The 66,731-nt window shown below is 54.1% G+C and overlaps 6 protein-coding genes, 1 long non-coding RNA gene and 1 other non-coding gene across 15 annotated transcripts; 5 read left to right on the top strand and 3 right to left on the bottom strand.

Annotated features, from left to right (window-relative positions):
- Positions 1-7,571: 7,571 nt before the first annotated feature.
- Positions 7,572-9,112, top strand: LOC138811506 (G-protein coupled receptor 4-like). The gene has a single exon (XM_069999211.1). The coding sequence runs from the start codon at positions 7,572-7,574 to the stop codon at positions 8,685-8,687; it is 1,116 nt and encodes a 371-aa protein (XP_069855312.1). The 3' UTR covers positions 8,688-9,112.
- A 2,945-nt stretch (positions 9,113-12,057) lies between these two features.
- On the bottom strand, positions 12,058-14,738 carry LOC138814043 (uncharacterized). Its single transcript, XR_011367890.1, has 3 exons — positions 14,110-14,738; positions 12,422-12,613; positions 12,058-12,297 (listed from the first exon to the last, which is right to left on the bottom strand). It is a non-coding gene; the product is annotated as an uncharacterized lncRNA (long non-coding RNA).
- A 9-nt stretch (positions 14,739-14,747) lies between these two features.
- Positions 14,748-26,303, top strand: LOC138814038 (optic atrophy 3 protein-like). The gene is made up of 2 exons (XM_070002795.1): positions 14,748-15,111; positions 21,256-26,303. Exons 1-2 carry the CDS (start codon positions 14,970-14,972, stop codon positions 21,708-21,710), a joined length of 597 nt encoding a protein of 198 aa, XP_069858896.1. The 5' UTR covers positions 14,748-14,969; the 3' UTR covers positions 21,711-26,303.
- A 3,387-nt stretch (positions 26,304-29,690) lies between these two features.
- Positions 29,691-30,116, top strand: LOC138811494 (optic atrophy 3 protein-like). Its single transcript, XM_069999202.1, has one exon. It carries the CDS (start codon positions 29,691-29,693, stop codon positions 30,114-30,116), a length of 426 nt encoding a protein of 141 aa, XP_069855303.1.
- An 864-nt stretch (positions 30,117-30,980) lies between these two features.
- On the bottom strand, positions 30,981-43,412 carry LOC138814018 (vasodilator-stimulated phosphoprotein). 6 transcript variants are annotated; one of them, XM_070002779.1, is made up of 13 exons: positions 43,073-43,412; positions 36,998-37,169; positions 36,745-36,910; positions 35,553-35,637; positions 34,932-34,993; positions 34,548-34,789; positions 34,340-34,437; positions 33,430-33,481; positions 33,230-33,263; positions 33,001-33,046; positions 32,769-32,859; positions 31,968-32,025; positions 30,981-31,842 (listed from the first exon to the last, which is right to left on the bottom strand). In XM_070002779.1, exons 1-13 carry the CDS (start codon positions 43,075-43,077, stop codon positions 31,805-31,807), a joined length of 1,149 nt encoding a protein of 382 aa, XP_069858880.1. In that variant the 5' UTR covers positions 43,078-43,412; the 3' UTR covers positions 30,981-31,804. The 6 variants fall into 6 exon arrangements, with proteins under 6 accessions (XP_069858880.1, XP_069858871.1, XP_069858861.1 ...); XM_070002770.1 differs by having other exon boundaries at positions 34,340-34,440; positions 43,073-43,411; XM_070002760.1 differs by having other exon boundaries at positions 33,230-33,266; positions 43,073-43,410.
- A 2,945-nt stretch (positions 43,413-46,357) lies between these two features.
- Positions 46,358-51,189, bottom strand: LOC138811870 (probable protein phosphatase 1N). Its single transcript, XM_069999809.1, has 5 exons — positions 50,248-51,189; positions 49,064-49,181; positions 48,869-48,974; positions 48,723-48,783; positions 46,358-46,794 (listed from the first exon to the last, which is right to left on the bottom strand). The coding sequence occupies exons 1-5, from the start codon at positions 51,187-51,189 to the stop codon at positions 46,732-46,734; spliced, it is 1,290 nt and encodes a 429-aa protein (XP_069855910.1). The 3' UTR covers positions 46,358-46,731.
- A 2,465-nt stretch (positions 51,190-53,654) lies between these two features.
- Positions 53,655-62,353, top strand: LOC138811858 (reticulon-2-like). Of its 3 annotated transcripts, none has more exons than XM_069999785.1 (10): positions 53,655-53,843; positions 55,487-55,528; positions 55,637-56,095; positions 56,229-56,483; positions 60,044-60,251; positions 60,473-60,611; positions 60,750-60,819; positions 60,946-60,992; positions 61,438-61,496; positions 61,854-62,353. In XM_069999785.1, the coding sequence occupies exons 1-10, from the start codon at positions 53,810-53,812 to the stop codon at positions 61,933-61,935; spliced, it is 1,395 nt and encodes a 464-aa protein (XP_069855886.1). In that variant the 5' UTR covers positions 53,655-53,809; the 3' UTR covers positions 61,936-62,353. The 3 variants fall into 3 exon arrangements, with proteins under 3 accessions (XP_069855886.1, XP_069855877.1, XP_069855896.1); XM_069999776.1 differs by having other exon boundaries at positions 55,484-55,528; XM_069999795.1 differs by lacking the exons at positions 53,655-53,843; positions 55,487-55,528; positions 55,637-56,095; positions 56,229-56,483 and adding an exon at positions 57,587-57,655.
- A 3,373-nt stretch (positions 62,354-65,726) lies between these two features.
- Positions 65,727-65,813, top strand: Trnastop-uca (transfer RNA opal suppressor (anticodon UCA)). The gene has a single exon. It is a non-coding gene; the product is annotated as a tRNA-Sec (tRNA).
- Positions 65,814-66,731: the final 918 nt, after the last annotated feature.

The following is a 66,731-nucleotide window of genomic DNA, read 5'->3' as shown; positions in this document are numbered from 1 at the left end:
CATGTGAAGATGTCGAACAGGCACACGTAATCCTGTGTGCAGAAAGGGAGAGGAGAATTACCTCTGTGGGGGCAAACGGGGTGTGAGCCTTGAAAAGCAGCAGGAGCCAGGGCTCTGGTGTATGCTGGAAATGTCCGTATGGATTGGGGTGTTTGGTTTCCCGGGTGTGTCCACTTGTCTGGGCTCTTTGTAATATTTTGATAAAGTCTGGGTGTTCTTATTTTAATTAAAAAAATTAGGGTTGGGTGTGGTGGTCCATGCCTATAATGCCAGCACTTCCTGGAAACAGGAAGATCTTAAGTTATAAGGCCAGCATGAGTTATAAAGCCCAGTTGGTAAGAGCACTTGCCCAGAATGTATGAGGTCCTAAAGTTGCTTCCCAGAACCACCAAGAAAAAAACAAACCAAATTATGGCTGGGGGTATGGCACAGCGGTAGAGCACCCATCTAACAGGTGCAAGGCTTTGAGTTCAAATACCAGTACTGTTGAACAAAAAATAATGGTTGGACTGGGAATGTGGCTTAGTTGTAGAGTGCTTCTCTAGCATGCATGAAGCCCTGGGTTCGATTCCTCAGTACCACATAAGCAGAAAAAGCCAGAAGTGGCACTGTGGCTCAAGTGGTAGAGTACTAGCCTTGAGCAAAAGTAGCTCAAGTACAGTGCCCAACAGGGCCCACGTGGCTGATGCAATCCTAGCTACTCAGGAGGCTGAGATCTGAAGATCTCGGTTCAAAGCCAGCCTGGGCAGAAAAGGCTGTGACACTCTTCTCTCCAAGAAATCACTAGAAAACCGGAAGTGGCACTGTAGCTCAGGTAGTAGAGTGCTTGCCTTGAAGTGAAGAGCGCAAGGACAGAGCCGAAGCCCCATGACAGACAAAAAAAAAAAAGAAAAAGAAAAAGAGCCCAGGCCCTGAATTCAAGCCCCAGGACTGGCTAAATAAATAAATGGAATTTGCAAACCCAAGTAACTGTCATTTTTTTTTAGTTCTACATGCCTTCTATCCAAGTCCTTTGACCACTAATGATTTCTCATGACCAATTTGTGCAGGATTTAATGATAGTAATTGGCATAGGCAAATGTGGTTTCTGTAGCAATTACCAGCATTTATCCACTCTGAAAACAATGGGTATTTCACACCTAGCCTGTACCCAGCCTTCTTCTAGGCAACAGACCCAAAACAGTAAACAAGCCAGGCAATCGAATGATACTCCTCCCTGGGGAAGGCAGATAATTAAAAGGGGGGCAAAGGCCCAACACATGCAATGTTATGCCATGACAAGTTCTATGCGTGCTAGTCACCCCTGGAATCCTAGCTCCTCTGGAGGCTGAGATCTGAGGACAGAAGTTCAAAGTCAGCTTGGGTGAGAAAGTCTGTGAGATTCTTACCTCCAGTTAACTACCAAGAAAGCCAGAAGTGGAGTTATGGCTCAAGGGACATGGCTCAGGCCCTAATTTAAGCCATAGTACTCAGACGCACATGGGCGCACGCGCATGTGGGCATGCACGCTCGCGCGCGCGCGTGCATACACACACACACGCACGCACACACACCTAACAAAACAGCTGGGTCCTAATGGCTCACACCTGTAATCCTAGCTCCTCAGGAGGATGAGATCTGAGGATAGTGGTTCTAAGCCAGGCTGGGCAGGAAAGTCCATGAGACTCCTATCTCCAATGAACCACCAGAAAACTGGAAGTGGTGCTGTGGCTCAAGTGGTAGAGCGTTCACCTTGAGCAAGAAAGCTCAGTGCTCCATGACTCACAAAACAAAAAACAAAACCAACAACAACAACAAAACCTGATAGTACGGACTGTTAGGCATCAGAATGTGATTTTCTTTTTTAGTACTGAGACTTGAACTCAGGGCCTGGGTGCTGTCCCTGAGCTGCTTTTGCTCAAACTAGTGCTCTACCACTTGAGCCACAGCACCATTTCTGGCTTTTTCTGTGTATATGGTACTAAGGAATCGAACCCAGGGCTTCATGCATGCTAGGCAAGCACTCTACCACTGAGCCACATTCCCAGCCAGACTGACATCTTTTAACATCTGAAAACACTGATTCAGTAAAAAAATGACAATCCCTCCCCATGGGAAAAATGACCATATATGATGAGTCTGACTGTGGAGGCCACTGAGGCAGAGAGAGAGGCCCCCAGTGTGAGGGTGTATGTGGTTAGAGAGCTTGCAGGGCTATTAGATTTGTGTTCTCTCCTGAGGCTGTGGGGGGGGGGGAAGGGAAATTACAGGGGAGGTTACAGTGGGGGGCCTGCCCCCCCCACAGCCAAGGGCCTGATAAAGTTAGAGGCAGTACAGATCTGGAGAGAAAGGGTTAATGGGTTGTGATGGTGGGGGATCCAGCAGCAGGTGCCCGGGTGAAAGGGTGCGGCAGGGCAGGGGTTAAGGGAGGCTGGGCCTGGCCAGGGCGGGGCCTCGGTCCCAGAGTCCCGCCCTCCCGCCCCTGGTCCATCAAGCCTAGACCCGGTCACAGCCCAGCAAGTGGCTGCCGATTGCCCTGTCCAGCCTCTGCGCAGGTAAGGTGCCTGGGCCTCCCAGCCTCCTGCCTCAGTTTCCCCTCACAGTCCTGGCCCTGCCCCTCGGCTGCTGCCTGGTTCTGGGGTCTCTGCTCAGGATGTCTCTGTTGTGTCCCTTTGGGTCTGTCCCCTCTATCTGTCCCTCTCTGCCTCCCATCCCCTTCTCCCTTTGCTCTCTGTCTCTCTGTGTCTGGTACCTGTCTGATCTGTTCTGATCATCTCTCCCTCTCTGAACTCTTTCTCTCTCCTCTTTTTTTGTCTCATCTGTCTGTCTGTCTGTCTGCAGAGATAGCTGTCTCTGGCTCTGAGTGTGTGTTTCTGTGTGTCTGTCTGTCTCTCCTGTTTCTTAGGTTCTATGTCTGCTTCCCTCCCTCTTCAGCTCTGGTTCCATCTGTCTCCAGCATCCTGTCTCTGTCTCTACTTGCCTGTTATTTTTTCTTTGTGCTGGTCCTGGGACTTGAACTCAGGGCCTTGGTGCTGCCTCTGAGCTTTTCCCCCTCAAGGCTGGCACTCTACCACTTGAGTCACACCTCCACTTCTGGCTTTTTGGTGGTTTCTTGGTGATAGTAGTCTCCTGGACTTTCCTGCCCAGGCTGGCTTTGAACTTCAATCCTCAGATCTCAGCCTCCTGAGTTGCTGGGATTACAGGCGTGAGTCACTGGCACCCTGCTCTCTCCGGATTTCGGTGCTGTCTCTGTCTCCAGTGCCCTGTCTCCGCTGGTCCCATCTCCCTGTCTCTCCTCTGCTCCCTCTCCAGTGCTGTCTCCCCATGTCTGGTCTCTGTGCCTGTCATCTCACACCCTGTTCTGACACCACCAGACACATCTTCATCTCTTTTTTTCCAACTCCCAAGACAATCCAGAATTTTCCTCCATTGAGGTTACTGTGTGGGCCCAGGAGGGGGGGGGTTAGGGATTGGGGCAGATGTATTGTGTAGCCCTGTGTCACTTAAGTGTCCCAGTGACCCCAGGTCTCCCTTTTGCAGTCACCCCCCTGCTCCTGAGGTCCCACCCTCCAATTTCAGGAATTCCTGGCTGGGGGGGGTGGACTTCCTCCCCCCCCACTTCCTCTCTTCCAGGATTTGGCTGAGGCACCGTTAACTCCTTCCTGCCTTTGCCTAGCTCTCTCTCCCCTTGGACATGACACTCCCAAAAAAGAAATGAGAAGGAGCAGCTCTAGAATTTCTCTTGACATACTGGCCTTTGGGGCTCACTGAGATGATATGTTGGGGGATTTCGTAAGAGGTCATCCCCAGCACCCCCCAACACACACTTTCTCCAGCCCCTCTGTCAGTCCCCACTCCTCCCAAACCCACCCAGATGCTGCACCTCACCTGCCGGGTCTGGGCTGGTGAACTTGACTTCAGGTTTGGGGTGAAGCGATTGGGAGGAAAATATGCAAGAGATGATTGGGTGGGCAGGGTGGGGGGAGCTCTGGGAATTCAGGAAATCCTATAACCCAGGGCCCTTGAACTTGAGCCTCTTTGAATCAAAGCACGAGGGACGCCGGAAAGGGAGACTGGGAATTTGGAGATTTCTCCGATCCTGGCTCTCAGGATATTTCAATCCTTTGATCTAAGCAGATTAGCATAAAAATCTTGGCAGTCTGGAAGGTTCCTAGCTGGAGGCCCTGAAGGATCTGAGGGGGCGCCATCTAGGTCAAGCCCCTCTCCCTATTGTTACAGCTGGGGAAACTGAGGCCCAAGAGTAGAAATCCCCACAGTTGAGTCAGGGCCAGGCTTGGGGGTTTAGGGGTCCTCTTACCCAATGGAAGCCCCAATCTGGGAGACTTGGATTATTTCCGACTGTTAAACTGGATAAATCTGGGAAGAGGAGGACAATGGGGTAGCTAAAAATGGCTACAGGCCAGAAAGGGAGAGTTTTGGGGGTGCAGAAGAAAGATATACTTCTAAGAGCAAGCTGGTAGGGAGGGAGGGAGAGAGAGACTGGGTAGAGATCTAGAAAAAGAGGACACAGAAGAGGGGGTGGGGGGCTGGCACACCCCCTCAGCTCCATGAAGCCCACTGCTCCCTCAGGACAGGACCTATAATTTGGTTTGTGTCTAGACAAATAATAAGTCAGCTGGTGTGAACTGAATCGGGCGGGAGCTCTGCCAGGAAATGAAGCAGCCCCAGTCAGTGCACCCCCCGGTGTGAGAATCTAGGGTCCAGGTAGATCATCTGTGATCACCTGCCACCCCCACCCCCACCCTGCCCTCTTGCTTCCCAGTGTCAGTAGCTTAGCTTGCTGGGTAATCTTCAAATTCAGCTTGCTAGAAGGCTAAAAAAGAAAAAAAAAAAGCCAATCATGGAGGTGGGGTGTGGTGTGGAAGTGGGGCTCACCTCTAGATGTGTTCTCATTTCTGCAGGGGAAAACAAAAAAGGAAATACGTATTGGTGTTTGCTGGGCAAAGATAAAAATCACTGAAGGTTTAATAATAGAGTATGAAAGTCATAGAATGCCTTTTTTAAAAAAAATCAGAGTGTTCTAACAATAGAACTTTAGAATCTTGGGATGGGAGAGTTCTGGAATATTCTGCAAAGGCAGAAGAAGAAGAAGAGTTAAAAAGCCTCATACTGCTCTGGCGGGAAGCTGAGGATTTGAGATCATGGGATGGAGAATTATGATCTCAGGATCATAACTCCCTGCTGGGTGGTGGGTGGGGGCTGAGTGTTGGGGAGGGAGAGGGAGAAAAGAACTTCTTTGGTAGAAATGGGGAAACTGAGGCCCCCGCCTGGCGTCAGGGTGGCCTGACTGTCCCCCTGGTTTCCGGCTGGCAGCTACAACACCAGGTGGGGAGCGAGGCTGGCTGATCACATTTCATCCCTAATGAAGGGACTGGAGCTGGCCAGTCCCCTGGGACTGCCGATGGGGAGAGGGGGAGGAAGGGGAAGAAGCAGGAGCCCACAGAAGGAAAGGGGGACAGGCTGGGGGCTGGTGAGTGAAATGAGGGGTGAGTGGGATACAGAGGGTGGGGAGGACTTATATCTTTTGTAGTCTTCTTAACCCTCCACATCTGAAGTTCTGCTGGCTTTGGAGTTCAGGGGTGTCTGTGCTCTGAACAGCCAAGGCCTGCAGGGGAAGGTAGGGGTGGGGATGGGGGAGAAAACCAGTCTTTGCTGTCTGCCCCCCCCAAAAAAAATCACCACACATGGGTTTTCCTCCTCTGTTCCTGTGGAAATGGGATGCATGTATAGGGAGCTTCTTGTGGGCTGTAAGATTTGGGGTTCATCTTCCTAAAACAGGCTGGAGAGGTAATAGATGCCATTGGGGGGAGGGGCAGTTGTGGGGCTTGAACTCAGGGCCTAGGCAGTGAGCTCTTTTGCTCAAGGTTAGAGCTCTTCCACTGGAGCCACAGTGCTACTTCTGGTTTTTGAGTAGTTCATTGGAGACAAGAGTCTTGCAGGGACTTTTCTCCCCAGGCTGGCTTCCAAGTGCCATCCTCAGATCTCAACCTCGTAAGTAGCCACAGGTGTGAGTCAGGCACCTGGTGATGCTTTTTTTTTTTTTTTTTTAACATATGTGTAGAAGGCCCAAATACTCCAGCATATTCTCAAAGGGGTCTGAGATACACCCCACCCCTGCAGAAAGATGTGAAAAAGTGGCTAGAGGGTAATGGCAGGGGAGATCTCCATTGGCCAGCAAGGAGATTCCCCTCCTGTGACTTAGGTCACAGCTCACTGCTCCCGGCCTCAGTTTCCCCATCTGTCCCAGAAAAAGGTCAGGAACAACCCCACACCCAGTTGTCACATAGGGGCTGGTGGCGTTGTGCAAGTCTCAGGTTCCCTGTTGATTCCAGGGACACTGAATGGTGGGCAGATGTCAGGTGAAGAGCAGGTTGTCTGTCTGTCTGTCTGTCAGAGAGCACCTGCCAGGTCCCTGCCCCACACCAGCATCTCCAGATAAGACACAGGTGGTCTGGGGGCCAGGCCTGGTCCGTGGAGGAAATTGGCCCCAGGGGAGTTTCCTTCCTCTGGCTGCTAGAGACTGGTCTGTGCACACACTCTAGGTTGGAAGGATCGTGGGGTGTGGTGGAGGGGTGGGGTGGGGGTTCCATGGATGACAGGCAGATCTCAGCCAGGAACAAGCCCTACCCACCCCATCTCCACAGGGCCGAGGCCTCGGGAAATCTGGGGTACCAGCAGCAGCTATTTGAGAACCCTGGGGGGGGGAGTGGGATAGGGCTTTGATGGATCCCATCCCCCTTCCCCTGGGAGGGACCCCACTGGAATTACCTAAACACAGGGGTGCAGCCCCCTGGGAGGTGTTGTCATTTGGGAAAGTGGGAGGGGAGAGGGAATAAATGTTATTGCGATTAACATCTATTTTGGAGGGGAAAAAAAATCTGTCTTAGTGGGCATTGTCTGGGCATTGTTCTGGATTCATGGGGGAGGGGCACCTGACTCACACCTGTCTTCTCTCCCCACAGGCCCTTCGAGATCAGGGCGGGTTGTGAGTTGGGGGCCACTTCATCCCAACCCCTTGTGCTCCACCAGGACAAAACTTGAGTTCCCCCCCCATCTCTTTCCCCTTCCCTTCCTGTCTTCTCATAGCCCTTCCTGCAGTCCCCAGAGGGAGCCCCCTCTCCCCCACGGGAGGGGGTACCCCTTCTTTTCCTACGGTCCCCTTCCTGCTGGGGTGGAGTTAATATGCTAGCAGCTGAGTAGAGGCCTTGCCTCTCTCTGTCTTTTTTATCCTAAGATCCAGTAGATTTCCTGCGTCTTCCAGAACATTCCATCTTGAGTCAGGCCACACTCACCTCCAGCCATGATCGTCTTTCTCCCATAAACACCGCTTCTCCCAACTTTCCTGGGGCTCCCATTTGCTCCCCACCCTTCCGCCCCGTATCCCCCTTGGGGGAAAGGAGAGGCCCCCTTCAACCCTGCCTGCCCCCCCCTCCCCACCTCTCCATCACTTCCCTCCCCCCCCAGCCATGTCACCTTGAGGCGGGTGGGTGGGTGGGTGAGTGTGGGGTGGGGTGTGTGGGCGTGGGGGGGGCCCGGGGTCCCCCCCCTCCCATGGCCCCGGCGGCCCCGCGATGGGCGGCAACCGCACCGGGGAGGGCTGCCGCGTGGACGCGCGCGTGGACCACCTGCTGCCGCCGTCGCTGTACGCGCTGGTGATCGGCGTGGGGCTCCCCACCAACTGCCTGGCGCTGTGGGCGGCGGCGCAGCAGGTGCGGCAGCGCAACGAGCTGGGCGTGTACCTGCTCAACCTGAGCGTGGCCGACCTGCTGTACATCGGCTCGCTGCCGCTGTGGGCCGACTACTTCCTGCACCACGACAACTGGATCCACGGGCCCGGCTCGTGCAAGCTCTTCGGCTTCGTCTTCTACACCAACATCTACATCAGCATGGCGTTCCTGTGCTGCATCTCCGTGGACCGCTACCTGGCCGTGGCGCACCCGCTGCGCTTCGCGCGCCTGCGCCGCGTCAAGACCGCCGTGGCCGTCAGCTCCGTGGTCTGGGCCACCGAGCTGGGCGCCAACTCCGCGCCGCTCTTCCACGACGAGCTCTTCCGCGACCGCTACAACCACACCTTCTGCTTCGAGAAGTTCCCCATGGAGGCCTGGGTGGCCTGGATGAACCTCTACCGCGTGTTCGTGGGCTTCCTGGCGCCCTGGGCGCTCATGCTGCTGTGCTACCGCGGCATCCTGCGCGCCGTGCGGGCCAGCGTGTCCACCGAGCGCCGCGAGAAGGCGCGCATCCGCCGCCTGGCGCTCGGCCTGCTGGCCATCGCGCTGCTCTGCTTCGCGCCCTACCACGCGCTGCTGCTGTCCCGCAGCGCCGCGCGCCTCGGCCGCCCCGGCGACTGCCGCCTGGAGGAGCGCGTCTTCGCCGCCTACCACGGCTCGCTCGCCGTCACCAGCCTCAACTGCGTGGCCGACCCCATCCTCTACTGCCTGGTGCACGACGGCGCCCGCGGGGACGTCGCCCGGGCCCTGCACCACCTGCTGCGCCTCCTGGCCGGCCACCCGCCCCGGGAGGTGACCGCCGCCGCCGCCACCGCCCTGGAGGCGCTGCCGCTGCCGCCGCCGCCGCCGCCGCCGCTGCCGGCCGTCTGCAAAGGCGCCAAGGCCGCGGGGGGCCTGGAAACCCCCGACGCCGCGGGGGAGCAGGTACAGGCCTGGGCGCTGCTGCCGCCCACCCAGTGACCCTCCCTGGCCCGGTGGGTGTATGCAAATGAGCGTGCAAATGCGCGCGGAAGCCACCGCTGTACATATTCATGAGCAGGGGCCGGGCTCGTGAATATTCATGAGGCACCTATGGCTCCTGGGCCTGTCAGCCTAGCTACTACCGGAGACTGAGCGCTGAGGATGGAGTTTCAAAGGCAGAGCCCAGCAGGAGAGTCCCTGAGACTTCTTTTTGTATCTCCAGTTAATCAGCACAAAGCCGGAAAAGGGAAAAGTGGCTCAAGTGGTAGAGTGCCAGCCTTGAGTGAAAAAAATACTTAAGGGGGAGCACCCAGGTAGGCCCTGAGTTCAAGCCCTACCACCAGCATGCAAGAAAAAGAACAGAAGGGAAAAAAAGCAAACGGAGGGACAGCGCCCAGGGCTCGAGTCCAGGCCTCAGGCCCAGCACCAAGAAAATAAAATATAAAATACGAGAAAAGACAGGACCAAGCCTGTTGTGTTGCTGCTCAACCATCCATAATCCCCTGAAAAACTCACTTTTTCTTTTTCTTTTCTTTTTTCAACAGTACTGGGGTTTGAGGTCAGGTGCCTGCACAGGTCTCGCTGCAAGTTCTCTAATGCAGAAGCTCCTCCCACCCTCTAGTTCTTTTTAGATTCATAGGGTGTTTTGTGCCTGGCTGGTCTGGATCATGATCCTCCTGTTAACCATTCCATTCTTGTAGCTGGGGTGGGAAGTTTTACTCACTGTGCTCAGCCTTTTATTTGTTGAGATGGGGTCTTTTAAAATTTTTTGCCCAGACCTGCCTTCAACTATGATTCTTCCGGGGCTGGGAAGGTGGCTCAGTGGTCGAGTGCTTGCCTTGCATGCATGAGGCCCTGGGTTCAATTCCTCAGCAAAAAGAAAAAAGCCGAAGTGGCACTGTGGCTCAAGTGGTAGAGCGCTAGCCTTGAGCTGAAGAGCTGAGGGAAAGCGCCCAGGCCCAGAGTTCAGGCCCCACGACCGGACCCCAAAAAAAAAAAACTATGATCCTTCCAATGGACACTTTCTGAATAGCCAGGATTACAGGTGTGAGTAGCCCAGCCCACCCAATTTGCTTTTTTTTTTTTTTTTTGTCGTGGGGCTGGAACTATATAGGCCTAGGCACTCTCCCTGAGCTTCTCTGGCTCAAAACTAGCACTCTACCACTTAAGCCACAGCACCACTTCCAGCTTTTTCTGAGTAGAGTCTGATGGACTTTCCTGCCTGGGCTGGCTTTGAACTGTGATCCTCAGGTCTCAGCCTCCTGGGTAGCTAGGATGGCAGGCGTGAGCCATAGGCGCCCAGCTTTTTGTTTTCTTTTGAGGTTCCAGGATGGCTTGGAACTCCTGATCCTCCAGCCTCTGCCTCTTGAGTGTAGGGATGACAAGAGTGCACCACTGCATCTGGCTCTCACAACTGACTTAAACTATTGTCCTCCTGGTCTGGCAGTGTTAGCGGACACAGTGAGCCCTCATGAGCCCCTAGATCCTGCTGCCGTTTGGGGACCATAGCTCCTGCACTAGGGGCTGAGGAAATGAGCCAAATGTTCTTCTAAAAGGTAAAAATCAAGGGCTGGGGCTGGGAAGATGGCTCAGTGGTAGAGCGCTTGCCTTGCATGCCTGAGGCCCTGGGTTCGATTCCTCAGCACCACATAAGCAAAAAGAAAAAAGCCGGAACTGGTGCTGTGGCTCAAGTGGTAGAGCGCTAGCCTTGAGCTGAAGAGCTGAGGGACAGTGCCCAGGCCCAGAGTTCAGGCCCCATGACCGGACCCAAAAAAAAAAATCAAGGGCTGGAGGCATGACTCAAGTGTTTGCCTAGCAAGCTCAGGGCCCATTTAAACCCCAGTACTGTCCCCTGCCCACCCCCCCCCAAAAGCACTAGAAAGGAAGGAAACTGAGGCAGTTAAGGGGGACAGAGGGCAACCTGAAGCCTGATGGAGACAAAGGGGACAGGGGAGGGACCACCGAGGTGGTTTAGGAGCCAAGACCCAAAGGTGGCAGGAGGCCGGGCAGTCAGCTCTGTGGCTAAGCATTCGGGCAGAGCAGAGGACACAAGTGCAAAGGCCCTGGGGTCAGAGAGTGTGTGTGTGAATTGTGTGGGAGTGGATTACAGGGAGAATCGGAAGGGCGAAGATGGGAGATGGGACTGGAAGGAGGGGGCCCCAGGCGGGCCGTACGGAGTCACGCAAATCTGCCTGATGACCTGGCCTGGGGGGGTGGGTTTAGTGGAAGACAGATGGACAGATGGATGGATGGGAGGTACTGGTGGATGCCAGGGGCTGGTGGGCTGGCTGCAGGTGTTGGGGCTGGATGGGTGTAAGGGGTTGTGGACAGAGCAGGGAGCAGGCCAGGGCCCAGGCCAGTGGCACTGTGCGATGGCGTTCTGGGAAAAGGAGACGGGGGGGGGGGGGGGGTAAAGAAGGCCTCTGGGAATGAACCAAGAGCTCAGGCATCAGTAGATGACGCAGTGCCAAGGTCACCCCGGCTCCCCATCCCCCCCATCTGTCTATTCCCACGCACCCCAAGGGGGCTGGGGAAGCCTGCCCTGCTGGAGGGACCCCTCCCTCCCTGGCCTCAGGTCAGCAGAAACTGCCCCTGTCCAGTCACCCGGAAGGACAGCAGAAGGGAGCGCTAAGGGTTGTGTTCTGTTTGTTTTTTTTTCCCCACCCAATACTGGGGCTGGAAACCAAGGTCTCCCATGTGCCCGGCAGGCGATCGACCACCTGAGCCATGCTCCCGGCTCTTGTGTTTGTATTTTTTTTTGTTGGTCATGGGACTTGAAGTCAGGGCCTGGGCGCTGTCCCTCAGCTCTTCAGCTCTACCACTTGAACCACAGCACCACTTTCAGCTTTCTCTACTTAGGTGGTGCTGAGGAATCAAACCCAGGGCCTCGTGCATGCGTGGCAAGTGCTCTACCACCTTCGCAGCCTGGGCATCCTCCTGGTTCTGCCTCCCCAGTGCCGGGATTACAGGAGGGCACTGCCATGCCCTTACCAAACACCTGGATTCGTATGCATTGTCCCTTTCCCAAGAGCTCACAGGTGTATAAACAAGCCGCTGAGACAGGAAGATGGATCACACACACACACACACACACACACACACACACATATTCTCAGAAGAGATTCCTGGAACACTTGTAAGACAAAGGAAGCAGTGGGAAGAGGGGCATGGAAAAGTGCACTTAATGACTAACATTTATGGCATGGGGGGAGGAGGGAGGAGAGGGTTCTGGGAAGTCCTACCACTTGTCCACCCCAGAAAACTGCTTCTGAACAGACACTGCCCCCTCCCGCCCCCAACCCCCCTGCTATCACAGGGCAGCCTGGCCACTGCACATTTCCATCAGATGCTCATTCCCCAACCAGTCAAGAAACATTTATTGGTGGCTGGGTGCAGTAACCCATGCCTGAAACCCCAGCTACTCAAGAGGCTGAGACGGGAGGATGGAAGTTCCAGCCCAAGGGGGAAAACAAACAAGTCAAATTAAAGACCTCATCTCAATCCATAAACTGGGCATGGTGGTGCTCCGCGTGGATCATCCCAGATTCTCAAGAGTCTGAGGTGGGAGGATCTTGAGGTTCATGATCAACCCAGAGAAAGTAGGGAGCTCCTGAAAAACAAACAGGTGAATGAAAGGGCTGAGGATAGGGCTCAAGTGTTAGAGTGTTTGCTGACCATGCACAAGGCCCTGGGTTCAAACCCCAATAATGAAAGGAAAAAAGAAACCCAAAAACCTGAGCAGCTACTGTGCTGTGAGGCTGCCCGCGGCAGTCCTGGGGTTCCGCCTCAGCTCTGTCTTGCTTTTTTCTGGAACTTTGGGCAAATTCTTTCTTCCCTCCAGCCTCAGTTGGCAAATGAAGACAGGACTGGTCCCAAGACCCAGGCTCTCTCATGTCTCATTCAGAAGGGATTCTGGGAAGAGATTCCTATGGCCATAATTCAGATAAGTGTGGGCACACACACACACACACACCCCATATGTGTAGATCTCCCTGTGTAGCCCAAGCTGGCCAGGAACTTCCAATCTTCCTGCCTCTGCATCCCCAATTCTGGGACTACAGATGTGCAGCACCATGCCCAGCTACCATCATTACAGGGAGGACTTCTGACATCTCACAGGTCTCTTAGTGCTTACTGAAGGGCACTAGATACCTGGGGACAGTGGAGGAGAGCCCTGGAGTCCTTCTCCCACCTCCTCTGCCCAGCTGTCCATCTGCCTCTCCTTCTAACTACCCACCGCACACCCCACCAAGCAGGAATTTCAGCCCAGGCCTGCCCTTGTTTATAAGATTTTGCTCCCCACTGGGTAAGGGACAACAGCCCAGGACTTGTCCTTCCAGAGCCAGCTCCCTGGGGACCCTCACCCTCTAGAGGAGGAAGTGGGGTTGCCTGAGGACGCCGATCAGCCCAGGGGCAGGGCCATCAATCTCTGCAGGCCCAGAGGACATGTGCCACACCCCGCAGGCACACACAAGTGTGTGTGTGTGTGTGTGTAGCTCTTGGCTTCCATCCCAGAGCAACACACACATACACACACACACACATACACGTGTGCGCGCATGCATGCACGCACGCACGCACGCACACACACACATTTAAGGAAAAAACAAAAAACAGCCTGGCCTCGGTGGCTCACGCCTGTCATCCTAGCTACTCAGGAGGCTTGAGATCTGAGGATCACGGTTCAAAGCCAGCCTGGGCAGGAAAGTCCGTGAGACTCTTTTTTTTTTTTTTTGGGGTCCGGTTGTGGGGCCTGAACTCTGGGCCTGGGCACTGTCCCGCAGCTCTTCAGCTCAAGGCTAGTGCTCTACCACTTGAGCCACAGCACCACTTCCGGCTTTTTCTTACATGGTGCTGAGGAATCGAACCCAGGGCCTCATGCCTGCAAGGCAAGCACGCTACCACTGAGCCACCTTCCCAGCCCCCGTGAGACTCTTTATCTCCAATAAATCATCAAGCCGGGCGCTGGTGGCTCACGCCTGTAATCCTAGCTACTCAGGAGGCTGAGATCTGAGGATCGCGGTTCAAAGCCAGCCCGGGCAGGAGAGACTGTGAGACTCCTATCTCCAATAAACCACCAGAAAACCGGAAGTGGCGCTGTAGCTCAAGTGGTAGAGCGCTCTCCTTGAGCTGGAGAGCTGAGGGACAGCGCCCAGGCCCAGAGTTCAAGCCCCACGACCGACAAAAAAAAAAAATAAATAAAAATAAAAAATAAATAAATCATCAAAAAACCAGAAGTGGTGTTGTGGCTCAAGCGGTCGAGTGTGAGCTGAAGAGCTGAGGGGCAGCACCCAGGTCCAAAGTTCAAGCCCCATGACCGACAAAAAAAAAGTCAGGCTGGCTTTGAACCACGATCCTCAGATCTCAGTTTCCTGAACAGCTAGGATGACAGGTGTGAGCCACTGGGCCCAGCTATACATACCTTTTTGGGCAATGTCACCCTTCCCAGTTTTTTCCTCCCATTCCTGTAAGGTTGGTTGTATATGGCTGGGTCAGCAGGAACTTTTGTTTTCCGAGTTTGAGCAGTTTCAGGCTAGTGCCCCCAAAGGACGACTGGGAAGGTGGTGTATAAGGAAGTGGCTTTTCTCAGCTGCCTCTGTCCTCCAGCGGCCTGTCAATTCCCACCCACAAGTTGTATAGTTCATTTTTTTAAAAAAGGTTTTAAAAGTCATATTTTCACATAAAGCCAACAACCCTGTAAGGCTAGAAACGGGAATACTAGAAACAGGAATACTGATGCTCTGAGAGGTTGAGTCACTGGCCCTGGGTCACACAGCGCGTAAACGGGGAGAGGGAGAATTGGGATTCCAAGATCCGGGTGACACACGGCCCATTTCCTCTCTCATCCTCGTGAGAGCTCTAAATTTTGGAAGATGGATTATTGGGGACTCATTAAACCTAATTAGGACTATCAAGAAACCTCCTTTGGGCGGGGAAACCGACTCAGCGCTTGACGTCACAGAGCAGCGCGGTGACGTCAGCCGAGGCGGGAATGAGAATCCATTACCCGCTCCCGTGAGCGAGCAGCCGTTTAACCGCACCGCCCACTGATCCCCTCACTTCCGCCGTATATTTGCATATTTAGCGCACGGACGCAGGGACGTCGGCGTCGACGCGGTGACGTCAGGGGCGCCCCTGCAGTTACCCCTTCCCTCCTGGAGCGTACGTACGCACGCATGTACGTGGGCACGCACGGCCCTCCCGCGGGCGGGGGAAGAGTGGAGAGGTCGGAGCCGCCCCGCCCCGTCAGCTAGGTTGCGCGTGCTCCGTGCGACCGCCAAGATGGTGGTGGGCGCGTTCCCGATGGCGAAGCTGCTCTACTTGGGCATCCGGCAGGTCAGTAAGCCGCTTGCCAACCGAATTAAGGCGGCCGCTCGCCGCAGCGAGTTCTTCAAGACCTACATCTGCCTTCCGCCGGCTCAGCGTGAGTGACCCCACGTCCCTCCAACCTTCCCATTCTCCAGCCCGTTTCAGGTGGTTACTTAGGGGATGGACTTCTACCTGTGACCAATCACAGCCTGAACCGGCAAAGTCCTGCGGCCAATAAGGGAGGGTCTCTGGGAGAAAGGCGTCTGTGTAACCCAATAGCGAAGGCGGGCTTGGGACAAGGGGCGGGACAAGGCATTAGCACGCGCGTTGTAAACGCCAGCCAATAGAAGAAGAGAGTTTGTGGAGACTGACGTCTAGACGAGCCAATAGTTGGGGAAACCGGCTCAATTTGGGCGGGCCTTTCCGGAACAGAAAGGAGCCATAGGTGGGACTGGGGGGAAACCCAACTGGGGTGCTTTGCCGAGCCATCCTTGGGCGGTTTTGCTCCCCCAAAGCCACCCGTTCCTCAATTTCCCTCTTGTCATGGGATGTGCTTGTATGTCATACACTTAGAATACACGAGTGCCCTAGTTTTACGCCAGGCGTGAGTTGAGGGTGAAGTTTGGGGTCTGGGGGCGTGTCTTCAAAAATCTGGCAAGTTTATCCGTATATTTGTTAATAAGTTCAGACGCAGTGCATTCATTCAGTAGACTGCCTAGACAGGCCTTTCGGTGGACACCTGGCAGATACATATTCTAGATCAATCAGTCACATCCCAGCGTGCACTGGAGCTCAGAGGAGCCCGCGGGCCCCAGGCATGGGACACCCCCCCCTCCCCAGAAGGGTCTGTCTGAGCCGAGATCTGATGGGTATAGCCAACGCCCAAACGATGACCTACTGTCAAAAGATGATCAGCGTGCTCTGGGAATAAGAGATAAGTGAATATAACTTTTGGGGGTAGCAAGCCTCCACATCCACCCACCCATTACTTCTGTCAGCTGTTCACTGGGGACAGAGTCAGCTCTCATTAGTGACAGTCCCGGTGGACAGTGCTGTCAGGAAGGACTTTCAGGCAGAGGAGATGTAGGAGTGGACCTGAAGGGTATCAACCCCCCCCCCCACCCCAGACAACAGGGACAGTGTTGAGGCAGAGGAAGGCGCATGTGCAAATGCCAAGACATCTTTGTCCTTTGGTTTTTGTCTTTCTGCCTGGGCCTGAAATCCAGAATAGGAAAGTGTTGGGGTTTGTGAGTCACAGAATGTGTTTCATACCAGTTGTCATCACCTTCTGGTGTTGGCCAGGTTAGAGAGGTGACTTGCTGATGTTTATAAAAGGAATGACTGAGGTCTTGGGGGTGAGAAGGATTGCTGCCCTCACAGGGGTGGACTGTGCCAGAGGTGGGGCTTGAACTCTAGATTCCAGACTTGATTGCTTCCTGCTTCTACCTTTCCCCCAAATATTGTGACTTGTCTTCCTGTTATGGTTTGTGAAAGCTGGGCACCAGTGGTCATGACTGTAATCCTAACAACTCAGGAGGCTGAGATCTGAGGATCATGGATCAAAGCCAGTCAGGGAGGAAAGTCCGTGAGACTCTCATCTCCAGTTAATCACCAAAAAAGCCAGAAGTGAAGCTGTGGTTGAGTGCCAGCCTTGAGTAAGAAAGCTAAGGGATAGTGTCCAGGCCTTGATTTGAAGTTCTAGTACCAGCACCCTCCTCCCCCCAAAAAGATAGCTTGTGCTGGGTGACACTGGCTCATGCCTGTAATCCTAGCTACTCAGGAGGCTGAGATCTGAGGATCAGTTCAAAGCCAGACCCAGTAGGAAAGTCTGTGAAACTCATCTCCAATTAGCCACCAGAAAACGAGAAGTGGAGCTGTGTAGCACACTTACCTTGGGCTGAAGAGCTCAGGGACAGTGCCCAGGCCCAGAGTTCAAGCCCCACGACCTGGAGGGCTGTGGGGAAGATGGCGTGTGGAGTCATTCTGACATGGTTTCTCAGGCTAGTGACTTTGAGCAGAGCCTTTAGTCCTTCTCAGCCTCAGTGTCCTCTTCTGTGTAGTGGGTATGACATCATTAGGCACTGTGCACTGGACATTTCATAACAGGGGTTTTATTTCCCAGTCCTTATGACACTGAGCCTTTATAAATACCTGTTTTATGTATATATTCTGTACTTTTTTGGGGAGTAGGTGCTGGGGATGGAATGAAGCCATTGATTTGCCCATAGTAGGGCCATGCTTTACCCTTGAGCCACACCCCGTCTGGAGTCCTCAGGAGGCTCACCTGCATGTTGGGACCCTGGGTTGGTTCCTTCCTTCCTCTTCAGTCAGTCTCTCTAGCAGGGATGCTGATGTCCTCCTCCTGCTCCCCCCCCCCCAAGTCTGGTGCTGACAATCTGAGCAGCTTCTGACACAGACCCTGACCCTGGCCACTGAAGACTGCCTAGCAGAACAGACTCTTGGGTTTAGACCTGGGCACCTCCACTTCCTACTTGTGTGATCATGTCCAGTAGTTTACTGTCCCTCAAGCTCCTTTGCTACATTGACCAGATGTGGGTGGGCACAGAATGAGGCTGTGGGTATGAAGGACGTGGCTCAGAGCACAGATTCTTTGTTCTGGTTCTTAGTCCTGGCTAGGAAGATACCACAGAGCCTCTTCTCCCATGCCATTGCTGCTGGAGGCCAAGACTGCTTCCTCCTCTAGTTCCCACCCTCCAGTTCCCGCTGTGCTGTTGCTGGCTGTGTCCCTGCACAAAACAGAGAAAGAGAGGCCAAACATCTAGTTAAGCTCAGCCTCACGATGATGGGGCATGTAGCCCATGGGGGGCGGGACAGAGGGGTAAGTGGCTTTGGGGTCCAGAGTGGACCAGTGTTTGAAAATCACTTCCTGGGAATCTATTTATAATGTCCAGAGTGGCACGTCGGTTGTGGGGTGTGACAGCCAGGCTGTTGCTGGTGATTTCAGACATCTGTATTCTCAAGATGTTCAGGGCGGTCTCTTCCCATGCCTGTGCGCATTCATAGTCATTTCCATCATCTACCATAGGGCTGTATTGTAACCACAGACTCAGGAATGAAAGGGAATGGGGCTGGGAGGGTGCCTTAGCGGTAGAGTGCTTGCCTAGCATGCATGAGTCCTTGGGTTCGATTCCTCAGTACCACATACACAGAAAAAGCCGGATATGGTGCTGTAGCTCAAGTGGTAGAGTACTAGCCTTGAGCACCGAGAGGCTCAAGGGCAGTGCCTAGGCCCTGATTTCAAGCTCCAAGACTGGCAAAAAAAAAAGAAAGAAAGAAAAGAAAAGAAAGAAATGAAAAGGAATGTTAACAATAATTTTAAAACTACAGATGGGTGTTTTTCGTGCTTCTTTGCTCATAGGACAAATATTTTCCTGTATTTGCATTAATGGTCTTCCCACCCACTGGGCATTCTGCATAGGCCTTAGTTGGGGTTTGGCCTTGAGTTTTTTTTTTTTGTCTGGTCGTGGGGCCTGAACTCTGGGCCTGGGCGCTGTCCCTCAGCTCTTCAGCTCAAGGCTAGTGCTCTACCACTTGAGCCACAGTGCCACTTCCAGCTTTTTTTTTTTTTTCTGCTTATATGGTGCTGAGGAATCGAACCCAGGGCCTCATGCATGCAAGGCAAGCGCTCTACCACTGAGCCACCTTCCTAGCCCTTGGCCTTGAGTTTCTAAGTTTTTTCTGTGGTCCGGTGACCCAAATCCCAGTTATTCATGCAGCTGAGGCAAGAGGATCTCCAGTGGAAGGCCTGGCTCTGCTAGAAGTGCTGTGACAAAAAAGCACTGGGGCATGGCTCTCTCTAGCCTCTTCGCTAGCATGTACAAGACCTGGGGTTCCATCCTTGGCATGGAGGAGAACAGAAGCCCTCCTCCTTCATGTGAAGGTAACTTAGCTTGCAACCTGGGAATGTCTGTGAAGATGTGCCCTGGCTGCCATACCCAGAGTGGCCAGGAGAGGGCGCCTGGCACCCTGCTAGTTGGAGCCCACAGAGGCTCTGTGTTCCTTCCCAGCCCTATTCAGTGAAAACCAGCCAGCAAATCCTAATCAGACACCGAGGCAGACCCATGGCTGGGGGTCCCACCAAGGGCTGGTGGGGTTGGTTTGGTGGCTGGCTCACAGGTGGCATTCAAACAGGTATCATGATCTAAAAAGGGTGTTGGAGCGCTGAGCATGCTTTGATACTTGAGGGGGCAAGAAGGTGGTGCTTGGTGGGGGACACAGGAGAGAGATTCTTCTCAAGGAGAAAATTCTTTCAAGAAGCCCCCCCCCCATCTGCCCCTCACTGCCCATGACCAGATCTTGAGCCCCAGGGTGCCCTGCAGTGGCAGGGGAGTCAGCCTGGTGAGATGGTGTTGATAAGCTGACAGGAAGCAGGGCAGTGTGGTACAGGCCCAGGCCCGACATTCGTTGGTTGGTTTGTGGGTACCTGGGTTTGAATTTGGGGCCTTGCCCTTACTCAGTTTGCTTGCACATGTGTCTTTCTACCACTTGAGCCACGCCTTCAGCCCAGCTTTTTGCTAGGAAGGGTAGTATAACAGCCAGTGAAACTCAAATTTCACAGCTTTCTGTTGCTCTCTTTGAGGGTCTAGCAAAGCAACCCCAGACATGCCTCCTCCCAGCCATTCCCACAATTCTAGAGCTGATTCTTAGAGGCTCAGCCTGGTTCACGCCCCCAACCCTCAATCACTGTGGCCCAGAGAATGCACTGCTCTAATTGGCCAGGCCAAGGGGCGGGGCTAACCCCTCCTGGACCCTTTGGACCAGGCACAGGGACACAATATTCGCAGATGCTGGCAGGCAGCATCCCACTAGAGACTGGCAGCTGCCACTCTGCTGGCTGTGGGGTCACACAATCCAGTTATCACTCTTAGGGTGACGTGGGTTTTCTTTGTTGTGTTTTTGGTTGTTGTTGTTTTGAGACAGAGCCTAAGTATGTAGCCAGGCTGGCCTTGAGCTCATAATCCTCCTGTTTCAGCTTTAAAAATAATTTTTTTTTTCTGTCAGTTATGGGGCTTGAACTCATGGCCTGGGCGCTGTCCCTGAGCTTTTCTGCTCAAGACCACTTTGAGCCACAGCTCCACTTCTGGTTTTCTGGTGGTTCATTGGAAATAAGTCTCATGGACTTTCCTGCCCAGGCTGGCTTTGAATCACGATCCTCAGATCTCAGCCTCCTGAGTAGCTCGGATGACATGCATAAGCCACCAGGGCCTGTCCTGTTTCAGCCTCTTGAGTGCCGGGACTACAGGTATGTTCTACTGTGTCCAACTTTAGGGTGAGCTTTTTTTTTTTTTTTTTTTTTTTGCCAGTCATGGTATCTGAACTCTGGGCCTGGGCACTGTCCCTCAGCTCTTCAGCTCAAGGCTAGTGCTCTACCACTTGAGCCACAGCACCACTTCCAGCTTTTTCTGCTTATGTGGTGCTGAGGAATCGAACCCAGGGCCTCATGCATGCAAGGGCAAGCACTCTACCACTGAGCTACCTTCCCAGCCCCCTTAGGGTGAGCTTTAAACTGAATGGAATATAATATATCCAGGGAAGGCAGCCAGGGCAGGGACTGGCTGGAAGCTGTGTTTTCTAGGGTGATAACTTATTAACTGATAATTATACTTTTCATCTGATATGTTGTCATTATCTCTACAAATGATCTTTTGTTAAGGAGTTTACTACTTTCAGTCTGGCTACCTGAGGGAGGAAGCCTATTAGAGAGAGAAGCAGTTGCCCCAAACAGTGCTGGGTGAGAAGTCTACCTGGTGACTCAAGCCTGTAATTGCAACTACTTGGAAAGCAGAGACGGGGTATTGCAGTTCAAGGCCGGGCTGAGCAGAAACATTCTTGACGGCACCTCGGCCAGTTGGTTGGGTGTAGTGACAGGAATCTATCTTCCCGGCTGCTGGGAGGCTCAATGGCTGGGCAGAGTGGTGGACTCCTGTCGTCTCCGGCGATACCAGGGAGGACAAGTAGGTGGATGGTAGTCCAGACCCGTGAGCTGTCTCTGAGTCTTTTATAGTCCAGGCTGTCGCCCTCCCACTGGAGCCACAGCTTCACTTCCTGCTTTTGGCTGGATAACTGGAGAGAAGAGTCTCATGAGTTTTCCTGCCCGGGGCTGGCTTTGAACCGCGATCCCCAGATTTCAGCCTGCTGAGCGGCTGGGACGGCAGGCGTGAGCCGCGGTGCCCTGCCCTGCCCTGCCGCAGCCCCCCCCCCAGCGCGCTGACCCCTGTCTCCCCCCCCCCCCCCGCAGTGTACCACTGGGTGGAGATGCGGACCAAGATGCGCATCATGGGCTTCCGCGGCACGGTCATCAAACCGTTGAACGAGGAGGCGGCGGCCGAGCTGGGCGCCGAGCTGCTGGGCGAGGCCACCATCTTCGTGGTGGGCGGCGGCTGCCTGGTGCTGGAGTACTGGCGCCAGCAGACGCAGCAGCACCGCAAGGAGGAGGAGCGGCTGGCGGCCTGGGAGGCGCTGCGGGTGGAGGTGGGCCGCCTGGGGCTGGCGCTGGAGACGCTGCAGGCGCAGGCGCGGGAGGCGGCGCCGCGGGCCGCGCTGGACGAGCTGAGGGCCGAGCTACAGGAGGTGCAAGCCCACCTCGGCCACGCCCGCCCAGCCCTAGCCGGAGAGGGCCAGGCCTGCAAAGACCACGCCCACCGAGACCGCGCCCTCCCCGCCGCCCAACCCCACACCCGGACGGAGAAGTAGGAGCCAGACTTGGGTGTGGCCGGTGCGCCCCAGCGCCACCCTCTCCCCCCACATCCCTGGCTGCGGATCCCATCAGAATCCACTGGATAAGGATGCCCCTGAGCCTTCGAACATCCCACCATCCCTACGGACCGGGACTGCCTCCCCTGAGACCATCGCAGCCGGTGGAGTCATCCTGCACTCATGCCCTTGAGCCGAGGCCCACAGTGTTCATCCCCCCCACCCAGGCCAGCCCCCCCTCCAACCCCCAGGCGGTCCTGGGAAAGCAGAAGGGAGCCAGGGCTTGAGTCAGTCACCTACCTGGCTGCCACTCCCAGGACCCTTACTTCTGGGGATGGCCTGGACTTCCCAGATCTTCTGAGACAGAGGAAAAAGGATGGATTCAAGTAATCCTATCTCCCCCTTGACTGGGTCGCAGTTCCTTCTCCTGGGACCTGAGTGGAATGGCCCCCCAGCGCCCGCTCCTCCTTTAGTCTGTGGCAGAGCTGTGTAGTAGCAGCCTCTCTCCACGGTGGAGAATTTGATTCTGTAGCTGGGGCCAGTGCAGATGTACTTCAGCCTCAGCTGTTTGTTCCGGGCCTTGTGATCCGTGGCACATCCTTTCCTGGCCTCCCCAAGTGGTCTTCAGTGGTACTTCTTAGGGGCCTGCTTGTCGGTGTGTTCCACCGCCACACCCCTGTCTCCTGTGGACGCCCCTCTGTCTGCATCTGTGCGGCCTGGCCCGGGCCCCAGGTGTGCTCACCTCCCATGTTCCTTCTTACCCCAAAGAAAGTGACAGCCCAGCACTGGCCTGGGTTTTCGGCTCCGGTTTAGGTGTGGTCAGGGGCCGTACTCCCTTCTCCAGCTTTGCTGGTGCCGGTCCTTCTGGCTCTACCTCGGAATCCATGTGGCCTTCTCTTCTGTCTCTTGTGAGAACACTGACTCCGAAGGTAGGGTCCACCAGAGAGGCTCATACCTGTGATCTTACCTTATTCAGGAGGCTGAGATCTGAGAATTGGCATTTGAAGCCAGCCTGAGCAGAAAGGTCTGTGAGACTCTCCCAACTAACCTCCAAAAAGCTGGACATGAGCTGTGTGTGGCTCCTTGTAGAGCACCAGCCTTGAGAAAAAAAGCCAAGAGATCATACCCTGAGTTCAAGCCCCAGCCCCAGTGTGCACGCATGTACATGCACGCGTGTGTGCACACACACACACACACACAGATCCTTAATTATAAGTGCAGACTTTTTTTTTAGTGTAGTGTTTTGTTTTTTATTGTGAAAATACTGTACAGAGGGGTTACAATTACATGGGCAAGGTAATGAGTACATTAACAAGCATTGTTGCCTCCTACTTTGTTTCCTTTTCCCATCCCTTCCCCTCCCCCCCCCCAACTTTCTCTAAATAGACACATGAGCAGGTTCCAGGGGTTTAGGATGAGGACATATCTTTAGGGGTCCACCATTCCGTCCATTACATTTCCCCCACCCAGAAGACTCCTGCCAACCTCACAGTCATTCAGCCTCACCCCTGGGTCCAGCACCCTATTTCCCTGGCTTCACCACTGAAGGTGGGCGACCCAGCAGTGTGCAGTCTGTGTGGCTGGTTCGCTGGGTTGGGCATAGCTCACATGGTAGAGTGCCTGCCTAGCGAGTGTAAAGCCTTGAGTTCAAATACCAGCATACCAAAAAAGCAAAGCAGCCCAAGAGTGAGGAAGGCATGTGAAGGACACATCTGGGGACCTGAACACGGGTCCAGAGCACGTGGAAACCCAGAGCAGAGCCAGGAAAGCTGGTGGGAAGGACATAGAGCTATCCTGGGAGTTCTTTCCCACGTTGGGAAACAGTCCCAGGGGGATCACCTCAGTCCAAGAGGGACCCAAGGCCCAGGGAGGGAGGTAGATGGGACAGGAAAATAGGGTGTGTCTCTGCTAGAGACCCAGATGCATGGGAAATGGGGAGCAGCAGAAAGATCCCCACATTCAATCAACAAGGTCCAAATTTCAGGGAGCCACAGATGCAGGCAGAGGGGCGGTGCTCCTCTGGGAGCAGGGACGCTGCTGTGGAGGGAGGAGCTTCGTAACTTGGCATGGCCTAGCAGGATAAAAGGAGGAGCTTAGGGGGAGACTCCATGCCCATCCCCATTGTAACCCACATTGGGGGCCCCCCGTGGTGCTGGGCTCAGCCCATCAGTGCAAGGTCACAAAACGAAAGCAGGTCAGATGCCTGTTCCACACTGTTCTAAGAGCTCTGTAAACCGCCCTCCCACATACCATCATCGCCTCCGGGAATCTGAGGCACAGAGAGGCAAAGTCACTTGCTTACCCAGGCAGGGAAGAGCAGAGGTGACATGTGGGCCTGAGACCCAGCTCCTGGCCCTGGGAATGGTGGGGGACAACAGCCTTCAGAAGCAGCCACGTGGTGCACAGGTGGCCAGTCCTCACGGGTGTGGAGGCAGAAGCCTGTCCCCAAAACGCAAGAGGCCAGAGCATGTGCCTGGTTGCTCTGGTCTCCTACCAGCTACCGTGTTGTGTGAGAGGCGTGAAATAAATCTGTGAACAAAGTTTCTTGTCCAGGTTGCTGCCTTCTTTATTCCTGTCTTTAAAAAGTCCACCTTGGGCAGGGCGCTGGTGGCTCACGCCTGTAATCCTAGCTACTCAGGAGGCTGAGGTCTGAGGATCGAGGTTCAAAGCCAGCCCGGGCAGGAAAGTCTGTGAGACTTTTATCTCCAATAAACTACTCAGAAAACCACAAGTGGTGCAGTGGCTCAAGTGGTAGAGCGCTCGCCTTGAGCTGCAGAGCTGAGGGACAGCGCCCAGGCCCAGAGTTCAAGCCCCACAACCAAAAAAAAAAAAAAAAAAAGTCTACCTTAGATGCCTATCTATTGTCTCCATGGAGGAAGTCACACTGCATGGTCCAGTGTGTGCCCTACCCCCATTCAGTGTCTGGCTGGAAACCCAGCCAAGTGGGGGACAATTACACACACAAACACTTGTTCTCAGTGTCACCTGCCACACCTTATTCAGGTAGAAGGGGTAGGGCTTCCCCTCCTCCTCCTGAATGATTCAGGAATGTTTATGCCAGCTCATATAAGTACAGCCAGTGTCCCAGCCTCCCCTTCTCCTCTCCCTTCTCTCCCTCTCCCCCAGGCCCTGTTGAGCTGTCACTGTCTGACATTCCAGGTCACGAACTAATCCCACATCCGGGTGCTGAGGGCATGGGATGGTTACTGGCAACCAGAAAGGAGCGGAAGTTCCACATGGGCCCTGAAGGCAGCTGCAGAGAAAAAGAAAGGTTATATTCCCAGAACAAGAAGAGGTTCCAGACCAGGCATGGTGATGAACGCCTATAATCCTAGCTCTTCAGGAGGCAGAGGCTAGACTAAAAGTTTGTCTCAAAAAATGTTCATTAAAGCTGAGAGTGCCTAGAACCAGGCATCAGTAGTTTATGCTTGTAATCCTAACTACTTAGGAAGCTGCGATCTGAGGGTCATGGTTTGAAGCCAGACCAGGCAGGAAAGGCCATTAGACTCTTCAATTAACCACAAAAGAGTCAGAAGTGGAGCTGTGGCTCAAGTGGTAGAGCTCTAGCCTTGAGCAAAAAAGCTTAGGGAGGGACAGCACCTAGGCCCTAAAGGCAAGCTATAGGACTGGCACAAAAGAAGAAGAGGAGGAGGGAGAGGAGAAAGAGGAGGGAGGAGGAGGAGGAAGAAGAAAGAAAGGAGGAGGAGGAGGAGGAAGTTCACCCCTGTAATCTTAGCTACTCAGGAGATGGAAATCTGAGGATGATGATTCCATACCAGCCCAGGCAGGAAAGTCCAAGGAGACTCCAATCTCCAATAAACAATTCAGAAAAAGCCTGGAGTAGCAATGTGGCTCAAGTGGTAGAGAGCATTAACCTTGATCAAAAGAACTCAGGGACAGTGCCCAGGCCCTGAGTTTAAGTCTCTGGATTGGAAAAACAAACAAAACATAATACTCGACTAGTATGTGCAAGGCCCTGAGTTCAATCCCCAGTACCACCAAAAAGTCTGGCTATTAGCATAGGGCAGGGATTCACAATTTATGGCCCGGAGCCAGTTGTTCACTGTCAATAAAGATTTATTGAAACAGTCATGTTCACTCATTTTTCCATATCTATGGAGGCCTTGTAGACCTGGAGTCAGAAACAGGGCAGAGAGGTGGTGAGGGGCTGACAAAGGCCAGCCCACCTGCTTCAGCTGTCACAATTCTGCAGGATTATAGCATGTCTCCAGCCCCCCATGGGACGGACCCCTGAGGCCTGTGTCACAACCATACTGTGTTAGCCACGCCCCCGCCAATGTCCCCCTCCCTTGGGTTCTGTAGAGCTGCCAGCAGCCATGGCACACAACTCTGTCTCCATCCCAATAAAGAAGTCTAATTAACCCATTGTAAACCTTTTTATAAAAGCTCACTGGCACTCCCTTTAGAGTATTACAGGCATTACATAATTCATGCACCATGAGTCATAGTATAGGATCAGATGGTTATGTGTCAAGTAATGTGTAACATTAAGTTGTGCCTGGTGATGTGTGTGCATATCTCACTGGAATAAAGTTTCACTAGATAATTACTGAGGCGTACTATTTTCTGTTTTGCTGTGTTCCAATTCATGAAGAAAAACTATAACCCTGCACTGGTGGCTCACACCTGTAATCCCAGCTACTAAGGAGGCTGAGATCTGAGGATCACAGTTGAAAGCCAGCCCAGGAAGAAAAGTTCATGAGAGTCTTCAGTTAATGAGTAAAAAGGTAGATGGGAGTTGTGGATCAAGTGGTAGGCCAGCCATATGTGGGCAAGAACATATATATACACACATACAATATGTTATCCAAACCTACACACTGGACTCGTTTACCTTGAGTGAAGCATGAGCTATGGAGGACTCTAACAGAGAAGAGACAAGATCCCATTCAGTCTCATTCCTGTGTTACATTTATTTTTTTGAGATAGGGTCTGGATATGTAGTCCAGACTGACCTGAAACTCCAGATCCTTCTTCCTCCAATTATGAGTGCTGGGATTACAGAAGTGCACTACCACACCTGGCTGTTTTTTTTGAAGATGCTGATGTCTCCGTGTGTGGAATGTCTCCTCGTGTGTGTGTGTGTGTGTGTGTGTGTGTGTGTGTGTGTGTGTGTGTGTGTGTGTGTGTGTGTGTGTGTGTGTGTGTGTGTGTGTGTGTGTGTGTGTGTGTGTGTGTGTGTGTGTGCAGCAGCTTCTCTTCCCCAGGAGGGCAGCTTGCTTCATCCATCCTGCTCTGCCATCCATGAGTCACACAAAAGAAAACTTGCAGAGATTAAGAGAGAAAACAGCATATGTCTGCCAGTGACTCAGTCCTGAGACCTGCCAGTCCCAGCAGCCTGGGGCAAGAGTAGGGTCAGTGTCCAGCCAGTGCATCCTGGAAGGGACTCTGTACAAAGGCCCCTGAAATGTGAGGATACAAAGGGACAGACAGCCTGCTGCAGGTGACTCACGCCTGTAATCCTAGCTACTCAGGCTGAGATCCAAGGATCATGGTTCAAAGCCAGACAGGGCAGGAAAATCTGTGAGACTTACATCCAATAAACCACGCATCAAGCAGGAAGTGGTGCTGCAGCTCAAGTGGTAGAGTGCTAGCTTTGAACTGAAGAGCTGAGGGACAGCGCCCAGGCCCAGAGTTCAAACCCCAGAACTGACAAAAATAAAAAAAAAAGGGGGGGGGGACAGACAGACACTGTCTTCCAGTCATTTATTTCCCCCTAAACATTACTTTCTTTTTAACCAGTCCTGGGGCTTGAACTTAGGGCCTGAGCTGGGCTATTGTCCCTGAGCTTCTTTTTTTTGTTTGTTTGTTTGTTTGTTTTTGGGTCCGGTTGTAGGGCCTGAACTCTGGGCCTGGGCACTGTCCCTCAGCTCTTCAGCTCAAGGCTAGTGCTCTACCACTTGAGCCACAGCACCACTTCTGGCTTTTTTCTTTTTGCTTATGTGGTGCTGAGGAATCGAACCCAGGGCCTCAGGCATGCAAGGCAAGCGCTCTACCACTGAGCCACTTTCCCAGCCCCATCCCTGAGCTTCTTTTGCCCAAAGATGACACTACCACTTGAGCCACAGCTCCACTTCCAGCTTTTTTTTTTTTTTGAGTAGTTTATTAGAGATAAGAGTTTCCTGGACTTTCTCGTCTAGGCTGGCTTAGAAATGTAATCCTCAATGTGAGTCTCCTGAGTAGCTGAGATTACAGGTGTGAGCCACTCTCCCCCAAATATTATTTTCTAAGCATACCCAGGGCTGCAGCTTCCTCCAGCAACCTGGGCAAATGGAATGAGAAGAGTCATGTCACCCCTATACCCCAAGATGACATTGCTCACTTTAGCTTGTGCTTCTGAGTCTGTGTGACCATGAGATTGTGTTATGCAGTGCAATGCCAAAAGACAAAGCTACAACACATTTTTTTTTGGGGGGGGGGAGTCCTGGGGCTTGAACACTAGGTCTAAGTGCTGTCCCTGAGCTCCTTTTGCTCAAGGCTAGCACTCTACCACTTTGAGCCATAGCACCACCTCTGGCTTTTTTTTTTTTTTCTTTTCTGGCCAGTCCTGGGACTTGAACTTAGGGCCTGAGCCTGGGCACTATCTCTGAGCTTCTTTTGCTCAAGGCTATCATTCTGCCACTTGAACCACAATAGCACTTCTGACTTTTTTCCATGTATGTGGTATTGAGGAATTGAAGCATGGGCTTCGCGCATGCAAGGCAAGCACTCTACCAGTAAGCCACATTCCCAGCCCCTCACTTTTGCCTTTTTATGTGATGTACTGGAGATAAAAGTCTCACTGCCTGGGCTGGCTTCCAACCACAATCCATCAGATTTCAGCCTCCTGAGTAGCTATGACTACAGGCGTGAGCCATTGGCACCCAGGTTTACAACAGATTTGTAGACTGAATTCACCTTACCCAGGCCTGGGGAACAGGGAAGCCTCTGCCCAACAAAAACAAAGTACAGTGTCCACTGAGGAGTGGCAGAAGCCAGCTTCAGAAAGCAGAAAAGGGAAGCAATAGGAAGGAGCAGGCTGGCCATGGATTGTCACACCTGTAATCTCAGCAGGCTGAGATCTGAGGATCGTGGTTGGAAGCCAGCCCACAAGAGTTGGGCATGCTCAGCACACACTCGGCCCTTGAGTCAGAGCCTCAGACCTTCTTTGGGGATCAAGTCTGCACTGCATCGATCCAGTTCCTCCTAGACAGGGGGAACAGGGACCAGCAGGGCCTGTCGGTTCAGATTCTTTAGGGTCTTTTTGTGCATTCCTCCCCATCTCCTCCCGCCCCCCCCTTCCCGCGTTCGAGTCAAGACCCTTTACAGTGAGCTGGGTTTTATGTCGTGGGCTTGAACTCAGGGCCTGGCCGCTGTCCTTGAGCTCTCCTTGCCCAAGGTTAGCCCTCTACACTTTGAGTCACAGGGCCACTTCCTGTTTTCTGGTGTCTCATTGGAGATAAAGAGTCTCATGGATTTTCCTGCCAGGGCTGGCTTCGAACTGCGATCCTCAGAGCTCAGTCTCCAGCGTAGCTAGGATGCCAGGCGTGAGCCACTGGCGCCGGCTGCAGTGTATGTCCAGCTGGAGGGGTTGGGGGGGGGGGGGGACAAGCGTCCCCATGACCGCCGCCCCAGGAAAGAGGCATCGCGGTTCTGCCTTGGGGAGGGGATTCCAAGCCAGTGACTGGCGTGGACACCTGCCCTGTCGTGTGTCCTGTCAGTCAGGTTCCGCGACAGCAAGTCGCCGGGAGCCGTGGCAGCCTCTAGGGCACTGAGGCGGGAGGAGAGTTTGTTCTAGAACAAGGCACAATATGTGCCCTGTGGTCATCGATCATGGGTGTCACCCCAGGCCGGATGACGTGGTGCTGGGGGGGGGTGGAGAGCGGCGGGGGGGCGGGGCTGGGGGCTCCCCGCCCTTCCGCCCCACTGACCCCCCTTTCCCCCCATCCCCCCCCCCCCGCAGTGTACCATTGGGTGGAGATGCGGACCAAGATGCGCATCATGGGCTTCAACGCGGAAGCCGTGAAGCCGCTGAACGAGGAGGCGGCGGCCGAGCTGGGCGCCGAGCTGCTGGGCGAGGCCACCATCTTCGCCACGGCGGGCGGCTGCCTGGTGCTGGAGTACTGGCGCCAGCAGACGCAGCGGCGCCGCCAGGACTCGGAGCGGCTGGCGGCCTGGGAGACGCTGCGGGTGGAGGTGGGCCGCCTGGGGCTGGCGCTGGAGACGCTGCAGGCGCAGGCGCGGGAGGCGGCGCCGCGGGCCGCGCTGGACGAGCTGCGGGCCGCGCTGGGGCCACTGCAGGCCGAGCTCCGCGACCTGCGCTCCCGGGGCGGCGGCGGCGGTGGCGGCGGGGCCTGCAGAGGGCCACCGCCGCCGCCGCCGCAGCCCGGGGAGCGCGACGACTGAGGTCCCGCAGCCGGGTCCCTGCCGGCGCAGGCCCCGCCCCCTCTGCCCCACGCCCCTCCCACCCCAGCAAGCCTGGCAGCGGCCACGCCCCCTCCCGTGCACGCTCCGCCCACACCAGTGCACCGGGCATCGGCCACGCCCCCTCCTGTGCTCGCTCCGCCCACACCAGTGCACCGGCCCCGCCCTCTCCCCTCTACCCCAGCGTGCAGGGCAGCGCAAACGCCCCTCCCACCCTCCCAGTCACCGCAGGGAAAGCTGCTTTGGCTTCTGGCTCTTCATTCACCAAGGTGCCCAAATGCAGGGGGCTCCCCAAGCCAGCCCCTCTTCCTGGGCCCAGGGTGCACCCCAACTGGCAGGCTAGACAGGATAGGGGGACCCCCGGGCTCATCTTCCCTTCCCCTGGGGGCTCCCCGTGTCCTTCCTCGCTGCCCCCTGCTCTCCTAACTCAGGGATCCCCATAAACTTCCACCCAGATCGGCTCCCCAAGCACCTTCAGGGCCCCCCCCTCCCCACCCACCAGCCCTGTCACCTGCCTGACTTGCCCACCCCACCCCACCGCTTCTCCAAAGTGGATGCCACCGAGTTCTGTGTCTTCCCAATTCTATTTTTTAAGACTGTACATGTTTTGTAATTAAAGGAGCTTTGGGTAAGGAACTGTCTTTGGACCTTGTGTATAAACGGCGCACAGGTACCCAAGTTAGGAAAGCAGCGGGAGGGTTTTAGTATAAAAGTAGGGGTAGCCATCCTGGGAGCATGTCGGGAAACTGAGGCTAGGGAATGCTAATTCCACCAAGGAACTTGAGAGTTTCTGGCCTCCCCCGGGGTGGCGTAGGTTTGGAGCATGTGCACTGGAAGAGATAGATCTCAGCTTATAAAAACGGCAGGTTTATTGAGCAAGGGCTTGTATTCAAGAAGCCAAGGAGCCTCCTCTCCTTCTCCTTGCCCCCCAAATCTCCCCAGGGGACCAAAAAAAAAAAAAGGCCTAGTGTCCCTAGGGGACAAAAAAATGGCCTGGACCCTGAGCCCTATCCAAAACAAAAACAAAAAACCACGGAGGTTTCAAAAAGTTTCAGCATCTGAATTCCTCATAGAAAAGGGAAAGGAGCAGAGGAGATGGAAGGGTCCCCAACCTGGAACACCTCCCCTTAAATAGCTGCCCCATACGAGGCAATCTTGGGCCAATAGCATTAAAAAATTCCCACACCCCATTTTATCAAAACCAAGGAAAAAAAATTTCCCTTTCCCCCCAATCCCAAATATATATATATATATATTTCTTTTTCTTAAAAAAAAAAAAGACAAAAACAAATCGAAGGCATTAAGCGTTAAAGTGAATCTAGAACAAGGGAACATCAAATTCCCTTCTTCCTTCCCCCTTACTGCGGGGTTACTTGGTACATCCCCAGCAGAGGAACCAGCCCCAAGGGGATGGCAGAGGGGGAGGGACTAAAGGATGAAGGCTCCCCAGCCAATCAGCAGCCAATATAGGTATGGGCGTGGTGCTGGAGAAGCCACACCCCCTTGAAAATTTCCAAGTGGGATTGGGGGAGGGAGGGGGAGGAGAAAGGGTGAGAAGATGCATTCCCGTGTAGTCTTCAGCAATTCCAGGTCAAGTTGAGGCAGGGAAAGCAGGGTGACCGGCGGGGTGTGCAGAGGGGAGAAAAACAGGGTTTTCTGGGTTCCTGTGCTTAGGGGGAACCCCGCTTCTTCAGTTCCTGGATAAAGGCTGGAAGGCAAAGGAAAGGCAAGAGGTCAGGACCTGTCTCTTCCCCCTTTCCTTCCAAACCAGATTCTTCAAGACAGCCAGGATGCCTCAAAGATAAATATATAAGCGAACCAAAACCACCTCACCTTCAATTATTTCCTCTTTCATTTTCTGCAACTCCTTCCTCACCTCTTCCAGAAGCTCCTGAAAATAAAAAAAACCAATCAAGAGGCTGGGAAGGTGGCTCAGTGGTAGGACGCTTGCCTTGTATACCTGAGGTCCTGGGTTCGATTCCTCAGCACCACACAAGCAGGAAAAGCCAGAAGTGGTGCTGTGGCTCAAGTGGTAGAGCACTAGCCTTGAGCTGAAGAGCTGAGGGACAATGCCTGGGTCGAGTTCAGGCCCCACAATTGGCAAAAATCAATCAATCAAGGGGGGGGGCACCATGGAGCAACATCTCAAGGCCCCCTCCCTTTCTTGGTGGCTGAAAGACCAGAGGAAGGCTGAAGACTCATTCCTTCCCACACCTAGTTTGTGACACAGCTGGTTACCACCAAGGTCACACAATGAACATTAGATTCTATAGGTGATTTCAAGATCCTGGGGGGCGGGGACGTACTGGAGAATTTCCAGTACCAAGTCAGGCAAAAGCATCTTAGGCTCCTGTCAATTCCGATAGATAATGGGTGGCTGGAGCCACTGGGCTAAGGAGGATTCTGGGCACTCAGCAAGATAAGATTCCTAATGTCTGTCACAGGCACTGGAGATGGGAGATGTGGTATGTAAGTTCTCCCCAACCCCAATCCAATCTCTTTTACATCTCAGACTGGAAAATCAAGGCTTCTAAGCCTTCTCTGAGACCACTGAGGGCATTGGGTCAGGCTTTGGACCTGGATCTGCCTTCTTCCTCGGCCCCTTTTGTGATGGAAGTCCCTCCCCCAAGCTACCTGTTTCACTCTCTCCAGGTCTGACTCATCACCAGAGCTGTGCGTTGAGGGTTGGGTCTCAGAGTTGGTGAAGGAAGCCGCTGACTTCATCCTGGAAGAGTGAGTGCCATCAGTGAGCTCTTCCTGCCGCGCTTCCCATCCCAGGGTCCCGTTATGTTCTTACTTAACACATCACACAAATCTAACTTTTTTTTGAAGGGGAGGACATGGCACCCAAAAATCAATGGCTCACCTTGGCAGAGTTGTGCTGTTCTTCTCCCAGGGTCTCCGCACAGGCTCTAAGGGATGGGAGACAAACCAAAAAGATGAGCTGGCCCCACCTGATTCCACACAACACTCCCCCCACCCCCCCTCAGGAGACTACATTCCTCCAGCAGTAGTTTCAGACTCTCTGGGAGTGTTTTGAGAACAGGGCATTCTGGGATTTGTAGTTCCTATAACTGCACTGATCTCTCACTCACCACTCTGGGCGGGGACTCTGGGTTCGGGCTCCTCCTGCTGGTGGGAAATAAAAACTATCATGAGCCAGCCCTGCTGCTCATTTCCTCTTCGAGGTTCAAAGTCAGCCCAACCCTGTCTGTCACACACCCTTTCCTCCTCAAGACCCCTACCCTGATGCAACACCCTAATTCACACAGGAGAAGCAGGGCCCCTAACTTACACTGGCAGATTCGTCTTTGGAGGTCTTCTCCCCAACTTGTGTGGCTTTCCTTCTGCAGGAGAAAAAAAAAGCAAGGTCAAACTTGAACTGTTCAACAGCCCTTCCCCACCAAGAAACTTGGCATGATAGGACACACCTGTAATCCCAAGCACTAAGGCTGAGGCCAAAGGATATTAAGTTCAGGCCAACTTTAGCCATATGGTAAGAAGCTATCTCAAAAAGATCACAGGCTGGAGGCTAAGTTCCATGTCTAAGACCCTGGGTTTCTCTCCCCAGCACTGGGGGTGGGGTGAGGGAAGATGGGATGAACAGCTTAAAAATATTAAGAAGCCAGGCACTGGTGGCTCATGCCTGTAATACTAGCTACTTAGGAAGCTGAAGTCTGTGGTTCAAAGCCAACCTGGGCAGGAAAGTCTGGGAGACTCTATCTCCAAAGAACCACCAAAAAGCCAGAAGTGGAGCTGGGGCTCAGGTGGCAGAGCATCAACTGTGAGTAAGAAAGCTAAGGGAGCCGGGCGCCGGTGGCTCATGCCTGTGATCCTAGCTACTCAGGAGGCTGAGATCTGAGGATCACAGTTAAAAGCCAGCCAGGACAGGAAAGTCCGAGAGACTCCTATCTCCAATAAACCACTAGAAAACCGGACGTGGTGAGCGCTCTACCACTTGAGCCACAGCACCACTTCCGGTTTTCTAGTGGTTTATTGGAAATAAAGAGTCTCACGGACTTTCCTGCTGGAGCTGGCTTTGAACCGCAATCCTCAGATCTCAGCCTCCTGAGTAGCTAGGATTACAGGTGTAAGCCACGGGTGCCCAGCTCCATAAGGTAACTCTTAACCAAAGAAACAATGAATCTGATTAGCTTCCCCCACCCATGTGAAGCCCAGGAGAACGGGGGCGGGCTCAGGCTCACCTCCGGGCAAACATGGCATTCATCTCTTCCATGAGCCCCCCGCCTGTGCTTCGACCACTCTCAGCTTTGGGGGCCAGGGACCCCCCTGATGTCTCCTCCTGCTGGAGAAGTTAAAGAGAGGAAGGGCTTAAGGGCTGGCCTCCTCCCTTGGTCCCCTCAGGCCCTCCTCCCTTGTCCCCCCCACACCCCACAATTTCCACCTTCTTACCCTGCTCACTTTCCTGAGTTTGGCTCCGGCAATGGCTGCGGCCAGGCCGGGGGCCCCAGACCCACCACCACTAGGGCCCTGTGCTGTAGGGAGAGGGGGTGCAGGGGGTGGGCCTCCCCCTGTTCCATGTCCTGCAGCAGAAACTCCAGAGGGGGGCAAGCCTGGGGGTGGGGGAGGACCAGGAGGAGGAGGTGGCCCCGGAGGGGGAGGTGGTCCCCCCGCTGGGGGAGCAGGTGGGCCTCCTGAAATAAGACAGAGGGGTTGCTCAAAGAGACAGCCTCCCTCTCCCCCATCCCTGTCCAGCTCAGCCCCCAGCCCCCTTTCCTCCAGGGAGCACTGCCCCCCGCCCCCCAGCACCAGCTCCAGGCTCAGTTTGTGCCTCACCTGCATTGGACACCCGGCGTTCCATGTGCCGCTCGGTGTGCTCCTGCTGACCCAGCTGGGGCCTGGGGAGGGTGGCGGAGAGGCAGCCCTTAGTCCAGGTCATACTGTGGCCCAGGGTCACTGCCCATCCCCACCCAAGCCTGCCTTTCCGGGGTGAGGGGTGTCCTGAGAGACCAGGATGTGAGCACGCTGGCTAACTCTCAAGAAAACCTGATTGCTTGGGGTTCCTGTAACACCAGGAGTTTCGTGAACCCCTTGGAAGGAAGAGTTGAGGGGGAAGATGACCTGAACTCTTTTTTTTTTTTTTTTGCCAGTCCTAGGGCCTGAACTCAGGGCCTGGGCGCTGTCCCTGAGCTCCTTTGGCTCAAGGCTAGCACTCTACCACTTCCAGCTTTTTCTGTGTATGTGGTAACTGAGGAATCGAACCCAGGGCTTCATGCACGCTAGGCAAGCACTCTACCACTAAACCATACTCCCAGCCTAACCTGAAATCTTGTGTGCTTCTCACCTCCCTTTGCAAGATGGAAATCTAGAAACTGAAAGCTGGGGGGGGGAGGGGGGGGCTGGACTCCAGTGGCTCTAGAACATTCTAGAACTCGGGCAAAAAGTTTAGGTTCCCACCTTTTCTGCTGCTCCATCTCCTCTGGGGAAGGGCCATTCTGGGCTGACCAGGGGGGCGGTGCTTGGATGGCAGGAGGCCCACCTGCTGGGGTGAGGACAAGAGGGCACTGAGCTTTCTGGGGATGACCCTGACACCCTCACTCAGAAGCAATTCTGTCACCCGAGCTGCTGTCAAAGTGGACACTGTTGTGACACCTGAGGACAGGGACATCCATCACTGCGCCTACCCGCAGCAGCCCCTTCCCCTCAGCTATGTAGGTTGGAACCTGTAGGAACAAGCTTGCGTCCCCCGCTGACTAGGCTCCCTTGCCCTGTGGCCCTAACCTGAGGGGCAAAGGGCCTCTTCCCCAGGCCCCAGCCACGCCCACCACCTTAAGCCCACAGAGCAAGCCCCTCCCTCAGGGCTGACAGTGACCCAGGAAGCAAACTCCTCCCTCTGCTGGGTGATTTTTTTCAGGCCTTCAGACTCAAGGTCATCCTCAGGGTCCTTCCTCTTGGCATCTCCAGGGGGCTAATGGGAAATGCAGAACTTGGGCCAGCTGCCCTGGTCCTATGCCAGAGCCTGCATTTGACCTGACCCCCAGATGTCTTTCAGTGCATGCATTAAATAAAGTATAAGAGATGCCAATTGGAGACTTCTCAGTGTGTGTGCCACTTTCTATGTCCTGGGGCTTGAACTCAGGGCCTGGGTGCTGTCCCAAGGCTGGTGCTCTACTGCTCAAGACACAGCTCCATTTCCAGCTCTCTCCAACTTCAGGTGCACTCTTGATGAATAGCACCCCAAATCCCCACTGGAGAGACTTTAATATCAATGCCTAAGAAAAGCCTCGGGAGACTCGATCTCACAGACTGTGAATGTGCAGGTCACCAGGTGTCCTGTCCCCTTAAGCATCATGAGTTTTGTACACAGGCACCTGCATGCATGTACATAGAAGCCCATGAAATCCTCATCAGAATTTTCCACCCAAGCAACAAGTTAGCTGTCTTAGAAATGGGTACAACTGAGGCCCAAAGTGGCAGAGCCACTGTTCAGGCCCCACACCACCATCTAGGAGCACCCTGTGCCTGCCCATATCTCTGTTTTGGCAGGGCTGCCTTTTGAACTGAGGTCTAGACTGGCTGTTCTACCATGGAAGCCACGCCCACCGCCCTGGCCACGCCCACCGCCCTGGCCACGCCCACCAAGACTAACCTTCCAAGGCCTCTAGGGCACTGGCCATGCCCGTGGCAAACTGGGCTGCATCTTCCTTACTACCGAAGTTGAGACCCCAGACCTGGCGGGCATCACGCCACTGGTGGAAGCTGGGTGTGGCCTGGTTGTATTTGACACCTCGGACGATGGCACAGTTGATGACCACCTGGGAGGGGCAGAAGAGGGAGTAAGGGGGTGACCCGTGTAGGGGTGGGGGCTGCAGCAGACGGGGAAGGCAGGGGGGCGCCTGTACCTGCTGATCCTGCTGCATCTTGCGGCCCACCACACGGAAGGAGTTGGCCGTGGGGTTGTGGTAGATCTGGACCCGGCTGTAGGTCTGGGGACCCGTGCCCGCGGGCAGCCACTGCTTACTGCTGTCATCGTACAGCATGACCATGGCCCGGCTCGAACACACAACTGTCTCGCTGAAGGGAGAAAAGAGAAAGGGGGGACGGGGCAGTCAGCATCTCTATCTGGGTCTGTCCGGGACACACAAGGACAGTGCCAGCGTCCATGGAGGGGTGAGGAAGGGAGCTGGGACTGGCCAGACAATGTAGCACATGACTGTAATCACGGCCACTTGGGACGATTGTGGCCTTACTGCTTACAAAACACGGTGGACAGAAACTGGACCAGAGAGAGACACCCAAACAGACAAGGAAGGAGAGAGCCAGCTAAGCTGCTGCCCTCATGGACCTCGCTGCCCTCAGTTTCCCTGACTTTCCAGACTGAACAGTCACATGGCTCCCAATTCAGGAAAGATGAGGAAACAAGAGGCCCAGGGACTGACCCCTAGTGACCCCCAGCCACCCTATTCCCTGGGGGCACAGTTACATCCCATAGGATCTTCTAGAAGGTTCCATGGCTTTCCACTACCACTCTCCCAGGAGGAACTAGGCTCCCAGACAGGGAAGTAACCTGGCCAAGGTCACTCAGACAGGGGAAGTAGAGGAAAGCCACCCCACCCCCACCCAGCTTGTTTCTGAAAAGAAGAAGCTGGTGGTCAGGAGGTTTCCGGGGGACAGACATGACACCCCACAAGGATTGTCTCCAGAGAGCCCTGGGGACTGGGGCATGACACCATCAGTGAGAATTGGGGGACAGGGAAAGAACCGAAGCAGGCCCAGCTGTGGGTCCCTGGCTAAGGGACTGAGCCTGGTACCCCAACTTTGCATACTTCAGGTATCTTATCCAAGTCACCCCTTTCCCAGGGCACCAATCTGTTGCCACTGGAGTCCTTTAGGAGAGCCCCTGTTGTGTTGGGCCCAGGTGAGGGCGGCTTCCAAGGCCCAGAGACATAGAGTACAGAGCCTCAGGTCACACAGCTATCTGGCTGGGTAAAGTAAAGCCCTGAGGCCAGGCTACCTGGCTTAGACCCAGAACTGCGTGGGCCCTCTCCAAACCTCAGGTGCTATTTCCAACCAAGCACAGCCTCGAGGGGCTGTTTCAGGCTCCAGTGCCCCCTGCCAGAGCAGGGTGAAGGCCCCACCCACACCTCTCACCCACACCCAGGGCAGACTGTGGCCAGGTGCCCAATCGCTGAGCCACCCTGCCTGCACTTTGTCCCTTCGGGTGGCCCTGCCCTAGCCAGGCAGAGGGTGGGATGGAGAACTCACTGGATGGTGGCTGGGGACCCTGGGCTTGTCCTGCCCTCTTCCAGGGCTTTAGGAGCCCAATCCAGCAGCCAGAAGGAGGCTCTCCTGTTCCCCAAAACTCCAGCTCCCAAGAAAGACAGGGGCCCGAGTTCTGACGCCAGGGACCTGTGTCTCACACCTGTAATCCTAAGCAACTCAGAAGGCTGAGATCTGAAAAATCACTGTTTCAAAAGCCAGCCCAGGGCAGAAAGGTGAGACTCTTGCCTCCAATCAACAAGCAAAAAGCCAGAAACAAAACTGTGGCTCAAGTGGGAAAGCAAAAAATCCTTAAACAAGAACACTAACAACAAAAGCCAAGTAAATATGTAACTTGGCACTGGTGCCCCATGTCTGTAATCCTAGCTTCTCTAGAGGCTGAGATCTGAGGATCGAGGTTCAAAGCCAGCTTAGGCAGGAAAATACATGAGACTCTTATCCCCTTCGAACCACTAAAAAACCAGAAGTGGGGCTGTGGCTCAAAGTGGTAGAGCACTCGCCTTGAGCTGAAGAGCTCAGGGACAGCGCCTAGGCCCCAAGTTCAAGCCTCAGGACACACACACACATACCCCACACACACAATTTAAAGACAAAAAAAAGTAGTTTTAAAAAACAACAAGGTGAGAAGGATATATTTGGACAGAATGGTAATCTATGCTACACAGAGCTTTCTGAGTATGGCTGACTGAGAGGAAATGGGGGCTGGGAGAAACACATTTCATATCCTTTTACCCTTTTCAACAACTTCACTGTTTCTTACCTTTTTCTTTTTAGGGGGAAGAGGGAAGAGGGAAGTTAAGACAGAGTGGTGAAATCTTCTCTGTGGTGGTAAGGGCTGAACCGTGGGGCCTTGAGCAGGCTAGGTAAGCAACTCCACCCCTCCAGCCGAGTCGACAACCCGAGTTCTGGCCAGGTCCACAGCCCAGGCTGGTGTCAAAATTTGTGATCTGGGCCTGGTGCTGGTGGCTCACGCCTGTAATTCTAGCTACTCAGGAGACTGAGATCTGAGGATCGAGGTTCAAAGGAAGCCCAGGCAGGAAAGTCTGTGAGACTCTTTATCTCCACTAGAAAACCGGAAGTGGTGCTGTGGCTCAAGTGGTAGAGCACTCGCCTTGAGCTGAAGAGCTGAGGAACAGCGCCCAGGACCAGAGTTCAAGCCCCATGACCAACAAAAAACAAACAAACTTGTGATCTGGGCTGGGAAGGTGGCTCAGTGGTAGAGTGCTTGCCTTACATGCATGAGGCCATGGGTTCGATTCCTCAGTACCACAAAAGCAGAAAAAGCCAGAAATGGCACTGTGGCTCAAGTGGTAGAGCGTTAGCCATGAGCTAAAGAGCTGAGGGCCAGTGCCCAGGCCCGGAGTTCAGGTCCCACCACCAAAAAAAAAAGCTTGTGATCCTCAGGCCTCACACTTCCCATAGCTAGATTACAGGTGTACATCACACCTGGCTGTTCCTTTTTTTAAGAAAAAAGAAAAAAGAAAAATCCTGGGCTAAAATTACCTGTAAAAAACTAATTTGTTACTTAAGTAAACAGAAGTATATTCTAAGATGGAGTGGAAAATCCCACAGGCAGAAAGTAAGGGGGCTGAGGTGAAATCTAGTAATCTCCTACATTTCACTTCTACCTTATAAGAGAAAGTATCAATCCCCAGACAGCCCAGGAATCAGCCCTCCTAACCCCCTTGCTGTCTCTGAATCTCAGATTCCTGCTCTAGAAACTGGAATTCACTGGGCTTGCTGTAAGGATGAAGAATGGACAGAACCCAAAATCAGAACCTGACACTTGTCATACATTCCATAAGTGTCCTGATAGGAAGCAGGGGTGAGCCTCCCATCACTGGTGGTAATCAAGCCCAGAGACTACAGGTAACAGAAGCCTTCCAGATTCTGGTCTTGCCCTTCCCCCATTCCTCACTCCCCACCCCCACAACTTACCCCATAGCCTCCTTACACCACAGCCTTGTGACAAACACACCTTCCCAAACTATAAATAATTTTCTCTGAAGCAACTCAGGTTAGGGAATGATCTAGAGCCTGCAGGGCTTGTGTGGTTTCCGTTCCACTGTCTCCTTCCTAGTGAGCCTCAGTTTCCTTTAAGTGAACACAGAAAGTAATTAAGATTCTCGTGATTGCTGAGATTACAGGCATGTACCACAGCACTTGGTCCATCTGTCAACTGGGGGAGGGAAAGGAAGATATACACAAGATTGTCAAACAATCTACCCTAGAATCATAGTAGGAATTATACAAAGGCAAACACCAAGTACAGTGCCTGGCCAAGAGTAGATGTTTGGCTTTTAAGGTCTCACCATTAAAAAAAAATTAACAGTATTTCACTATTCTGTAAGAAGAAAGGAACTCAAATTCTTCTTGAATCCTTTTCACTTGAGATTCTCAGACCTCTGACCCCTTTCAAAGCCTTCCCAGAGCCCAGTTCCGGGATACGGCAAATATTTGTCAAACTGGAAGGAAAAAGAGAGAGAGAGAGAGAGAGAGAGAGAGAGAGAGAGAGAGAGAGAGAGAGAGAGAGAGAGAGAGAGCGTGGGAGAGCACCATATCTTGTAATTTTCCATCTTTTTCTTATCCTCCCTTCCATTTGCCCCCAGGACTGTCCCTCAGCCAAACCAGACAGCAATTTGTCCATCCCAGCCTCCTCCCACATCACTCAAGCATTTGAAGGCCCTCCAGCCAGGCCTTTCTCTTTGAGCCTCAGTTTCCCCAGCTGGAAAGACAGGCACAGGGAGTTGGTTTTTGAGTCTCAACTCTTCTTAAAGGAGTCCACCACAGGAGTCCATTAAGAGACAACCCTTCCCCCCACCCCCTTCCCCACCTCTCCAAAGGTGAGCAACTCAGTGTCCTCCCCATCAGAGAGGCAGGAGGAGACCTGGCTCCAGGCCACAGCCAGAGGGGCCCCTGCGGGCGGGCAGGAGGCCGGGCCAGGCTCTGCTCCTGCCCTTTTACGGTCTCAGCCGTGAGCGATCCAGTGCTAACTCGGTCGGACATCCGCCATCCGCCTTCCCCGGGGCTAGGGACCGGAAACGGGTGGGGGGGAGGGGTGGGAGAGGCGTCCCCAGGGGAAAGGGGGGGGGGAGAAGGAAGAAGACAGCCACTAGGTTCCAGGGCTGGGGGTGGGGTGGGGAGGAGTGTGAGTTGGGGTACACCATGTGCCAGGCCCTGGGTTCTGTCCCCAGCACCCGGCCAGAAAACAAGCTGAGAGCTGGAGTCAGTGTGCTGCCCCCACTTTCCCTAGAGACTTTTTTGGGGGGGAGGCAGGCAGACTCGGGGTGTGTGAGTGTCCTCTAGGGCCGAATCTTCCAACAGCCCCTCTGACATCTAAAAGGACAGGCAGGGGTCAGGGGATCCACCAGAGGTCCTACCCAGATGGCAGAGGCCAGGGGCGCAGGGGAACGCGCGGAGGGCAGCTGTGGATACCAGGGGGTTAATCCCGGCTGTCTCCCCCTCCCCCCCCACGCCGGGGGCTTGGGGGGCAGGAAGTCCCAGAGAGAATGGAGGAAGGGAGATAGTATTGTCAGGCGCTGGCCCCAAGGGAGGGATTATGGGGGTCAGGGGAGGGGAGATGGGGGGGGAATGAGGAGGGGGGACGGCCCCGCCCACAGGTGAGTCCGGGAGTCCTAGAAAAGACCGAATCCGTGGGTCCCCAGGGCCCCTCACCTCCAGATTAAATTCCTGGGAAGATGGGCTGGGTCCCAGGGGATGGGGGGGGGTTGTGCACAAGGCCATGACCTTGAAGCTTTCCAGCGCCCCCCGCACCTCCTCCAATCCCAGAGCTGGGGGTGGGGTGGGGGCGCCCGGGCGAGCGAAGCAGCTGCCCCAGAGTCCCGGCCCGCCCCCCAACCAGCTGTCCCGACAGGTGAGTCCGAAGACAAAGGCCCCCTCCCCCAGCTGCCGCACCCCCTCCTTCCCGCCCTCCCGCCGGCCCTCCTTCCTTTCCCCCGGGCCGCCAGGTGGGGAGAGAGGGGGGCCGCCCTCCTGGCCCCGGGCCCGGGGCGCCGCCCAGGGCACTGTCGTGGGTGCGGGGCGACGGGGGAGGGGTCCCCGAAACAGACCCTCTCCAGGCTGCGCCTGGACCCGCGGGTCCGTCTCCCCGGTGCCATAGGATCACCCCCCAAAAATGTAGGGGATCCAGAAGTACCCCTTAAGTTAAGCAGCGCAGTCCCTCACTGACGTGTGTGAGTGTGTGTGTGTGTGTGTGTGTGTGTGTGCCAGCACCACGGAAACGGGGTCCCCGCAATTCAGGCTCTGCGGCTCCGGATCGCTTCTAGAGCTTGGGGTGTCCCTCACCGACACCCCTTACGAGTCCCCCCTCCCGATGTCTCCGCTGGGGTAAGTATGAACCCCGTCTCGGTCCAAGCCACCCCCCCCACCCCCCGGGGGAGTCCTCGGCCAAGTTGGGAGTCCTCAGGCAAAGTCTTTCAAAAGGAAAATCTGGGGAAGTCTTCAGGGGCCCCCCCAAATCTGAGGGCTGTGGAGGGAACCTGGCCCGCCCCGCCCCAAGCCTGGGGGAGTCCGACACGAGCGGCGGAGAGTTTACGATCCGCTCCCGAAGGCTCGGCTCCAAAATTGAGGTTTCTCCCCCCACCAAGTCCGGGCACTCCCCCCAAATTCCAGCCCGGAGGGGACCTGGGGGGGACAAAGGCGGGGCGGGGAGCGAGCGATCGGGGTTCGGGGCTCACCTCATGGCTGCGCGGAGGGCGGCGCGCCCGCGGGCGGGGCTCCCGGGGCGGCCCTGGCTGGAGGTTCGGGGGTTCGAGGCTGGCTCCCGCGCGTCAGCGTCCCCCGGGGTCCCGCCCCATAGAGTCCGGCTTCCTGGTGTGTGGGGGGGGTACGGCGGGAACGGGGGCCGGGCCGGGCTGGGGGGGGTCTCCGGGCGTCTTCTCTCAGCGGTTCGCAGAGCGGGTTCGGGGCGGCGGAGGGGGGGTGCGGCGGCGCCCCCCGGCCGGCGGCGGCGGCGACAATGTTACTCTACTACTGTACTTCGCTACATCTCCTTCCAAAATTCCACTCCCCGCGCCCACAATGCCCCGCGCCTTAAAGGGGCCGCGCCGCCTCCCGGCGAGGGGGTGGGGCGGGACGGGGAGCGCGCGGGGCACCGCGACGCGGAAGTCTCCTCGCTTCTCTCCCCACCCCCCAGCGCTCTAGCACCCGGAGCGGGGTGCGGGGGTTGCACCCTGGACCTCACCTTCCCCTCCCCCAGAGGAAAAAAAATAAACTGTCGGGGTGAGGCGCAAACTTAGTAAAGGACAATGGATCCACTATGAGAACCTGCGATCTCAGCCGCGGCTCCGCGCCTCCCGCCCTGCCGTCGCCCGGGCACCTCTCCGTCGAGTATATTCCACACAATTTGGGGGGGCATGGGGACGAGGATGACCCCCCCACACCTAAATAGTCTCTAAAGCATCCTCCCTTCCAAGCCCCCGGTAGGAAGCCTTTCTCCTCAGGTCGCAGCTAATTCAGCAGGGGTTACTAAGGGGTGAGTGGGGCGGGGGAGGGGAGGGCAAGCGAGGCCCCACCCCCCTGCTCTCCCCCCTCCCACCCCCCCCTCTTCGGAGGTGAGGAGGAAGTGGGCCAAGGGGGCGCGGCCGGCCGCTGACTCACCGCCTCCCCGCCGGAGGGTCCGGGGCGGGGTGGGGGTGCGGCCGGGCCGGGGGTGCAGCGCTGGCAGGGGATGGGGGGAGGGGGGGGAAATCCTGCGTGGATAAAACCTTCCCAACCCTCTCCCACGCGCATGCCCCGTTATGACTTGGTGTGGCCCACCGGCTGCACGCGGTCCCCGCGATCCTGAGGGCACGGGTGGGGTGGGGAGGTCCCGGCACCGTTGGTGCCTCAGGGGCTCGGGGAGGTGTGTGTGTGTGTGGGGGGGGGTTTGAACCCTGAAACCCCTGCGGGGCTTCTGCAGCGGCCCGGCAGGCCCCGCCCCGTGACGTCACGGAGGCCACGCCCCCGTGTGGAGTGCCACCTGGCCTGGGCGGGGCGCGCCCGCCGCCCGCGCTTGGGCTTTTTGAACCAATCGGTAAAGTGACACCTGGAGGTAGGGACTCAAGTCTGGTTCCTGATCTTTTGTGCGACGCCCGGGATCACTGAAAGCCGGAAGGATGGATGTACAAACCCACCCTCAGGGGTGGCGTGTGGGCCCCGCCTCCCCTGCCCGGGCTGCGGTCCCTGGCCTCCTCCACCTGGGAAACACCTTCTAGGCAGGGCTGGGAAGGTGACTTAATGGTGCTCTGAAGAACTGAGTAATCTGCTCCCTTCCCCTACCCCCTCTGGGAGACCTTGAACCCCGCTGCACCAGAGGTATAATTGTGTCTCCTCAGGCTGTGAGTAATTTTGGAACCGGGCTAGACACTCAACCCAATCAGGCTCACAAACAGCAGCTCAACAAACGTCTGTCTAATTGATTGAGAACTCCGCTCATGATTTTGCTACCCAAGTCTTTCTCTCCTATGGGTGGAAATGTACAAATGGGAGAAGTGAGGTTTTAGGCTTCACCTACCCTGTAAGCAGGAATTGGCAAGCGTTTTTCTATAAAAACCTAAATTTTAGACAAGACATCGGTCTGGTTGACTTCTTTTTTTCCTTTAGGGGTGCTGGGAATTGAACCCAGGGCCTTCTGTAGGGTAGGCAAGTATTCTACCACTGAGCAAAACTATCAGCCCATAGGAGGACACATGTCTGTACTTTTGTAATCCTGGTCCTTGGGAGACTAAAGTAGGAGGATCACAAGCCTGAGGCCAACCTGAGCAGAAAATTCACTAGAGTCCAAAAATACCAAGAAAGTGTTAGAATGCTAGCCAAGCAAGCCCAAGACCTTCAGTTCAAACCCCAATATAGCCCAACAGGAAACAAACTCAGAGAATTAAATTTTTTAAATAGCTTCCTTAGTCATTTTCTTATCATACATATCCTCCTGTTTTTATTTTCCTCACCACACTTGTCACTATCTGAGATGCCTTTCCATGTTGGTCTCCTCGTTTGCCAAATTAGGTTTAGTCTTGTAAGTAGGGCCTGGTACACAATAGGTGCCTGCTATATATTTGTAGAGGACAAAATTTTTAATAAAAAAAACATTTTGAATTTTTTTTGGGGGGTCTGGTTGTGGGGCCTGAACTCTGGACCTGGGCGCTGTCCCTCAGCTCTTCAGCTCAAGGCTAGCGCTCTACCACTTGAGCCACAGCACCACTCCGGCTTTTTTCTTTTTGCTTATGTGGTGCTGAGGAGTTGAACCCAGGGCCTCAGGCATGCAAGGCAAGCGCTCTACCACTGAGCCACCTTCCCAGCCCATATTTTGAATTTTTATGTAAATAAAAGTTAATAAGCCAGGGAATGGTAATTCACACCTGTCATCCTAGCTACTCTAGAGACTAAGACCTTAGCCGGGTGCCGGTGGTTCACGCCTGTAATCCTAGCTACTCAGGAGGCTTAGATCTAAGGATCAAGGCTCAAAGCCAGCCTGGGAATGAAAGTTTGTGAGATTCTTATCTGCAATAAACCCGCTATAAAACTGGAAGTGGTGCTGTGGCTCAAACGATAGAGCGCTTGCCTTGAGCTGAAGAGCACAGGGACAGCGCCCCAGCCCAGAGTTCAAGCCCCACGACTGACAAACGTAAAATAAAAAAGTTAACATCACAATTTTCTCCTACCTTCCCTCAAAAAACAGATGAAGCCAGAAATGGTAGTATACACCTGTAATCCCAGCACTCAGGAGGCAGAGGCAGGAGGATCCTTAGTTCCAGGTCAACCCAGGCTATTAAAGTCTTGCCTGGGGGGGAAAGAAAAGGAAATTAGGAAGGAAAGAGAATTTTGTTGAGCTAGTTGATCTCTCAAGATCTGTTCAGTTCTCTTTTTGTCTGTCTATCTATCTATGTATCTATCTATATTCGCCAGTCCTGGACTTGAATTCAGGGCCTGGGCACTGTTCCTGAGCTGCTTTTGCTCAAGGCTAGCACTGTATCGCTTGAGCCACAGCACCACTCCCGGCTTTTTCTGTGTATGTGATGCTGAGGAATTGAACCCAGGGCTTCTTGCATGCTAGGCAAGCGCTCTACCACTGAGCCACATTCCCAGCCTCAATATTTTTTTTGAAAACAAAACAAAAAAACATTAGGTTGATTTTTTGGCTTTTTTTTTTCTGGTCTGAATGATGGTGGTGGAATTCCCCCTCTCTCATAAGACTTTCTTTGAGAGGAAGTAGGAAGAAGGGGAAATAAACATTGTGAGGTTCCTCCATAGGCTGGCTTTCCTTCCACTCTTCCACATAGCTAGGGAAGAGAGAGTACTTCTCTTCCTCATGTCCATTGGAACCCCAGTTGAGCAAGTTGTCCCCAAAAGACAGACATCAAGCCTCCAAGTCTGCATTGGAGTGGGAGTTGATGGTCTTTCCAGGTCCACCCCGCCTCTTCTGTAACACAAAATGGGGAGAGAGGAGAGAGTTAACAGCCTTCCTCTGGCCAGCCAGCACGTACCTGGCCTTCTAGAAACCCCTCCTTTTTTTTTGCCATTGCTCTACCACTTGAACTAGTCTGATTTTCTGGTGGTTTATTGGAGATAAGAGTCTTATGGACTTTTCCTGCCTGGGCTGGCTTTGAACCACAATTCTCTGATCTCAGCCTCCTGAGTAGCTAGGATCACAGGCTTGAGACACACGCACCCAACCATGGAAGATTTTTTTGAGGCTGGGAATGTGGCTTAGTGGTAGCATGCTTGCATAGCATGCATGAGGCCCTGGATTCAATTCCTCAGTGCCCCATAAACTAAACATAATAATAAAATTATTTTTAAGTTATTTTTAACTCAGCCTCATGCTTCCTGTTGGCAGTTTTGACTTTTGTTTGTTTGTTGTGGCTAACTGGAAATAAGAGTTTCACAGACTTTCCTTCCCTGGCTGGCTTTGGATGTTGGTCCTAAGAGCTTGGCCTCTTGAATAGTTAGGAATGAGACCCCTGTTCTCATGTGAGGCATGACACTATTCCTTTTGTTTTGGAAACAATGCTGGAGCTGGCCTTGAACTCTAAATCTTCCTGCTTGTACCTCCTTGGTAGCTGGGATTACAGATATGCATGTACCACTATGCCCAGCTCCTCCTCCTGTTTTTGTTTTTGTTTTTTTCCCTGTTGTGGGGCTTGAACTCAGGGTTTGGGTGCTGTCCTGAGGGGTTGGCTTCGAACCACAGATCTCAGCCTCCTGATAAGCTAGGGTTAAAGGCCTTAGTCACCGGCTTCTGGTTTTGAGGGACTACCATAGACAACATCCTCAGTCCATTAGACTTGTCTTGGGGTAGACAGTAACCACAAAGACTAGAGTTGGACATGTGACCCATCTACCCAATCAGACACAGGCAGGTGGTCAGTCACATGACTCAATGTGGCCAATAAAGAGTGATCTGGAGATCCAGCTCAATTATGGAGGAATTAGCTAGCTGTCTCTGCTGGGGACAGTAGGCAGGTTGGATGTGAGCCTAGAATGACAATTTTTGTTACCCTACATGGGAATGAAGCCAGTTCTGAGAAAATAAAGTAGTTCCTAATGCCATCTATCTTGACAACTGGCTGTAGCCTTGTAACTCCCCAATGTCCTCAATTACACGGCCCAGTAAATTCCGTGGTTGGCTTTCCTTGGTTATATTGAATTTCTGGCCCTGACAACTCAATCTTGCCATACCTCCTTCTGCTGCTGAACAATTACCAGCAACCCTCTCTCATCCATATGATAACTAAACTCTCTTCTCTGCAGTGCAAAGTCATTGGGCCTCCGGATTCCAGACTTCTCCCTTGTCTCCAAATCCATGTTCTTTTCTACTCCACTCTTGCATCTTCAGATGTCTTCAAATATCTCCTCTGCTATCCACATCCAATGATGGCCTCTCTTGACTAAGACTTAGGTGATCTCTGCTCTGCATTCATCCTCAGGAACTGTTCATTATATTGCCTACACGTTTCTACCTTATTCTTATTTGGAATGAGAGGATGCACAGTTCTCTGTGTCCCCTTCTACCTAGTATAGTGCTTTAGGGCCTGGTATGCATAGATGAGGCAAACTCCTTGTTCAAGTTCCTCAGCACAGGCTGGGAAAGTAGCTCAAGTGGTAGGTTTCCTGCCGAGCATGCTCCAGCTCCTCCTGAGTTCAATCTCCAGTGCAGTGAGAAACCAAAGCAAAATCCCCATCAACAAGTAGGCTGGATCATGTGTTCCTAAGGGACACAGTCCAGAGTACAAGCTGGAAGCTGGGGATGTAGCTCAGGGGTCAAGCCTATCATTGTTGAAGGCCTTGCAGGCTAAAGATGAAGGGGGTGGAGGTGGTGGGAAGGCGGAAAAGACAGAGGATTCTTACCTCTGAGTGTTCCTCTGAGGCCTTGCAGAGCCGAGAATAAGCTTCTGCTATGATGGCCGCCCTGGGGGGGAGCAAAAGAGAGCCCAGCTTCAGGATGAGACCATCCTTCTCCAACCCCCCCCCCATGCCACCCCAGGGTGACTCACTTGCAATGCAGCCCTCCCCCAGGAGGTAAATCCACAATGTCCTCAGAGACCAGAGTCCTGAAAACCGAATTTAGGCTGGGGGGCTTCTGTGCAGAGGCATACAGAGCTGAGGAAGAGGTAAGGGTTATAGAAAGCAGATATTTGCCAGGTCTCCTCCCTCTGGGCACTGACTGAGTGCCCCCTCAGCTAGCTCACCAGCCACTCTGTGGCCCAGTGCTTCATCCAGGGCCCGCTCCCTCTGGATCGCATCCTCGCAGGGCCTTGGAGCTCCTGGGAAGCAGACTAGAACGCAGGTCATATTGTCCAGGCTGCCCTGGATAGGGTGGAGAAAAGGAGCCTGCTGGGAGAGGGTGGAAGGCTGTGGCCCAGGGGCTCCATGCCTTCAGAGACATGGTGGCATCTCACCAATCCTGGTGTTCCATTTCCCCTCACCAACTTGGTTATGCCAGACTCCTTAGTTTCTCAACCATGTGCCTGGTTTAGACTTTGCTCTCTACAGTCCTAGCCTTGCCCTAGTTATAGCGGGCCATGTCCGTCCTTTATCTAAGGATCCGCCCCCTGTGCTTTCTAGTAAACAGAAGTGGGATTTGAACTCTGGGGCTCACAGTTACTGAGTAGATGCTTTACTACTTGAGCCAATCTGGTCTCTCCCTCCCTCCCTCCCTCCCTCCCCCCCATACTGGGATTTGAAGTCACAGCCTGGTCACTGTCCCTGAGCTTCTTTTCTTTCTTTTTTCTTTCTTTCTTTTTTTTTTTTTTTAAAGTTGGTCATGAGGCTTGAACTCTAGGCCTGGGCTCTGTTTCTGAGTTCTTCAGCTCAAGATGAGGGCTCTACTACTTGAACCACAGCGGCACTCCAGGTTTTCTGGTGGTTAGAGAGAAGAGTCTCATGGACTTTCCTGCCCCAGCTGGCTTTGAACTGTGATCCTCAGATCTCAGCCTCCCGAGTAGCTAGGATTGCAGGCTTGAATCACTAGCGCCCAGCTCCTGAGCTTTTTTTGTTTAAGTCTGGTGCTCTAGCACTTGAGTTATACTTCCCTTTCCAGCTTTTTGGTGGTTAATTGGAGATAAGAGCCTCACAGACTTTCTTTGCCAGGGCTGGCTTCGTACAGCAATCCCTAGCTCACAGCCTCCGGAGTAGTGAGCCACAGGAGCCTGGCTGTTTTCTGGCTTTCAAATGTGTTGATACTGGGAGCGAACACATGCAACTTGAATTCAAGACCTTAACTTTTGTGCTAGAGGCTAGCCCTCGCCCCATGCTGGCCACGCCCTCCCCGAAGCCACGCCCACTCAGCCCCACCCCTTTCCGTCTGCCCATCCAATCCCCGCCTCCCTTTCCTTCCACACGTGCAACCCCGCGTCCCGCCTCCGTCCAGGACCTTGCACAGGCACGTGTCCAGGAGCTGCGCGCAGAGCAGCTCCGGGGCCAGGCCCAGGCGGAGGCGCGAGCTCACCAGCCCCGCCAGGGCAGCCCCGGACATCGCGTCCCACACGCCGTCGGAGGCCAGGAGCACGAACTCATCCTCGGCGCGGCGTGCCAGTGCAGCCACCTCTGGCTCTGCTGAAACCAGCTGCAGCTCGGGGGGCCTCCCCGGCGCTTCTTTGTAGGCAAAATCGCCCAGTGCTCGCGACACGGCCAGAGAGCCCTCGACGCGCCGGCGACGGATGGTGCCACCCGCGTCGTAGATGCGCTCGCGTTCCCGGGGCCGGAGGGGACGATGGTCCTCGGTGCTGAAAGCCACGGTGCCGGCGCGGCTCAGCACGGCTCGGGAATCGCCGCAGTGCGCCAGGTAGAGAAATCGCGGGGAGACCAGCAAGGCCAGAGCCGTGGAGCCTCCGGGGTCCCCCCGGGGCCAGAGCTCGCGCAGGCGCTCGTCCGCGCTCAGGAAGGCTCGGCGCAGCGCCTCCCGCACACCCTCGGGCTCCCGGGGAGCCGCGCCCAGCTCTCGGAACACGTGGCCCGGCAGGTGTCGAGCGCCGAAGCGGGCTGCTCGAGTCCCGCCGTGGCCGTCCAGGACCGCGAAGAAAGCCCAGCCCGGGGGCAACCCGGGGATGGAGAGCCAGGCGCAGTGCGCATCCTCCATGCGCGCGCGCCAGCCCTGCGCCGCGCTCGCCCCGAAGCGCAGGCCCCACGACGGCGCCGCACCCCCGTGTGGCCGCTGGGAGCATCGCGGCACGGCGGGACGAGGCTGAGGCCAATCGGGGGCCCGGCCCCCCGCCTCCTCCTCCTCCTCCTGATCCTCCTCGTCTTCCTTCTCCGCCCCCTCTCCCTTCCGAGTCCTCCAGAGGAGACGCTCCAGCAGACGGGCCAGGGCCGCCATCCTTCCGTCCAGGGATCCGGAAGCCTCCACCCTGGGCATCTACCCCGCCCGTCACTTAATCTCTCCGCTGTGAGATTTTAAAACCAACTAAATCTCCTTCCTGTCCTTTGACCTGAACTCAAGTCGGGTCACTCGCAGGAATTGCGTTCTTAGATGTTGCTTTTCCACATCTTCAAAGAAGAGTTTAGGACCTAGGTGGGGGGGGGGGTGGCTGGGAAACAGAAATGTAATTGATAGCAACAAACGAGTACATAGCTCTAACCATGTACCATGTGGCACACTCTATTATACATCACCATTAATGGTTTACAGAAGAGGAAACTGAGTCACAGAAAAATGAAGCAGTGTAGCCTGGAGGTGAGGCTCAAGGAGTTGGCGTCTATTTGGGAAAAGTAAACAGTATTGTGGTTACATTGGCTCTAGGATCTATTCTCCATAACTTTTTGCTCTTTTGCTCAAGGCTAGTGCTCTACCACTTGAGTCACAGCTCCACTTCTGGTTTTCTGGCGGTTAATTGGAGATAAGAGTCTCATGAACTTTCCTGCTAAGGCTGGCTTCCAACCATGATCCTCAGATCTCAGCCTTCTGTGTAGTTAGGATGACAGACATGAGCCATCAGCACCCAGCTAACACAATTCTTGACTACCAGTCCTAGCCCTGCTGAACCCAAGCTCTGCCCATTTTAGTGACAAGTTGCCAGTCTCAAACCTTTAAACAGTTGTTTTTTTTTTTGTTTGTTTTTTGTTTTTTTGGTCAGTTGTGGGTCTTAGACTCCGGGCCTGGACATTGTCTCTCAGCTCTTCAGCTCAAGGCAAGTACTCTACCACTTGAGCCACAGCACCACTTCCTGTTGTCTGATGGTTAATTGGAAATAAGAGTCTCACTGACTTTCTTGCCAGGGCTGGCTTTGAATGGTGATCCTCAGATCTCAGCCTCCTGAGTAGCTCGGATTACAGATGTGACCCACCAGTGAGGGGCTAACAGTTATTTAGTGACTCCTTCAGGATCCTGACACTGAGCTTTAATTACTTTCTCTTTTAGATCCTATCCATCCATTCAAGACCACAGCCTAGTACCCTCACAAATTTTGCAATCCTAGTATCACTCTCCTCCAGCCCTGCCACCCAAATCTAGCTAGTCTAGCTTTCTTCCTTCCAGATTAGGGCCATCTTCTGGGTCTCTCCCCTTCCTGAACCAATTATTTTCTATTTCCTTTAAGCAATGTCTCTAGATATAGGTTGTGCCCCATTGTTTGAATAATTCTATTTTAGCATGAGTTCCATCTGTGTTTTTGATCTCCCCTTCTTCACTTCATTATTATTAGCCAAGTACCAGTGGCATCCTGTAATCCTAGTTACCCGGGAGGCTGAGTATCTGAGGATCTCGGTTCAAATCCAGCCCACGGAGGAAAGTCTGTGTTGAAGAGTGCTAGCCTTGAGCAAAAGGAGCTCAGGGCCACGGGGACCTGAGCTCAAGCCCCAGCACTGGCAAAAAAGAAAATGGAAAAAAAAAACTGGAAGTGGAGCTGTGGCTCAAGTGATAGAGCACCAGCTTTGAGGGAAAAAGCTAAGGGACAGTGCCCCGGTTCTTAGTTCAAGCCCCATTACCAGCACAAAGAAAAAGAAAATCTTTCCTAACACTGTACTTTTCCTTTCCATTCTGGCGGCTAATCTAGGCCTGGACCCTACCGCCCAGACCCGCCCACCACAAGACCACCCTAAATCTGCCCCAACTCACCGTGATACACACAGCCTTAATTCTACAGCCCCTTCACCCTATCCCAAACTCCACACCCTTGGCTCTAAAGATTGCTCCCCTTTGGGGCAGGCCTCGCCCTTTAGGGGTTTGTCCACTCCATTGGATCCCCACAGTCCTAGAACCTAGCCCCAACCCTCAAGCAACAAACCACTCCCTTCCCTTGCTCCCAGGTGTTTTCCCACCCACTCACCCACCTGCTTTATGAATGGGCCTCCCCCCCACCCGGCCTGCGCTATACTCCCGGCCAGAGTTACAGTGCCAAGACTCCGCCCACAGGCTTGGGTCCTCCCACAGGCCTGGCTCCTGGGTCATGGCCACGCCCTCGGCCACACTACAATGCTTTCCTCAGTCCGGCCCCGCCCCCAGGACTGGCCACGCCCCTGGGTCACGCTGCAGTGCCTTCTCCACTGCAGCCCCGCCTCTAGGCCTGGCCCCGCCCTCCCCTGGCCCCGCCCCCGCCTCACTGCAGTGCTTTTTCCACCGAGGCCCCGCCCTGGCTCCGCCCCCGGTCTCCCTGCAGTGTCTTCCCCGCCGCGGCCCCGCCTCTGGTCGTGCCCTCACTCCCCCAGGCCTCACTGCAGTGCCTTCCCCACCGCGGCCCCGCCTCTAGGCCTGGCCCCGCCCTCCCCTGGCCCCGCCCCCTCCTCACTGCAGTGCCTTCTCCACCGGGGCCCCGCCCGCCCGCGCGGAGCCGTGCGGACAGCGGCGACGGCGACGGCGGCTGCTGAAGCAGCCGTGGAGGCAGAGGCGGCAGGGATGGCGGCGGCATCGTGGGCGCGGCGGAGATGAGCACCCGCAGCCCCAGGCCCAGGGCGGCGTGGCCGGAGCGGGCGGGGGTCCTGATGCAGGCCCGAGGGGGGCCATGGGGCAGGTCCTGCCGGTCTTCGCCCACTGCAGTGAGTAGAGAGCGGCTTGGGCTCAGTGTGGGGCCCTGAGGCCCGAGCGGGGTCCCCTTTGGGGTCTCCAACTGCGCCGGGCCGCAGGAGAGCCGCCGTGGGGAGAGGAGGCGAAAGAGACAAAGGAAGTCCTCCCCTCCCCCCGCGCTGTGGCGGCAGTGGGGGGCAGCCTGACCCCGAGGACCCGAGTGAAACCCGGCGGAGGTGGGGGCACGGAGATCGCAGGCGGGCGGGGGGCGCGCCGGGCGCTGGGACGTGGCGCCCGGCCGGGCCTGGGAAGGTGGCGGCGCGCAGGGAGCTGTCCCCGGACCCTGGTGCTGGCCGCAGCTGGCCGGGTGGAGGGTAGAAGGAAGCCCAGAGGGAAAAGAGGGATCTGCATGCCCATCACCCTTGACTTCTGCCCGAGAGGGAACCCTAACCTCACCCCGATTGTCCAACACGCCGTCCCCAGAAAACAGCCCTCCTTGGGTTGGCGCCAGGACTCCCGGGTCGTCAGCGGCCTTTTCCACTCATTAGTGGTAACCCTAGGGAGGGCGGGCCCACTATGCTTCAGGCCTCTGGTTTCCCAGATGAGGGAAGGTGGGGGCTGGGAGATCAGTTTCAATCTCTTAATGGTGTGCAGAGCCCCAGGCTAGCTCGGAGGGTTGGCGTCTCAGTGGGAAAGGTCCGTGGATCTCTGATGCCAGGAGCCCTGAGCTATGCGTGTTTGTCATCCTCTGTCCCACCAGGTCCCATTTGCTTGTCTTCAGTGTCTAGATGCCCAAATTCTAAGAATTTGCCATTTCCACATGTTATTTTGTTTGTATGCCAATATTAGGACTTTAAAAACTCAGGGCCTCGAACTTTCTAAGCTTTTTCACTCAGGTTGGATGCTCTACCATTTGAGCCACACCTCCACTTAAGAGTTTGTTGTTGTTGTTGTTATTTTACTCGTTAATTGGAGGTAAGAACTTCTAACGTTTCTATCCAAGCTAGCTTTGAACCAAGGATTTTCAGATCTCAGCCTCCTGAGATGAGATTACAGGAATCAGCCAGGACTTAGAGAGCAGGCCTTACCTTGCTATTTGATCCTCTTCAAACTTATGTCAAAGTTATAGGTTCACTTGTGGGTTTTCTGTCTCTTCCTTCCTCAGGGTTGAATTCAGTGAGGTCAAGGATTTTTTTTTTCCCTTGTTAGGTTCATGGTTATATCCTTGAGAACAGTACCTGCCATAGGGACTGGGGCGGTTGGATCAGTGGTAGAGTGCTTGCCTTGCATGCCCTGGGTTTGATTCCTCAGCACCACATAAGCAGAAAAAGCCAGAAGTGGGTGCTGTGGCTCAAGTGTTAGAGCACTATCCTTGAGCTGAAGAGCTGAAGGACAGTGCCCAGGCCCAGAGTTCAAGCCCTATGACCGACAAAAAGAAAGAATGACAAAGAACAGTACCTGCCATAGTACATGTTCAATAAATGCATGTCAAAGGAATGAATGAATAGAAACTGCCCAGGATCCCTAAAGACTCTCAGATTATAAACAGAACTTTTTAAGGTCCTATGCATCAGATCTCCTAAGAATCTTCAATTTGGACCATCTAAGGCTGGCAGGACCAGCCCATTTCTGTGACTGGAACACTCCAGACTTTCTTCTTTTCCTTTCACAGAAGAAGCTCCATCTACGGCATCTTCTACCCCTGATTCTGCAGAAGGTGAGCAGGAGGAGGGTGTGTGAGGGCTGGGCTTGAAGGATTGCTCCTGGCTGGGCAAGTCAGGGTTCTTGCCCAGAGAAGTTCATGACCTTTCTTCCCTCACTGAAGGAGGGAATGATGATTCGGATTTTCGGGAGCTCCACACAGCCCGGGAATTCTCAGAGGACGAGGAGGAGACCACATCACAGGATTGGGGCACCCCCCGGGAGCTGACCTTCTCCTACATTGCTTTTGACGGTGTCGTGGGCAGTGGGGGACGTAGGGACTCTGTTGCCCGGCGCCCTCGGCCCCAGGGTCGCTCAGTATCCGAACCAAGAGACCTGCCCCCACAGCCCAACCTGGGGGACAGCTTGGAGAGTATCCCCAGCCTGAGCCAGTCCCCAGAGCCTGGACGCCGTGGTGACCCCCCTCAGGCCCAGTGTTCCCTGGAGGACCTGAGGCTTCGGCTAGACCAGATGGGCTGGGCTGCTCGCTGTGCTGGGTCTGGGGAGGACTCGGCCACCAGTAGCTCCACCCCACTGGAAGATGAGGAACCCGAAGGACTGGATGTAAGAGAGGCTGGTGAAGGTAAGGTGTAGCAGGTGTAGAACTTAACCACTGGCGGGGGTGGGGGAGTGGGGGGGGAAAGGGGGTGGGGGAGGGGGGTGGTCGCTCCTGGGGCACCTGGAAAAAGCTCACGGCCTTCTCCCTATTGCACCAGAAGTGGACCCACAACTCCATTTCCCTCCGTTGTCACCTCCGGAGGTCTTGACCCCTCAGCTTACTCCCAGATCTGGGACCCCCCGGGTCCATACTCCATCCCCACCTACATCCCGAGATTCGAACTCTGGGCCTGATGAACCTTCGCCTGCCAAGGAGGATGAGCCATGGGGGCCATCGGAGCAGGAACCAGTCGCAGGACAGTGCCTCAATATCACGAGCCAATCAGAATTCACACTGGAGCCACACCTACTAGGTAAGCAGACAGCCCAAGGCAGATTCAGCCTTGGACTACTGGAAGCCAAAGGTTGGGAGATTGAAATTCAAAGGGACCAATCCAGTAAAAGGAACAAAGACAGTCTGGTCAGCTATTGGCTAGCCATTATAAACTCCGCCCTTGACACTTCCCATTGGCCGTTTCGCTGTGGTTCCCGCCCACTACAGAAGTTAGGATTGGATAATTGCCAAAAGAAAAATAAAACTCCCTCTTTTTAAGAGCTGCTCCTACTTGCTGATTGTGGATACACCGAATTTGAGAAAAACAAAAAGCACAGAACAAGGCTTTCTTCTTGATGTGGCTACGGGACTTTTACAAGTAAACTTTATGCCTCTTTCTTTCTTCCTTCTTTCCTTCCTTCCTTCCTCCCTTCCTTCCTCCCTTCCTTCCTCCCTCCCTCCCTCCCTTCCTTCCTTCCTTCTTTCCTTCCTTCCTGCCTGTCTCTCTCTCTCTCTTTCTTTCTTTCTCTCTTTCTCTTTGTTTTTCCCTCCAGTACTGGGACTTTTGAACTCAGGGCCGAGGCCCTGTCCTTTTGCTTTTTCTGCTCAAGGCTGGCATCCTACCACTGGAACCTCAGCCCCCCCCCCCCCGCCCCTTTCAGCTTTTTGTATTCGTTCATTGGGGATGCCTCTCGCAGGCAAAATTTTCTACTTGAGCTGGCTTTGAACCGTGATCCTCAGATCCCAGCAGCTTCCTGAGTCCCGGGGATTCCAGGCATGAGCCCCCGGTGTCTGGTTTCTATGCATTTCCCAAGCACTATGTCCCAGCCAGGCATGGTGGCACATGCCTGGAATCCCTCGGGGGTTTCAGGACAGTCCGGGCTCCATAGAGAGGCCCTGCCTTGCCAAAGAAAAAAGCAAACAAACACACAGAGCTCCCGATACCGTTCCCTGACAGCATCCATCCGCCGGTTGTAAATAGTCCCTGCCTCACTTAGAAGCTGTGTGGGGCGGGGCCTCCAGGAACTTGCTTAGGTGTTTACACAGTGCAGATCTTGGACTGGTCCCCACCTCCGGGGACAGCCATTGGCTGAGCCCCGCGAGGCCCCGCCTCTCCGCTCCCTCCCTCGGGGGCCCCAGTGCGGTGGCCCCAGTCCCCACTCAGCCACGGTCTCCGCAGCCTCTCACTTCCCGCCGAGATGGGGAGTCAAGGTGGGTTTGTCCGGGGGTGGGGGGTGGGGCCTGGGACGGGGCCTGGAGGGGGAGGGGGGACGGGAAAGGGGTCCAGTTTGGCCCTTCTGTCCCTCCAATCTGGAGCCTGGATTGCTATGGCTCCTGAATTCTCCTGAGGCTGGGGAAGGCGGGGAGCTTCAAGGGGACCTAGAGAGGATCTGGAGGAAACGTGGGGATCCCCACCCCAACAAGCTAGGACTCTGGGGCCTCAGGAGCAGGGAGCCCCCCCTCCCCCAGTCCCGGGCCAGTCGCTGCTGTCACTCAGGTCCGGGACAGGCCAACACAGCTGCTGGCGGCCCCCTCCCCCCCAGCGTGCCTAAACTTAGCCCCGCCTCAGGCGACCCGGCCCCTCCCCCACACGGGGCCAGGCTGGGGGATTCCCCCCTCACCTCCCCCCCTCTGCCCAGGGAGAGGAGGGGGCTACCCCTATTTAGAGGGAAATTGAAGAATGCCAAGTGAGGGGGTGAGTCTCTGTAGTGGAGGGCTGGTAGGATGGGTTTGCTAGTCCGCAGTAAGGGTGTGAGGCTGGGTAGGGTGTGGAAGGGGACTGATGTGGGTTCTGGGGCGGGTGTTGCAATGTAGATGGAAGGGAATCTGGTGGTCCATGGGCCAGGCCTCAGGCTGGGTTTGGAGGTGCGTTGAAGAACTGTGAAAGAAGCCCGGTACCCGTGGCTCATGCCAGTAATTCTAGCTACTTAGGAGGCTGAAATCTGAGGATCACAGTTCAAAGCCAGCCTAGGCAAGGAAAGGCGGGGAGATTCTTATCTCCAATTAATCACCAGAAAACCAAAAGTGGTGCTGTGGCTCAAGTGGTAGAGTGCTAGCCTTGGGCAAAAGAAGCTCAGGGACAGAACCTAGGCCAAGAGTTCAAGTCCCATGACCAACAATAAACAAAAGAGAGAGAGAGAAAGGAAGGAAGGGAGAGAAAGAAAGAAGTAAAAGTGCCTGGTGTATTGGTCCCTGTAATTGTAACTACTCACAGGAGGCAGAGATTGGAGAATCTTGATTACAGGCCAGCCTTGGAAAAGAAAAGTTTGGTGGTTCCATCCCATCCAATGGCTGAGTGTGGTGTTATGCCCTCTTCCCAGCTAGAGGGTGGAGGGGAAAGAAAGAATTGCAATGGTTGGGAGCAACAGCATGGGTCTATCATCCCATGGGGCATGGGGGAGCCCAAGGATGATTGCAGGTCAGGCTAAGTCCAGCATAAAGCCAGACGCTTCCTGGAAAATAACCCCAAAAGGAGCTAGTGGTATGGTTCAGATGGTAGAATGCCTGCTACCTAGTAAGCATGAGACCCTGAGTTCAATTTCCAGTACTGCCACACAAATCCCTGAAAGGCGTGGCTAATTTCAGCTAAAAGGAGCATGGTGTTCTTTATATATTTAGGACTTAGAAAATCATGTATTGTGGGCTGGGAAGGTGGCTTTGTGGTAGGGTGCTTGACTAGCATGCATGCAGCCCTGAGTTTGATTCCTCAGTACCACATATACAGAAAAAGCCAGAAATGGTGCTGTGGCTCAAGTGGTAGAGTGCTAGCCTTGAGCAAAAAGAAGCTCAGGGCCGGGAGCTGGTGGCTCACGCCTGTAACCCTAGCTACTCAGGAGGCTGAGATCTGAGGATCATGGGTCAAAGCCAGCCGGGGCAGGAGAGACCGTGAGACTCCTATCTCCAATAAACCACCAGAAAACCGGAAGTGGCGCTGTAGCTCAAGTGGTAGAGCGCTCGCCTTGAGCTGAAGAGCTGAGGGACAGCGCCCAGGCCCAGAGTTCAAGTCCCACGACCGATCAAAACAAAAAAAAAGAAGCTCAGGGACAGTGCCCAGGCCCAGAGTTCAAGCCCCATGATTGGCAATAATAATAATAATAATAATAATAATAATTGTTAAGTCCAGTAAGGCATTCCCATTCTTCACTGAGATGAAAACGAGTAATGCACATTGCTGGGCCAGATGTTGAGAAAAGACCACACTTGTATTGCAGGGGGAATTAAAACCTGTTACTGTTGAGCCAGCACCGGTGGCTCACATCTGTAATCCTAGCTACTCAGAATACCTGAGGATCGTGGTCCCAAGGCTGCTGGTGTAGAAAACAGTTCAGGCAACTCCCATCTCTATCCAGTCAAAAGCCACTAGTGGAGGTGTGGCTCAAGTGGTAGAACACCAGCCTTGCATGCAAAAGCTAAGGGGCAGCTCCCAGGCCCTGAGTTCAAGCCTCAGTCCTTGTGTGTGGGCATGCACACACACACACACACACACACACACACACTCAGAAAGGTGGGAATCATATAAGGTCTGAAGCAGGTGCACTGCACAGGCAAGAATGGTAGTAGTGGCTCCCGGCAGCGGCCTGATGCCTCCCTGCTCCACAGTGGCGGACTTGTTGTACTGGAAGGACTCCCGGACATCGGCGGTGGTCTTCACTGGCCTCATGGTCTCCCTCCTCTGCCTCCTGCACTTCAGCATCGTGTCCGTGGCCTCGCACGTGGCTCTGCTGCTGCTCTGTGGCACCATCTCTCTCAGGGTTTACCGCAAAATGCTGCAGGCTGTGCACCGGGGCGATGGAGCCAACCCCTTCCAGTGAGACCCCTTGTTCCCAGACCCCCTCCAACCCCCAGCTCCCTAGCACCGACCCTCAGTCATGACCCCTGACTCGGGCAGCCTCATGCTCTTTCCTCCTGATCTGAAACCTGAGTTTGACTCCAGCCCACTCTACAGGGTCCCTCAGTCCTAACCCCAGGACCCCATTCCTTGCTCTTGTCTCAGCCATGCCCCCAGGCTCCATCCCTTTGTCCCATCAGGGCGTACCTGGACGTGGATCTGACCCTGACCCCAGAGCAGAGGGAACGTCTGTCCCACCAGATCGCCTCCCACGTGGTCTCTGCAGCCAAGCAGCTGCGACATTTCTTCCTGGTAGAAGACCTGGTGGATTCTCTCAAGGTGCCTTGAGGCTGTTCCCACCCCTCTTCCTCCTCTTCCTCTGGGGTTCCCAAGTCTCACCTCTCTCTCTCTCTGGGGGTGGGGAGGGGGCGCTGGGGAGGACCTCAGCCTGGACCTGACCACGGCCTTCACCCCCAGTTGGCCCTGCTCTTCTACATCTTGACCTTCGTGGGGGCGGTCTTCAATGGTTTGACTCTTCTCATTCTGGGTGAGTCAACATGGCTGTGGTGGGCAGATGGGAGCAGGGTTGATCAGGTTTGAGGGGGATATGGGACTCCAGATGAAACTGTGGAGGCCCTGGGTCAGCCTGATCCCCTCATCTTTGTATCCACAGGAGTGATCGCTTTGTTCACAGTCCCGCTGCTGTATCAGCAGCACCAGGTGAGTACTACAAGCCGACCACCCACGGCCCCCTGGCCGGTGCTGCGCAGCTGGGATGACAGGCATGCACTACCACACCTACCTTTTATTAGTTGAAATGGGGTCTCACCAACTTTTCCCCACCACTGGATTAGGACCTTGATCCTCCTGATCCCCATCTCCTGGGTGGTGCTGCTGCACTTGGCTGTTATTTTGTATCTTGAAATAGGGTCTTGCTTTTACCCAGGCTGATTCCACCTCTCCAGCAGCTCTGGAGCAGCTGGTATTACAGACATGTGCTGCCACACCCCACATAAAGTGTATTTAAATCAAACCACTCAGAGACTCATCCTCTCACTTTACCCTGCTCTGCAATATAGATACAACACCGACAAGCACATGCATGCGCGCGCGCACACACACACCATTCCTAATTCCTTTTCCTTTCTTTCCTTGGTCTCTCCAGGCCCAGATAGACCAGTATGTGGGTTTGGTGACCAATCAGTTGAGCCACATCAAAGCTAAGTAAGGGCCTGAGGTAGAGCTGGATGGGAACTGAGTTGGGGGAAGCTGGGGAACATGGGAACTTTGTCCTGGCCGCCATCAGAGCAGGCGTGGTACGATCCCAGCGCCGGCCACTAGGTGGCGGGCAGGGCCTGGCCGTGTGCGATCCCAGCGCCGGCCACTAGGTGGCGGGCAGGGCCTGGCCGTGTGCGATCCCAGCGCCGACCGCTAGGTGGCGGGCAGGGCCTGGCTGTGTGAGATCCCAGGGCTGGCGGCGGATGCTCAGCTCCTTCCACCGCTGTCCACCACTGTCCCCCTGGTTTCCAGTGTCATCTTTATCTCTTGATACACCCCTGACCTCCAGTGTTTCTCCCTCAGGATCCGAGCTAAAATCCCAGGGACCGGAGCCCTTGCTTCAACAGCAGCCTCAGTCTCCGGATGCAAATCCAAAGCCGAATGAGAGGACATCTGTGCTCGCTCATGGGATGCCTGGCTTGCCCCTCCCCCAGCAGCCCCTGTCCCCATCTCCTCCCCCCCATCCCCGTCCATCCCCCACTTTCTCCTCCCTCGCCCCAAGCCAGTTCCCGGTAGGTATCAGGATCTCTCCCACTGGGGACTCTGCACCATTGTCTAAGCCACTAGGACTACATTTCCCAAGAGGCTCTACGCCAGGAGTCCAGGAAAGACAACGCACCTTGGTCGTGGGACCTGCTGGGACTTGTAGTTGTCTAGCCAGGGCGTGGTCCCGCACTTCCGTGACCGGCCGCTGGAGGAGCCACAAGGGGTTGGTGTCTTCTGGACGACTCCAGCGCCAGGCTGGGGCTTTGCATGGGGCCCAGGCGAGGCCTGAGCTTGGATTTACACTGTAATAAAGACTCCTGTGGAAAATTCCAGCCTCCTATGCTTCCAGCCCCTCCAGCTTTCACCTTCCTGGTCTGAAAAGCACTGGACAGGACAGGTCCAGGACCTGCCCCCAGTTAAGCAGAAGAACCCCTACAACTGTCTGTTACAGTATGAACTGATTAAGGGGAAAGTGAGAAGAGACCACGCAGTCCAGCCTTGTCCCAGCCTGAGCTCAAGGCAGACATCACTAGTACATTCCACATTCCAACGTTTTCCTTGCCTGCGCTCAAGGCAGACATCACTAATAGATCTCACACTGTCTACTACACACTCAAGTATTTACCTTCTGAAAGTCTCTCTCTATCTCTCTCTCTCTCACACACACACACACACAGATACACACGACAAACATTCAAATAGTTTCTTCTTCCTATTGATCTCCAACCCAGGAACAATCCCATTGCCCTCTTAGTTGCCAGGCTAGACACTACCCAACACTCCTTTCCCCTCACTTCCTACATCTAGCCAGCTGAAGAATCCTATGTATTGCAGTACCATCTCTAGTTCCCAACATCTCTTCACTCTGCCTCAAATTACCTGGGGCCCAAGAATAGGCTCATGGCATGGCCTCAGGTTCCAGATCTAAACAGATAGAGAGAGGCCAGGGGAGACTGGATTCCAGTACAGGATCCTGGGTGTGAATTTTAGCTTAGCTACCTCTTAGTTGTGTAACATTGAGCCAGGAGAGGTTTGTACTAGGTCTTGAACCCAGGGCCTCGCCCTTTTTTTTTATTCCCATCATGGGGCTTGAACTCTGGGCCTAGGCACTGTCCCTCAGTTCTTCAGCTCAAAGCTAAATGCTCTACCACTTAATCTTCTTTTCTGGTGGTTAACTGGAGATAAGAGTCTCATGGACTTTCCTGCCCAGGCTGGCTTTGAACCATGATCCTAAGATCTCAGCCTCCTGAGTAGCTAGGATTACAGGCCTGAGCCACCAGCACCTGGTGGGTTTCATCCTCTTGCTTGGCTTTTTTTTTTTTTTTTTAATGGGGCTTGAACTCTGGGCCTGGGCACTTTCCCTGAGCTCTACAGCCCAAGGTTAGCGCTCTACCATTTGAGCCACAGTGCCACTTCCAGTTTTCTGGTGATTAATTGGAGATAAGAGTCTCACAGGACTTTCCTGGCCAGGCTGGCTTTGAACCGTGATCCTCAGATCTCAACCTCCTGAGTAGCTAGGATTACAAGCTACAGGTATGAAGCACCGGTACCTGTCTTGCTTGGCTCTTTTAGACATGATTTGTCTGTTCAAGCTGGCTTAAAATCTCAGCCTCCTGAGTAGCTAGAATTGTAGGCTAGCCTTGCATGAAAAACTTAAGGCACAATGTCTGAGCCTGCAGTTCAAACCTCTCTCTCTCTCTCTCTCTCTCTCTCTCTCTCTCTCTCTCTCTCTCTCTCTCTCTTTCTCTCTCTCTCTCCCTTTCTCTCTCTCTTCCCCCCCTCTTACTCTCCCTCCCCCCCATCAGCATCATTATTTCACTACCTGGATTTGGCTGTCCTGGAACCTTATATATAGATCAATAGTTCAGGCTGGTCTTGAATTCACAAATTTCAGCCTCCTGAGTGCTGGGATTATAGGCATGCACTACCACACTACCTGAAGTATCTAAAAATGCTTCCATTCAAACTTTTCATAAGACAGGGCTGGGAAGGTGGCTCAGTGGTACAGTGCTTGCCTTGCATGCCTGAAGCCCTGGGTTCAATTCCTCAGCACCACATAAGCAAATAGAAAAAAGCCAGAAGTGGCACTATGGCTCAAGTGGTAGAGTGCTAGCCTTGAGCTGAAGAGCTGAGGGACAGCGCCCAGGCCCAGAGTTCAGGCCCCACGACTGGACCCCCCCAAAAAAAAAACTTTTCATAAGACAAAGGGTTTGTTCAAACACCATCTATAAAGGCATAAAGCATGTTGAAGCTTGAAGTGGGTTTTCCTGAGTATGCTACAGACATGGTACAAATCTTGGTGCATTGCACTCAAAGCCACGCCCCCTGCCCAATGATAGCATAGACTCCAGGGTGCATCCCAACCCTCTTATGCTCAAGCAATACAATCATAAAGGCATATCAAGTTTCCTGCAGCTGATTTTGTTTTGTTGGCATAAACAATAAGCAAAGAAACATAGAACAGGACCAGTGGTGATCAGAGTGGTGAAAAAGAGTCCAGCCGGCAGGGGATCGAGTGACAGTCTTGCTATTTTAAACTGGGCATCTTGGGAGCTGATATTTGAGCAGAGGACAGCGGGAGGGGGCAGCGAGCCCATGAAACATATGGCAGACAGGCGATCAGCAAAGGTCTGGAGAACGAATCCTGCCCGGGGTCATATGCCTCAAGCTACAAGCCAAATATGGAGAGAAAAATATTGCCAAGCAATCTCTGACATGTAATGCTTTTTTGTTTGTCTGGTGTTTTTTGTTTTTTAAATTTTCTATCCTGGGGTTCGAATTTAGGGTCTCAAATTTTTTAGGCAGGCACTGTACCACTTCAGCCACATCTCCAACTCATCTCATGCTCATTTTGCAAATCCAGGGCAGGGACCCTTAGCACAATCCTCCCCAGTAGCTGAGATTCTAGAAGTGCACTACTAAGCGTAACCTGATCTTTTTTTTTTTTTTTTTGAAATAATGATTAGGGTGGTGTAATTATAATTACGATAAGGTTCCATTCTCCCTGGAGACTGAGGGAATCTGAGCCTCCGTTTCCCTGACCACAGCACTCAGGTGTAGACATTGATGAAATTCAGTGTCTCCCAGGCAGATTTCATTCCCAACACCTAAGATAGTACCTGGGACTCGGTACATTCGAATAGTCAACGTTTGAATGAAGACCGAGCTCAGCCGATCCTGCAGTTCCAAAAATGTACACCAGGTGGCGCAGCCGCCCCCGTTCGCGCGGGGCCACAGCTTCGGGCGGTCGGGGAAGAAATGAACCCTACTCCTGGGCAAAAAAACCCAAAATTCTTCCGCGAAGGTGTGGAGGGGAGGAGGTTGGGGGGGGTGGGAGGTTCTAGATTCGACTTGTGAGTTTCTTCCGTTAGGAAACCTTTTTATTTACTTATGATTCCTGCCTTTTGTATAAATGGGTTCCGAATCTTTGGACAAGAAACTCCCTGGGTACTGTGTCCCAGAATGCACAGCGCTATGCAAATGAGGCCGCTTCTCGAAGCGAGGAGTAACTCGTCTTCAGACACACAAAAAAAATCTGGCCAACGATCTTGGTTATTACTTTTCAAAAGACACGGCAGGTATTTATAAGCACCAAAATGAGAGCGTTGACAGCATCCAGGATAAATCACCATGGGTGTAAAATGCTGAGCTTTTAGGACTTTATATAGAGGTATGGAAACACTGGCTTCTGCCCGGATGATCCTCAGTGGTCTGGGGTGCAGGCTTCAAACCTGTAGCTGTTTAGCGACAGAGTGGTTCAATTCCACCTTTCGGGCGGGAGTATCTATCCCATTTTTGTCCCCACAGAACTCAATTCTCCTCCGGTCCTGAGTTTGCTCAGGGGCGCACTTCCGGAGGGCGCCAGAAGAGGGCGCTGTGACCCATTGTCCATCCCGCGAGTATTACAGATCCTTCAAAAAGAAAGTGAAGAAAACTTTGCCTCTGCAGTCTGGGGGTGCTTCCAGTGGGAGCCTTGGTTTTCCTTTCCTGGATTGGGCATTCAGTCATTTGTTCACTCACGGATTAATCACGCCTTGGCTGAATCAGGGCCGCCTTTGTTTCTCTGCACGTGCTTGCAGTTACTCATAGCACAGTTTCTGGGGGTTTTTTTTTAAGACTTTTATTGAGATTAAGTGATGACAAATTTCAGAAATTTCACAGTATTGTGAGATAGTGATAGTTAGTTAAGGTCACACACCCTTTAACCTTCACAAGGCAAATTCTCGTTATCATCTTCTAGAATGTTTGTGAATTCTATGGGCTTTGACAATACAGCTATTTCTTCTACATGGGGGGATATGTACATTTCCTTTGCTTAGTGTCAGCTGTTCCCTCTTTCCCTCTCATTCCCTCCCTCCCATCGCTGCCCTTGAGATTTTTAGTTCATTTTCATCAATGTCCAGTGCAGCTGATGGGTCCCACTGCTGTATCCTCCTCCTGGTGTCCCTCAGATGAGCACATACATACATACATATATATATATATATATATATATATCATATATGTGGTCAACAACATGAGGTCATTTAGTAATGATATGACAAATTGAGTGGACATCTTTTGTCTTATCTCCTTGCATTTTGTATTTAACATCCACCTATCAGGGAGACCACGTGCGTTTGTCTCTCTGCTCTTGGCTTACCTCATCAAAAATTCTTGTTCCATCCATTTCCCTGTGAATGCCATTATTTTGTC

Source organism: Dipodomys merriami, unplaced genomic scaffold (genome assembly GCF_024711535.1).
Source record: "Dipodomys merriami isolate MVZ:Mamm:240054 unplaced genomic scaffold, mDipMer1.0.p SCAF_106, whole genome shotgun sequence".
Classification (NCBI taxonomy): Eukaryota; Metazoa; Chordata; class Mammalia; order Rodentia; family Heteromyidae; genus Dipodomys; species Dipodomys merriami.
Note: the sequence above shows the minus strand (reverse complement) of the source record. Positions and strands in the feature narration are given on the sequence as shown.

Bases quoted from the DNA above. Each gene is read 5' to 3' on its own strand.
- LOC138814018 (XM_070002733.1), bottom strand. The intron at 35,638-36,744 runs GTTAGTCTTGGT...TCCTCACCCCAG, and splicing joins TGCCCTAGAGGCCTTGGAAG to CAGGTGGGCCTCCTGCCATC. The intron at 33,047-33,229 runs GTGAGTGAGAGA...CCCATCCCTTAG, and splicing joins CAGAGTCCCCGCCCAGAGTG to AGCCTGTGCGGAGACCCTGG.
- LOC138811506 (XM_069999211.1), top strand. From the start codon at position 7,572: ATGGGCGGCAACCGCACCGGGGAGGGCTGCCGCGTGGACGCGCGCGTG.
- LOC138811494 (XM_069999202.1), top strand. From the start codon at position 29,691: ATGCGGACCAAGATGCGCATCATGGGCTTCAACGCGGAAGCCGTGAAG.
- LOC138811858 (XM_069999776.1), top strand. From the start codon at position 53,810: ATGGGGCAGGTCCTGCCGGTCTTCGCCCACTGCA. The intron at 53,844-55,483 runs GTGAGTAGAGAG...TTCCTTTCACAG, and splicing joins GCCGGTCTTCGCCCACTGCA to AAGAAGCTCCATCTACGGCA. The intron at 61,497-61,853 runs GTAAGGGCCTGA...TTTCTCCCTCAG, and splicing joins TTGAGCCACATCAAAGCTAA to GATCCGAGCTAAAATCCCAG.
- LOC138811870 (XM_069999809.1), bottom strand. From the start codon at position 51,189: ATGGCGGCCCTGGCCCGTCTGCTGGAGCGTCTCCTCTGGAGGACTCGG. The intron at 48,975-49,063 runs GTGAGCTAGCTG...CCTCTTCCTCAG, and splicing joins ACTGGGCCACAGAGTGGCTG to CTCTGTATGCCTCTGCACAG. The intron at 48,784-48,868 runs GTGAGTCACCCT...GCTCCCCCCCAG, and splicing joins GGGGGAGGGCTGCATTGCAA to GGCGGCCATCATAGCAGAAG.
- LOC138814038 (XM_070002795.1), top strand. From the start codon at position 14,970: ATGGTGGTGGGCGCGTTCCCGATGGCGAAGCTGCTCTACTTGGGCATC. The intron at 15,112-21,255 runs GTGAGTGACCCC...CCCCCCCCGCAG, and splicing joins CTGCCTTCCGCCGGCTCAGC to TGTACCACTGGGTGGAGATG.